Consider the following 60,662-nt stretch of genomic DNA (forward strand, 5'->3'; position numbering starts at 1 on the left):
TATTACACCCCCTCCCAAATAAAGGGCACCCCTACGTCCCCCACACACACAATAGCCATCACCCACACACTGCAATCCTCACAAACACACAGAGCACACCTCACACACTCAGCACCTCTCACACATACACACAAACACTGCACACCTCACACACACACAGCACCTCTCACACACACACACAAACACTGCACACCTCACACACACACAGCACCTCTCACACACACAGACTCAACACCCCTCACAAACAGAGAACCCCTCACAGACAGCACTCCCCCACACAGAGCATCCCCCTCACACACACAGAGCACCCCTCACACACACAGAGTCTGTCAGGGTGTGCATCCATATGTCAGTGTATGTATCTGTGTCTCTGTATCTGCATGTGTGTCAATGTGTGTATCTGTGTCTCAGGGTATGTATCTGTGTGTCAGGATAAGTATCTGTGCGTGAAGATGTGTGTCAGTGTCTGTATCTGTGTATCTGTATGTGTGTCAGGGTATGTATCTTTAAGTGTTTCAGTGTATGTATATATGTTTCTGTGTATCTGCATGTTTGTCAGCATAGGTATCGGTGTGTTAATGTGTATGTCTCTGTATATCTGCATGTGTGTCAGATACATACAATGACACACTTAAGGATACATACCCTGACACACAGAGAGCCTGAAACAGATGAAAAAGCAGGGAGAGCCTGGGGCAGAGGAAAAAGCAGGGAGAGCCTGGGGCAGAGGGAAATACAGGAAGAGCCTTGGGCAGAGGGGAGAGCATGGGACAGAGGGGAGAGCAGGAAGAACCTGGGGCAGAAGAGAAGGGAGATCCTGGGGCAGAGGGAAATGCAGGGAGAGCCTGGAACAGAGGAACAAGCAGGGAGAGTCTGGGCAGAGGGAAATGTAGGAAGAGCCTCAGGCAGAGGGGAGAGCATGGGACAGAGGGAAGAGCAGGGAGAACATGGGGCAGGAGAAGCAAGGAGATCCTGGGGCAGAGGGGAGAGCAGGGAAAGCCAGGGGCAGAGGGAAGTAAGTAAGAGTGTGTGTGACTGTGTGTCTGTGTGTGTGTGTGTGTGTGTGTTTAACTGTATTCCTGTAACTGTGTGTGTGTGTGTGTGTGAGACTGTCTGTGTGTAACTGTATGTCTGTAACTGTGTGTGTGTGTGTTAGACCGTCTGTGTGTAACTGTATGCCTGTAACTGTGTGTGTGTGTGTGTGAGACCGCCTGTGTGTAACTGTATGCCTGTAACTGTGTGTGTGTGTGTGTGTGTGTGTGTGTGAGACTGTCTGCCTGTAACTGTGTGTGTGTGTGACTGTCTGCCGGTGACTGTGTGCATGACTGTCTGTGACTGCATGTGTGACTGTCTGCCTGTTACTGTGTGTGACTGTCTGCCTGTAACGGAGTGTGTGACTGTCTGCCTGAAAATGTGTGTGTGGGGCTGCAGGGATTTTGTAGAAGGGGGCAGAGGTTTCGTATTGGGACAGAAGTCTTTATAAGGGGGGATAAGCAGGGGATTTGTGGAAGGGGGTTGCGGGGGTTTTGTAGACAGAGCAGTACAGAATTTGTAAAAGGGGGCAGGACAGGGGTTTTGTAGGAGGGGGTGGGGCAGGACAGCGGTTTTGCAAAGTTTACAAATTGTAAAAAAAAAAAGAAAACCTTTAACATTTTTTACAGGTTTTTTTTTGGGGGGGGGGGGGGGGGTGGAGTGGGGAGGGGTAGGGGGTGAGGGGGTGCCAAGCACAGGATCCGCCCCGGGTGCAAAATGCTCTAGGTAGTGTTTGTGATTAAGTGGCTACTAAAAAAGACTGGACATACCCCATTTGCAATACCTTGGGTTGTCTACTTTTACAAATCGTATGCCATCATGTGGGTAGTTCTCATTCCGGGGCTACCATACGGTCTTAAAGGCAACGTAACCAATCTGGCGAATTTCAATGTGAAAAAACTGAAAAATGGAACACGCCATATTTGACCCTGTAATTTCCCAAAACACCATAAAACCTGTACATAGGGAGTACTGCTTTCCATGAGACATGGCTGAATACAAATATGTGTATTTTATTGCAAACAGTATTATGACATTCACAGTTAGAATGTCACATAGAACTAAACATTTTTTTAAATTTCTTATTTTTCCCCCATTTATTTTATATTTTGTTCATATTAAATTATGTTGTGTGGGTGCACATAATATGAAAGAGAAGAATTACGCCTGAACAGACATATAGTGCAAATTCCAGATTTTGTTTACGTTTTGTTTTGATCACAACGTGTACATTTGGCTCTGTCCTTAAGGGGTTAAACAGATGACACTGGCCTTAAATACATCCTTCCTCATATGGGACAAAACAATCCCCAGTCACCCCCTAATGAACACACCGTCACCACTCACTTCAATACTGAGAAATAAACAATTTCCCCCAGGCCTGACACCCCCATATTTTGTGCACTATGAGGAAAACGGGCTCCTTAGATTCTTCCACTTCTTCCACGACCAGCAACTCCTACAATTCCTACACCTACCTAGAAAAACACCACTAAACACCTTCGACCCCTTCTGCTACTTACAAATCCGCCGCTTCTTAAACGAACCACAACACAACACTACAGCCACCACTAAACTAACACAATTCAAAAAAGCTTGCATACACTCACCCATTCAAAAAGGGCAAATTTCCACTATATACCTCCATATGAACTCTAACTCCTCAGCGGATGCCCTCTCATACACAAGTGCATAGGAAAGAGACATAGGCCCCCCGGAAGACCCCTTAGACTGGGCAGACATCTGTAAAGCCACGGCCTCACTCACGATATGTGTAAACCACAAGGAGCAAGCTTACAAAACGCTACTCCGTTGGTATCTAACACCCCTGAGACTAAAACAAATGGGAGTCCCAGACTCAGACACATGCTGGAAGGGCTGCGGACTCAGGGCTACATACATGCCCCCGTATATCACAACTATGGGTCGAGGTCTCCAACTTCACCTACAGACTCTTACATACGGATATACCCACAGACCCCTGGATCTGGCTACTTTCCAAACCCTATGCCCCCCTCACCAGAGCACAAAACAAACTGGTGGCAAAACTAGCACTGGCCACCAGACGAATGATCGCAGAACAATGGGGCAATCAGAACACACCTCTGCTCATGACAATGCTCCACAAAGCTGCAGAAACCATGGAGATAGACAAACTGTCGGCCCTGATCCACGACACAACACATAACTACCACAAAATCTGGGATCCCTAGATCCTAGACCACCAGCCCAGCGCATAAGGGGGGGCCGGGGGCGAGCAGCTGCCCAATGGGAAAACGCCCCAACACTACCCCCCATAAAGCAACAACCCTTCTGCTTCCCCCCACCTCCAACCCTGCAATCTCCACTCCCACGTCAAACATCCCCTCCCCCCTCACCTATACCCCACACCTACCAAACCCACCTCTAAACAGAAACCTTAATCACTATGCCCACTGATAACAAGTGGCTCAACCTCCGGCGGATCAAGTACACCAAAAACCCAACACCGACAACCACTAAAAAGTGACCCATCGGGAACCACAAAACATCACCCAAACAGCATGAAGGGAGGAACTGCCCCGGGAACACCCAGCACACTCTACCCACCCACAACAGTGCTGCCACGGGGTACCCAATGTAGAGTACACCACCCCCACTCTGAATTTCCCACCCTTTAACTGACACTTAATGATCCAATACCCCGACACCTTCCCAAACACGACTCATACCTAACACGGGTTCACACAACATATGGAGTCTCATCTCCACCACTAGATATAACGATGCATTCACCAAAAACCCCACGGGGGACTTCATGTACCGAAAAGACATTCTAATAGAGGAAAACTAAAACAATTGATAACAGGGAAATAACAGATATATTGCATTCGATGTCGAGTTCTTCATTTAATTTAACGTGAAATGCACCCCCTCCCTATTCTTCTTTGTTATGTATCCCATAACAAATCCTAAAAAATCTTAAAAATAATGAATAAAATTAACAAAAATATATATATATATATACATATATATATATGTTAAGATACTCACAGCTTAAATGAATGAAACCGCCGTTTAGCCGATATTCCCCCTTTCCAGAGACACAGGCTCTATACAGCAGACCGCCAAACTCCCGAACGGAGTGCAAGGGAATGCGGTAAATCCACGAACACAAAATCAGCCAAACTCCTTCCACAGCTAAAACAGGCTAAATAAATCCTTCCAAGTAGCAATCCCCCCAAACATGAGACCAAGCTCCGTCTTGAGGGTAAAACAGGAATCTGTTTAATGAGGGCTACCTGCCCGGTATTTATGCAGGTCTCCCACCTGGTGGACACTCCCCTAGGGGACCAGATGGAAGACTGGGACATATATTGTACAGTTGCCAATCGCAGTGGCCCAGGTTTAAACACTCCCCTTTACACAAGTAAATCCCTCCTCTCTATCCTGGAGATAATTGGGAATTATCTCCAGGGATAGAGGCAAACCGACATTGTACACAAGACAGTAAAAACACATAAAAAATATATAACTAGGGGGCGTGGCCTGGCATCCGAACCGCATGGATGCAAGTCTGTGAGGCTCCTGAACCTGGAGTAACATAGGAGCAAAAAACAATCGGTCCACAAGCGTTTTGAAACCCCATAAGCAAGGTACTACCTCAACATGTCACAGGCAAAAATCAAAAACTGCTAAGGCAGACAGGGCGTCCTTTTTTCTCAACAAAACATCGGCACCCAGAGCGCGGGAGAGCCACAGCCCGGCCAAAGATGGCGGAGCGCTGTGTACAGGATAGGACTCGATCTCCCCCCCTGCCTCCCCCAACTCGATGTCGGAAGAGAGACCGCTGACCGCGACGACTATGCGCCTAATGATGGCGGAATTTACAGAAAGCATACAGGCAAGCCTAAAGAAAAAAATAACTACGCTTTCCACGGACCTCCGCAAGGAGCTCCATGATGTGGGCCAGCGTACCTCCCACGTGGAAAACCTTGGGGACAAACTACAAGAGCTTAAGCTGAAAATGGCGGATATGGAGGATCGGGCTCGAAGGAATAATCTGCGGATAAGGGGGATCCCTGAGGCGGTCCTCCCAACTGCTCTTAATACCTACCTGCTGGATTTCTTCCAAGCGGATAAGGGGGATCCCTGAGGCGGTCCTCCCAACTGGTTTTAATACCTACCTGCTAGATTTCTTCCAAGCCCTCATGCCTGAGATCCACCCGGACCAGCTCCTCATTGACAGGGCTCACTGACTCAGACGCCCTCCACACCTACCCAGCACGGCAGCCAGGGACGTTATTGTCCGAGTGCACTTTTACGATGCTAAGGAGAGGCTGGTGCGGTCATGCAGAGGGATGGAAATGACGGAACCCTTCACAGATCTGTCAGCCGCAACTCTCCAATTCAGGAAGAGCATGTCACCGATCACAACCGCATTACGGGCACAAGGAGTAGTATATCGTTGGGGATTCCCCGCAAAGCTCCTTGTCCATTACAAGGACGCACTGCATGGAATCTCATCTCTTTCGATAGGCATGGAAAAGCTAAAGGCCTGGGGCCTGGGGCTGCCTGCGACAGTGGCAGAATCCTCCCATACCGTCCCACAAATGGTGCCGGAGTGGACAGTTACCTGAAGCGGCATGACCGCAGCAAGTATATAACCATCACAAATGTGTTGATACTCTATCTGTTCTTGAGTTACAGCTTCGAAATATGTACCTAAATTTCTCCTAATGGTTAAAAATAGGTCCCCTGTTTACTATTTAGACATGTTTTATTATGATCCCGATGCCTCTCTCAGACTTAAGGCCCTTACCCAACCCTGGGCTCAGACACTGAGGGCTACGTACTGTGAGCTTATTGCCACTCACCTCCACGCCCCCTGGTATCGGCGGCCAAGTCCCTCTTGGCGCTCTTTGGTTCACTACGGGTGAACCTAGTTGGGTATTTTACCCCCAAGTTCTTCCCCTTCCTGTACCCCAGTCCCCCTCTCCCCCCGCCCTGTTCCTTCCCCCCACTACACAAGTAAATCCCTCCTCTCTATCCTGGAGATAATTGGGAATTATCTCCAGGGATAGAGGCAAACCGACATTGTACACAAGACAGTAAAAACACATAAAAAATATATAACTAGGGGGCGTGGCCTGGCATCCGAACCGCATGGATGCAAGTCTGTGAGGCTCCTGAACCTGGAGTAACATAGGAGCAAAAAACAATCGGTCCACAAGCGTTTTGAAACCCCATAAGCAAGGTACTACCTCAACATGTCACAGGCAAAAATCAAAAACTGCTAAGGCAGACAGGGCGTCCTTTTTTCTCAACAAAACATCGGCACCCAGAGCGCGGGAGAGCCACAGCCCGGCCAAAGATGGCGGAGCGCTGTGTACAGGATAGGACTCGATCTCCCCCCCTGCCTCCCCCAACTCGATGTCGGAAGAGAGACCGCTGACCGCGACGACTATGCGCCTAATGATGGCGGAATTTACAGAAAGCATACAGGCAAGCCTAAAGAAAAAAATAACTACGCTTTCCACGGACCTCCGCAAGGAGCTCCATGATGTGGGCCAGCGTACCTCCCACGTGGAAAACCTTGGGGACAAACTACAAGAGCTTAAGCTGAAAATGGCGGATATGGAGGATCGGGCTCGAAGGAATAATCTGCGGATAAGGGGGATCCCTGAGGCGGTCCTCCCAACTGCTCTTAATACCTACCTGCTGGATTTCTTCCAAGCGGATAAGGGGGATCCCTGAGGCGGTCCTCCCAACTGGTTTTAATACCTACCTGCTAGATTTCTTCCAAGCCCTCATGCCTGAGATCCACCCGGACCAGCTCCTCATTGACAGGGCTCACTGACTCAGACGCCCTCCACACCTACCCAGCACGGCAGCCAGGGACGTTATTGTCCGAGTGCACTTTTACGATGCTAAGGAGAGGCTGGTGCGGTCATGCAGAGGGATGGAAATGACGGAACCCTTCACAGATCTGTCAGCCGCAACTCTCCAATTCAGGAAGAGCATGTCACCGATCACAACCGCATTACGGGCACAAGGAGTAGTATATCGTTGGGGATTCCCCGCAAAGCTCCTTGTCCATTACAAGGACGCACTGCATGGAATCTCATCTCTTTCGATAGGCATGGAAAAGCTAAAGGCCTGGGGCCTGGGGCTGCCTGCGACAGTGGCAGAATCCTCCCATACCGTCCCACAAATGGTGCCGGAGTGGACAGTTACCTGAAGCGGCATGACCGCAGCAAGTATATAACCATCACAAATGTGTTGATACTCTATCTGTTCTTGAGTTACAGCTTCGAAATATGTACCTAAATTTCTCCTAATGGTTAAAAATAGGTCCCCTGTTTACTATTTAGACATGTTTTATTATGATCCCGATGCCTCTCTCAGACTTAAGGCCCTTACCCAACCCTGGGCTCAGACACTGAGGGCTACGTACTGTGAGCTTATTGCCACTCACACCTATATCCCCAGGGATAACTCCCATGGGATTAATGATACCTGGCCGAGTCCCGGGCTACCGACTGTTCCCTGACGGACTGCTTAGTTAACCGCAACACTATGGTGTTCAGGAAAACATCAGTTCTAATTGTATAGCAGCCGAAATTAAAGGGACACTATAGTCACATGAACAACTTTAGCTTAATGAAGCAGTTTTGGTGTATAGAACATGCCCCTGCAGCCTCACTGCTTAATCCTCTGTCATTTAGGAGTTAAATCTCTTTGTTTATGAACCCTAGTCACACCTCCCTGCATGTGACTTGCACAGCCTTCCATAAACACTTCCTGTAAAGAGTGCCCTATTTAGGCTTTCTTTATTGCAAGTTCTGTTTAATTAAGATTTTCTTATCCCCTGCTATGTTAGACCAGGAGACCGAGTGAACGAAACACACTCAAAGAGTTAGGCCATAACTCCCCCTGACCGGTCGGAAGCCAGGTTGCGGTACTAACAATTGGCAACGTACGCCCATTACTGAGACAAAATAAGAGAAAGAAAAAAGGGAAAGAAAAAAAAAAGAAAAAGAAAAGAAAAAAAAAGAAAGGGAGAAGGAAAAAGAAAAAAAAATAATTATAATAATTAAGAGTTTCTTTTTGTTTTTTGTTTTTTTTCTTTTTTTCTAACCATGTACAAACTTTGAAGGTGCCTATTACCCGGTACGAATGTGACTGTCTAATAGCCTTCCATTTGCTCCTCAGCTCCAAGGTGAGCTCTCAATTTTGAGCCGATGCTCACCTCCACGCCCCCTGGTATCGGCGGCCAAGTCCCTCTTGGCGCTCTTTGGTTCACTACGGGTGAACCTAGTTGGGTATTTTACCCCCAAGTTCTTCCCCTTCCTGTACCCCAGTCCCCCTCTCCCCCCGCCCTGTTCCTTCCCCCCACTAAGTGCAGAAGTACCAACGACTACCAAACCCCTCTGATGGCAGATATAATACAAATCTCTACCCCATGCGGGGACAGGGTCACTACGTTCCTGAATGCTTGGCAGACACTGTCCACCCAAAGAAAATCGCAGCGGCAGAAAGTCCTAGGCCCTCCCACACAAGAACATCTCTTAACCCTGACATGGGTTACGAATACAAAGGCAAACCTTAACGAACCCTCCTTAACTTTTACTCTAAAATATGAAAATCATCACTTACAATGTTAATGGGTTGAATACCCCTAGTAAGCGAAGGCTTTTACTCAGAGATCTTAAGAAAAACTGAATAGATATCGCTTGCATCCAAGAAACCCATTTTAAGAAAGGACACATACCAGCCCTATTCACTAAACATTACCCCATACAATACCACTCGATGTCGGACAGCAAATCCCGAGGGGGTCTCCATTTTCCTCCACAGAGATGTAGCTTTCCAGCTCCACCAACAACACATAGACCCTAACGGGCGGTATATCATCCTGGTAGGACTGATTAATAACACACAACATACGTTGGCAACAGCCTATTTCCCCAACGATAGCTCCAAGTCCTATCTTCATTCCAGGCTCATCAAACCTGACAAATAAAAAACAGGGAGACTTACTCCTCTGTGGGGATTTCAACTTCACCCAGACTGATCTTGACACATCACATCAGGCCGGACACGTAGCACTAGGGAAAGAACCGCCAAGGCTCTCACTAAACTCCTAACCCAGTACGACCTGTACAATGCCTGGAGGACACTTCACCCCTCTGAGCGTGATTATACCTTTCACTCTAGGGTACACAATACCTACACACGAATAGACACTTTCTTAGTAGATAGAGTCTCTCTGGCGCAAATCTCTGGATGCTCCCCACTGTAGGGAAAGAGAAATGGAGAGGTAAGCAGAAACTGAAGGATCTGCAAGGTTCCTGGAGGTAGAGAAAATATTCAGCTTACCCAAAGATGGAGGTGGATGGAGAGGGCAGTTTCGCACCAAATGATCCGCTTTTCCACAGTAGAGACAGAGTCCCTGTGATGGATGTTTTTTATGTTCTTCATGTGACAGAGGGTCATGGGTCACCCCTATTTGCATAGGTTCCTCCAAAGCTTGTGCCGGAGAAGTAGTAATGGTTTGGCCAGGGTGTCGAGGAGGAGCAGTTCCTTGTAATCTTTTAGACCTCCTCCCGCAAAAAAATGTCTGTCTAATTTGCTAACAAGCTGGATCAGTTCTTCCAGAGAAGGTGTTTGCCTAGTCTAGCCAACTCGTCTTTCAACGCTTTAAATAGTCCCAGACAGTGCTGTTCTATGAGACCATTTTTGTTGTGATCCATTCAGGGTCACCTCCCTGAATTCCATAGTGTAATCCTCTACAGGTCTTCTACCTTGTCGCAGGGAATGCATAGTTGTACATGCAGTGGATGCTCTTAAGGGATCATCATATTGGACTTGCTTAGCAGAAATAAAGAATTCCCATAAAGCCAGTTCAGGACTGTTGGCATGAAGTAGTTGACCCAATAGTAAGGTAATTACAGTGCGTACCTTAATATACTTATTCGGTTAGGTTCTATGTTTCAAGGCGAACATCAGTTCACAGCAAGTGATGAAAGTTCTTAGATCAGACCTTTTAAGAGTAAATATGTCTGGCATTGGGATTGCAAGTTCTATGATGCTAGGTGTCATAGAAGGAGGAGTTGACGCAAGTGAGAATGCAGGTAACGGCGTGGATTCAGCCCTCTGTTCACTTTGAGTTAGGGTAGCTTGACTGAGAAGAACTCAGCTGCAGTGGTATGATAACCCCTTTGCAGGCAAAACCTTTGCAGGTGCCTCAGAGTGGTATGGGAATCTGGGAGATGGGTACCTTTAGTTACAGATGTAGCAAAGTAGACAGAAAGGAGAAGACAGGAAGCAGTGTCAGGTGGTCCGCTGATCAGGGCAGACAGCAAAGGAGGGAGGTCAAAATTCAAGCCAAAGTTCAGAAGCCAGGAAATCCACAAGCAGTGGGCCAGAAGCCAATGATTGCAGAAAAGAAGCGCGATTAAGAAGAAGTTTAACTGGGGGATCAGGAGCAAGGAACCAGGATCATCAGCAAGAACCAGGTTCATGACCAGGAATTAGGAACAAGTACAAGAACCAGGATTGGGATTAGAATGTCAGGAGACTGGGGCAAGCATGAGAGCAACCAATCATTGACCAAGCACAGTGCTTGGCTTTTTATAGGCAGATGATGTCACGTGACTGGCCCCCAGCCACTGCAGGTGGAGCCCCCAAGGACCATAAAGGAGGGGAGGAGGCTGGGCGCCATCTTGACTATTCATCAGGCCCTCCCCAATAATCTCTTGCATACTGCGTCAGCATCCACGTGTCATCTGTAATTTTACTTCAGCGCCCAAGTGGATCCCGGTGCCATGCAGCAGAAAGAGGTCCATGGGAGAAGCAGTGACAGTGGGGCTGGATAGAGCCACCTACCCAGCAACCAAGTCCCCAGAGGACCGCCTCCAGGATTCGAGGGGGTTGTGACACTTGTGTGTTATACATGAGATCCATGGCCCCCCTGTGGCTTGTGCATTTGATACAATTTACTCTGTTCTGTGCTCTTGTTCTTTACTTTAAAAAAGCAGTAAAACATTTGCATGCTTAGTTATTTTCTTCATTGGCACTAGTGATACTTCTAACTAACATTCTTTATAGACCTTTCCTAAGGCACTCAATTATACTTCCTATGTTATAATGTGGTATTTTGTGTAAAATATGCTATATTTATGTGTATAATGCTACCTATGCATTACTACAGTATTTCTGTCTCATTTGTAGTATTGTGGACTTTGTATGTAGATAAAACAAAGCCTAGGAAATAGATATGTGAAATCCTGCTGTGTCATGTGGACACTGTATTCGTAGTGTTATATTCATTACTCTTTCTATTTTGTGCACATTCGAAAGAGGCAGGGGAGAGAAAGGGGAGTGGATGTTTGAAGGGGAAGTGTGTTTAAAAGCTTAAAGTGTATAAAGGTCGTCAGACAGAAGCAAGGGTGCATTCAAAGGATCAAGCACTGCACACTTTCTGCTACACCGTAATCTCCATAAACCAGGTATTTTAATATATGTATGACCACCTGCATTGTAGACAATCTGAAAGTGCTAAACATGTTAAAAGGCAGAGATTCTAAGTAATTCGAAAAATGTTTAATTATTTACAGCTGCTTTATTCAACCTGTTAAACGCTCTGCAAGTGAGAGTTCATCTTTAACCCCTTAAGGACACACGACATGTGTGACATGTCATGATTCCCTTTTATTCCAGAAGTTTGGTCCTTAAGGGGTTAAAGGTTACCCCAAGCTCCATGACCAATTTAGTTAGTTGAAGTTGTCATGGTTCCTGGAGTCTGTATGTGCAGTTTTTAAAAAACTAACTCCAGCTTCGGCAGCATCATTGGAGTGTCATAATAGCCAGCCTGAAGCAAGAGTTCCAGCCTGCTAAGTCCTGTGCATGGTTGGTGTCTTTCACACACACACCACACACAACATGCTGACAACAGACAGCCAATGGTGACATAGCCTCCTCCTTCATGCTGCCCATGAATTTTATTGCCATTTTAATTTTAGTTTTTTTTCTTTCTTTCTTTTAAGTGTATGTCATAACAGCTGTACTATTATGGGGCATATTCACTAAACGGCAAGTTGTGGTAAGGTGAAAACCATATGCAAAATGTATGCTGAAATAGGTCAGAAATAACAAAACGCTTGGGAATTTGAGATTGATTCCAAGGTTGCCATGTTTTCTAATCCTATTGGCATTTATGCACAAGTCACTGTTTAAAGAATTTAACAAATTCTGTATTGCAATCTTTGAAATGATTGCATACACTATTGCAGAAACTAGGCGTTTGTGTCTGACAGCAGCCTTTTGTAATGCGTTGTATTTGGTAATCTGTGTTCTACGTGCTCTGCATTCCAAGAATGACAGAGAATGCTGTGTAAGTATGCTATGTAATGTGTAGGGAAAAGACAAAACCAGAATACGAGTTTGAAACCTGGGTTGTTTTCCTGTTTATTTCTATGTATCTATTTACATTATTTTAATGGGAAATTTATTTTTGAAACCATATAATTCACATTAAGGTATCATGCTATAAATTAAATTCCACAATTCACAGTCATCATGCATCGTGTCTTTAAATCTTAGTACATTGCAGGGACTTTTGGTAAATTACTACAGTATACATGTCCTGGGCTGTCCAAGAGTGATGGAAGTCACATTCCTGGCTGCATTCATACTTACCGTATATACTCGAGTATAAGCCGACCCGAATATAAGCCGAGGCCCCTAAATTTATCCCAAAAAACTGGGAAAACGTATTTACTCGAGTATAAGACTAGGGTGGGAAATGCAGCAGCTACTGGTAAATTTCTAAATAAAATTAGATCCTAAAAAAAATATATTAATTGAATATTTATTTACAGTGTGTGTATAATGAATGCAGTGTGTGCGTATGTGTGTGTGTATGAGTGCAGCGTGTGTGTATGAGTGCAGTGTGTGTATGAGTGCAATGTGTGTGTGCATGAATGCAGTGTGTGTGTGTGCATGAATGCAGTGTGTGAATGCAGTGTGTGCAGGGCCGGTGCAAGGATATTTGCCGCCGTAGGCAAAAAACATTTTGCCGCCCCCTCCCCCCCCATATGTCCTGACTTCCCCTCCTCCTCCCTCAGTGGTCCTTACCTCCCCACCCCCGTGTTCCTTCACCCCCCCCCCCCAGTGGTCCTGACTCACCCCTCCCCTAGTGGTCCTTACCCTCCCCTCCCCTAGTGGTCCTTATCCCACCCCCTCCCTCCCATAGTGGTCCTTATCCCCCTTCTCCCTCCCATAGTGTTCCTTATCCCCCCCCATCCCTCCCATAGTGGTCCATATACCCCCACTCCCTCCCATAGTGGTCCTTATACCCCCCTCCCTCCCATAGTGGTCCTTATCCCACCCCCTCCCATAGTGGTCCTTATACCCCCCTCCCTCCAATAGTGGTCCTTATCCCCCCCCTCCCTCCCATAGTGGTCCTTATCCCCCCCTCCCTCCCTCCCATAGTGGTCCTTATCCCCCCCCCTCCCTCCCATAGTGGTCCTTATACCCCCTCCCTCCCATAGTGGTCCTTATACCCCCTCCCTCCCATAGTGGTCCTTATCCCCCCTCCCTCCCATAGGGGTCCATATACCCCCCCTCCCTCCCATAGTGTTCCTTATCCCCCCCATCCCTCCCATAGTGGTCCATATACCCCCCCCTCCCTCCCATAGTGGTCCATATACCCCCCCCTCCCTCCCATAGTGGTCCTTATACCCCCCTCCCTCCCATAGTGGTCCTTATACCCCCCTCCCTCCCATAGTGGTCCTTATCCCCCCCTCCCTCCCATAGTGGTCCTTATACCCCCCTCCCTCCCATAGTGGTCCTTATCCCCCCCCCTCCCTCCCATAGTGGTCCTTATACCCCCCTCCCTCCCATAGTGGTCCTTATCCCCCCCCTCCCTCCCATAGTGGTCCTTATCCCCCCCCCCTCCCTCCCATAGTGGTCCTTATCCCCCCCCCCTCCCTCCCATAGTGGTCCTTATCCCCCCCCTCCCTCCCATAGTGGTCCTTATACCCCCCCCTCCCTCCCATAGCGGTCCTTATACCCCCCTCCCTCCCATAGTGGTCCTTATACCCCCCCCCCTCCCATAGTGGTCCTTATACCCTTTTTTTTGTTATTATTAATTTTTTTTTATTATTATTTCTTATTTTATTTTATTTCGTCCCCCCTCCCTGCTTGATATATGGCAGGGAGGGGGCTCCTTCCCTGGTGGTCCAGTGGCAGTTCAGTGGGGGGGAGAGGGGGCCTGGCAGAGCTGTACTTACCTGTTCTGCAGCTCCTGTCAGCTCTCTCCTCCTCTGCGCCGTCCGTTCTGCTCTTCTGTCAGCTTACACTGTAAGTCTCTCGCGAGATTTACACTGGGAGCTGACCGAGGTGCTGACCGGACGGCGCAGAGGAGGAGAGAGCTGACAGGAGCTGCAGAACAGGTAAGTACAGCTTTGCCAGCCCCCCTCTCCCCCCAGTCTGTATTATGGCAATGCAAATTGCCATAATACAGACCTTGACTCGAGTATAAGCCGAGTTGGGGTTTTTCAGCCCAAAAGATGGGCTGAAAAACTCGGCTTATACTCGAGTATATACGGTACATAGTTACATAGCTGAAAATAAACTTGCGTCCATCAAGTTCAGCCTTCCTCACATATGTTTTTGCTGTTGATCCAAAAGAAGGAGAAAAAACCCAATTCGTTAAGCGCATCCAATTTTGCAGACTAGGAAAAAAATCCTTTTGACCCCAAAATGGCAGTCCGATATCCCCTTCGATCCAGTAGCTATTACCCCACTAATTAGAAATGATATCCCTGTATGTTATGTTTTTGCAAGTATTTATCCAATTGCTGTTTAAACACATGTATGGACTCTGATAAAACCCCCTCTTCAGGCAGAGAATTCCATATCCTTATTGCTCTTACTGTAAAAAAACTTTTCTTTGCCTTTGATTAAATCTCCTTTCTTCCAGCCTCAGTGCGTGACCTTGTGTCCTATGTATAGCCCTGTTTATGAATAGATTTCCAGATAATGGTATGTACCTGCCCGAATAATGTTGTCATATCCCCTCTGAGGCCCCGTTTTTCCAAACTAAAGAAATTTTAATTTTTTAACCTTTTTTCGTAACTATAATGCTCCTTTCCTTATCAATTTTGTCGCTCGTCTCTGCACTTTTCTAGTGCCATGATATCCTTCTTTAGAACAGGTGCCCAAACTTGCACAGCATATTCAAGGTGTGGTCTTACCAGCGATTTATAAAGAGGCCAAATTATATTTTCATCCAGAGAATGTATGCCCCTATTTATACATGACAAAACCTTACTGGCCTTAGCAACTGCAGATGGACATTGCATATTGCTGCCTAATTTGTTGTCTATAACAATCCCCAAATCCTTCTCGTGTGTTGTTACCCCTAATTCACTACTATTTATGGTGTAAGTTGCTTGTGCACCCCCCTACTCACCCCCTTTGTCACTTAGGGGCCCCACTTGCCTCTCATGAGTGAGTGAGACGGAGGCAGTAGGTAACCCCCCCCCTCCCCCCTTATCACATAGGGCCCCCATCCGCCGCTAACCTCATACGCAACAGGAAATCCAAAATGTTCAAGCACATTTCAGTTAATGCAGACTCTTTCTCCCTCAGTGGAGTCCACAATTAAAAGTGGCAAAAAAGGGAAAAGCTGCATCTGACAGAAGGGGAGAAAAACCAAAAATATTTGTTGATAAAACGTTTGTTGATAAAGCATCAGTACAGGCGTGAAACGCATCCAGAGAGGTACTGTAAGTTTTTCATATTTTTGATTTTCCTCCTCTTCTGGCAGATGCCATTTTTTCCCTTTTTTTTGTTTTGCATTTTTTTAACTAAGGGAGAAAGAGACTGATTTTAAGGGAAACTATAGTGACAGGAAAACAGTTCACTATTGTTACCGGAGGAATAAGAGGAACAAACCGCAGAAGCCACACATAGAGATATGGACACAAGTCTTCAGGAAGTAACAGGTCTTTTATTTACACACCGATCGGGTCTCACACTGAACTTGTGTTCAAAAGGTATGAGCCCAGAGCATAGTTTGCACAGGCTATTTATTAACAATAACTCCTCCCATTCATAGCTCCACTCACACATACCCTTAGACCAATCAGTGAACAGGATATTCAGGATCACCTAATATGGGCAGACCGTATGACTCCTTTTAAGGACAAAGGAATATGACTACAGTTGATGCACATGCTCAGTACATTGATGACAGTATCTTAGCTACATGTAACTAACTGATACAGCAAACACCTGTACTTGTATATGCCACATGGAGATTTCGGCCTACTAAATTTTGACCATGCTGGAATCCCATCACACTATAGTCTGGTTGACAGCTGCAATAATTACAATTGCAGGTTTAAACTGACAGAGGCACTGCACCCAGACCATTTCAATGAGCTGAAGTGGTCTGGGTGCCTATAGTGTTCCTGTAATAAGTATGAAGGTGTTTATAAAAATACCCCTCTCTGTCTCATTAGAGATTTTACATTATAGCTGAGGACAGCAAGGTGAATTGCTGGTGTAGGACTCACCTAAGAAGAGGTTTTGTCTTGATGTGGCAGGTAAGCTTACCCTTAAATGGCCATTGGAGTGATACTAAAAATCCCTTCTGTAATTAAATTGTGGATAGGGATTGGGGATAGTGCTCTAGTAACATTTTTTTTTCCTTTGGTTTTTATTGTACATATTGGGGCTGATGTTTACCAAAGTCATTGCTGCTGCCCAGGAGTATTCCGAGTTTAAGCGCAGTGCTTAATTTTTTTTATGTGTATAAGGCTCTGAATGAGCCTGAATTTGGTACAGATTTCAGCTGGGCTGATTGGCTGAAATGCAGAACGTACATTTTTAGAATCTGGACATGGAACCTTCAAATCCGGTTTCTAGACTTCAACATTTAAAACTATATGACCTATTTATCACTATAATGTCTTAAAGCATAGTATTTAGCAGGGCTAACCTCTCTTAGCTATAATATTATATAAATGTGATACTCAAAAAATTAGAGAATCTTGCAAAAGTTCATTTATTTCAGTAATGCAGCGTAAAAGGGGAAACTAATATATGAGATAGATGCATTACATGCAAAGCAAGATAGTTCAATCCATGATTTGTCATAAGTGCGATGATTATGGCTTACAGCTCATGAAAACCCCTAATCCACAATCTTAGTAAATTAGCATATTGTGAAAAGGTGCAATATTCTAGGCTCACAGTGTCCCACTCTAATCAGATAAGTAAGCCATAACACCTGCAAAGGGTTTCTGAGCCTTTAAATGGTCTCTCAGTCCGGTTCAGTTGGAATCATGGGAAAGACAGCTGACCTGACAGTTGTGCAGAAAACCATCATTGACATCCTCCAAAAGGAGGGAAAGCCTCAAAAGGTCATTGCAAAGGAAGTTGGATGTTCCCAAAGTGCTGTATCAAAGCACATTAATAGAAAGTTATGTGGAAGGGAAAAGTGTGGAAGAAAAAGGTGCACAAGCAACAGGGATGGCCGCACCACACACAGATGGATCCTGGACATGGGCTTCAGATGTCGTATTTCTCTTGTCAAGCTGCTCCTGAACAACAAACAACGTCAGAAGCATCTTACCTGGGCTAAAGAAAAACAGACCTGATCTGTTGCTCAGTGGTCCAAAGTCCTCTTTTCTGATGAGAGCAACTTTTGCATCTCATTTGGAAACCAAGAACCCAGAGTCTGGAGGAAGAATGGAGAGGCACACACTGCAAGATGCTTGAAGTCCAGTGTGAAGGTTCCACAGTCTGTGTTGATTTGAGGAGCCATGTCATCTGCTGGTGTTGGTCCACTGTGCTTCATTAAGTCCAGGGTCAACGCAGCCGTCTACCAGGAGATTTTGGAGCACTTCATGCTTCCTTCCGCAGACAAGCTTTATGGGGATGCTGTCTTCATTTTCCAGCAGGACTTGGCACCTGCCCACACTGCCAAAAGCACCAAAGCCTGGTTCAATGACCATGGGATTACTGTGTTCGACTGGCCAGCAGAAGCTTATAGCTTCCATGCCACGCCGCATTGAGGCAGTAATTGCTGCAAAGGGGGCCCAAACCAAGTGCTGAGTCCATATGCATGCTTATACTTTTCAGAGGTCCGATATTGTTCTATGTATACTCCTTGTTTTATTGATTGCATGTAATATTCGAATTTACTGAGATTGTGGATTTGGGGTTTTCATGAGCTGTAAGCCATAATCATCGCACTTATGACAAATCACGGCTTGAACTATCTTGCTTTGCATATAATGCGTCTATCTCATATATTAGTTTCCTCTTTTACATTGCATTACTGAAAAATAAATGAACTTTTGCACGATATTCAAATTTTTCAAGCATCACCTGTAGTTAGTAAAAGTTCCTCTATTTAAGATATAAACATAATTGAGAATACAATAAATTGAGATTGTCTTGGAAGCAATAAAGTTTTGTCTTTTTTTAAATATTTCATTAACAATTTAAATACAGGGGGTGGAGCTTGACTTTTGAGCGGCCCAGACGTGCCTTGCAAGAGCTCCTGCGTCTGGGGCCAAGATTCGGGATTTATTGCCTGGCCACTCTGTATTACTGGCTACAATTAGCATTTTTTATTGACCAGGGGACAACACTGCACCCAGGGATACCCAAGTTAAGGTTCCCCACCACTGAGTTGTCCAAATCGTGGCCTGCGGCCTATACGAGTGGTAGCCGAGGAGAGACGGCTGCTTTCCCGGTTCTCTGGCTGGCGGAGTGACACCTGTATTTCGCTACTCCTCCCCCCTTTGGACTGGTAGGGGTTATCCCGGTCCCCACTAACCAGCTCCACATACCTTTGCAGACTTCCAGCAACTGTTAATACCCGCAACACACTCCAGCAAGATGGCGGATGCGCTTAGGTCCTCTGAGTATCGACTACCACAGCACATTCAAAATCAACCTAGCGCAATTGAACAAATGACAAAGCACCTTAAATATGTCGTTGACCACTTCTGTATGGCCATATGTTGTTAAGCCCACCACTACTTTCAAAGTACCCCATTAATGGTGGGTCCTACACTAACATGTGGGGGGCAAATAAATAGTAATAGTGTTAAAAATAAAAAAGTGTTAAATACTAGTAAGAGCATATTGAGTATACAAACATAAGTGATGAAAGCAATTAGAAACAGTGTTAAAACTAAATAATTAATGTGTTGGTGCTAAAAAGGAGTATACTCACTAATGCAGATGACTGTGCTAGCTGGAAAAAATAATAAAAGTGACTTGACTATTGATAAACTCCTCCTTAATATACACACCTGTGGCCACCTCTAAAGGAGACTCTGAAGCTGGGGGGGGTGGCCTGGGCGGGGTGCTTAACCCCTAAGGAATCTGGTCTGGATTCCAAATATAATATAAACAGAAAAGATAGGGGGCACTCCCGAGACCTGAATTTTGTATGAAAGGTGCTGCCGCTGTGACCAAAACTTCATGAATGAGAGAATAAATAGTTGCGGCGCACTCAGACTACAAAAAAATACAAGAAACAAAGAAGGCTACTAAAATGCCTAACTAAGTATAAATATGGGGATTTGGTTCCACCATATGGCCATATGTTGTTAAGCCCACCACTACTTTCAAAGTACCCCATTATTGGTGGGTCCTACACTAAAATGTGTTTTTTTTTTTCTGTTTTTTTTTTTCTATATATTTTTTTTTTAAATGTAAGTCTTGTACTGTCTATTGTGATAAACTTTTGAAAAAAAAAAAAAACGATTTGGGAATCTTTAATTTTTACTTACTAATAACAATTTATGTGACTAAAATGTGTTTCAGAACAATACATCTGATTTACACAGCCTGATTTCTAAACTCATTTATTGTAGTTTAACCCCTTAAGGACCAAACTTCTGGAATAAAAGGGAATCATGACATGTCATACATGTCATGTGTCCTTAAGGGGCTAAAGACACATTACTGTGAGTTTTATATCTCTGGAGCTCTTTTATGCACTAAAGCACACCAGCAATATAGAGCTCCTAGAAAAGAGGGATAGAGGAATTTGGGCCAAAAATAGGGACCGTCATCCCTAAATAGGGATACTTTGTATGTATGATTTTATATGGGTTTTAAAAGAATCAGTAAAAAATGTTGCTCAACTCTTCAAATACCGCTAATAGGCATCTGCATGTGCAACTTAGTTCCATGACCTCTAAGATTATGATTCTTTTTTCCTGAGTAAAACATTTGAATGAAAGCTTTGCTTTTATAAATTGTAACCATATTCTCTTTATTTTACAGCTGTATAAAGATGGTTAAATCAAAGTCCTGGACAATGGTGAGGCATTTTGAAGGTGCCCCTAAACCTGAAGATTTTAAACTGGAAGAGCGAGAGCTTCCATCCCTTAAAGATGGAGGTACAATGGAATTAAAATGTAGATCTTTTTCTGTAAATATTTTTTGTTTTAAATTACTTTCTGCACTATACTTTACAGAAAGTTTAGGGTTATCTATGAAAGATGGTCCCCTCAAACCCACATCACTGGTGAAGCCCATAATGGGCAGGTTTGCCTGGAAAATCCCACTGACCAGTTTTAAGGCTGTCCTTCAGGACCAAGCAGAGCTCACTGCTCAATTACTCTGTGCTAATGATGCACTCACGCTGTTCTGTCCGGGCACAGTTCCCTGGTGTTCCCAGATGTGGGACACTGTTGGACGGCAGGACAGGACCCCAGTATTGGGGCAGTTTGTCTTTAATACAGTGTGGGTTTTTGGGTCCAACTATATATTTTTTTTCTTGATCCCTTGTTTTATTTTAAATTTATCTTAAAGGGACACTGTAGGCACCAATACCACTGCAGCTCATTGAAGTGGTCTGAGTGCAATATCCCATGTCACTTAACCCACAGTGGTAATTATTGCAGTTTTTATAAACTGCAATAATTACCTGCCAGGGTAAACTCCTCTACCAGACAGCCACTAGAGGGACTTCTGGGTGCTTAGATGACTTTTGGTTGTCTAAACGATGCTGGACGTTCCTCACGCCATGCATGAGGACTTCCAGCGTCACCGGAATCCCCATAGTAAAGCATTGAATAATAGGGCAGACATTTCAAATAAAACATTGCTTCTTTTCTCTTCTCAAATGTTGCAATTTAAATAGGTAATGATTTCTACATTTAATTTTAATTTTCACTCCTTACAAATACATAATTGTTTAAAAATATGGGAAAAGTAAACATAATATTAAATATAGGGGACAAGCAGATATACAATTTTTAAAATCCTGGTACTGCTGGTTCTTCTTTAAAGTTTCCATCTTATACAAATAATACATGTTGACCTAAAATCAGTGAACGTGTACGGGATGTATATATGACCCTCTCTATGGGTGGAGAAATCAGGACACCAGTAATTGGCATAGCTCCCAACAATCAGGCCTGTGGAATAGGGACAGGGCCGACTTCCTGCATGGTCCTAGTACATGCTGCACAGCGCAAGTGCATCTAATGATGTGCTTGTCCTGTGCTGCCTGAGGACAGCTCCCTGGTGTCCCTCAACTAAAGCAGTCATTGTCCTGCCAAAACCAGGACTGTTGAGAGGCTTGCGATGGCACAGTGTGTTGGAACCCAAGACTGAAATTCAGGCAGTGCAAACATTGAGACATTCAGCAGGTACTGGCATGTGAGCAGTGGTGTATCCTGGTTTTGTGCTGCCTTAGGCAGGACAAAACTCAGGCGCCCCCCCCCCCCCCCCCCGCGCCACCCCCACCCAACCTTTCCCCCCGCCCCGCATTCTAAATACACACACACACACATTCACGGACAGATACGCATACACTAGCTAACAGAAACACACACTCGCTAACATAAACACACTCACACTCAGTAACAGACAAACACACTCACTAACAAACACACACTAACAGACACACACTCACTCACTCACTAGCAGACACAAACTAGCAGACACACACACTCCCTAACATACACACACACTCACAGGCAAACACACACACTAACTAACATACACACACACTCACAGGCAAACACACAGTCAGGCACATATGCATATGCAGTATATCATACATATACAGATATACATATGCAGTATATCTACACCACTGATGTTCAAAGTTAGGGTGCATGTTCAGTTAATCTGCAGCACTTTTACGCCTAGACACCAAATTGTTCTAAGTCAATGAGCTAAGCCCTGCAATGCACTGCTTAGAAACGTCCAACTCTACAGTGAGCTGTATTGGTTATGTTGATTGGAGTGTTCTTTTAATGTTTTATTTATTTATTTTATCTTTGTGCATATTTTCTTCCTTTGATCAGTATTGTGATTTTTCAGATAATATATCTTGTTTAATATGATCTACATACACTTTCAGAGATATTGCTGGAATCGGTGTTCCTGAGTGTGGACCCCTACATGAGGTAACAGGACCAAATATCTTTTATATATATATATTATACACACACGCGCACACACACACACAGAACGTACCCTAAACAGAGCTTGTGAGCGTGTACTATTACTAGAGAGGGGTATGTTATACCTATAAATAAACGAAGATACGTGTGAGTAAAGAAGGGATATATGTTTTAACAAAGAGTTTTAGAGTAATTAAGAATTACCTGATAGGTGTTGTAGTAACTCTCTATATCTTAGTTTGTTTTAAGTAGTAATTGTCAAAGCTGGAAAACAGTACAACAGAAGATCTTTGTAAGAATGTACCGTATTGAGGACCTAACGTGGCTCCGATGCAATGAGACAAACCCCTGAGAACAACGTGTAAACGTAAAAGATTGCTGGAAGAACACCTCTGTCTTAGGTTTCATTGGCAAAATTGCTAACAATTGATATAGGCACCTAAAATACATGGTATGATAGGAGAAAAAAATGTGTACCGAGTTGAGGAAATATATATAAATATGTACACGAAGACATGTATACTGAAATTATGTTTAACCTATCGCGCAGGTGTAATTATTAACAACCGTGTGTGACTAGTTAGTAATAGTATCTTGTGAACAGCATCCTAGACAACTGGATAATGTTTTATTAGACTACATTTAAATAGTGGCAGCCTGTCACATGGTGGCTCAGCCCATTAACAGTGGAGTTCATGCTGAATCCCGACAGCCATTTGTCCTGAGCATCCTGCCGCTCCTCACACCTCCCTGTGAGTCACCAGTAAGCTGGGCTGGTTCCAATAAGGCATTTCTGGGTGGGCCAGTCCAGCTCTTCTCCTGCCCATGATACACTCCCTGCCTAGCACCAACCCTCGACCAAAATAATTTTAAAATCTTCACAAAAAAGACACAAAGGAACTGCCTATCCCAGGCGTCGGGTGATATAAATTCCACATCCCTGTAAATGGATACATAATGTCGTCTTAGATTTAAGTGCCTATTATCACTTCTGTTTTAATTAACAGGCCATACAGTAAACAGATGATGAAACCTGGTGATGTAATGATCGGATCACAAGTTGCCAGGTTTGTATATTTTTGATTACACATTTTTGTCTAATTTTCATGTTATTGAGTTTATAGAACAGATAAATTAATAGTGATTTTTTTTTTATTTGAACTTTTATTATTTTATAATTTTTTTTCATATCATGCAAATTTTTAACATTTCATTTTGTCATAATTGTTCAGGCTCTGTTAAGTTGGCATTTGTAAATGTAAATTGTAATGTCTTTGAACAGGTTCTCAACAGGTTCTCAATTAGAATTAAGTCTGGGATTTAAATAGGCCATTCTAAGGCACTCATATTATTGGCTTTAAACCATTTCAGTATAGTCTAGTGGAAGGTAAAGCTCTGCCCCTTCTCATTTGTATTGCAAACTAAAACCGTTTGTTTCTAGACTTGCTGTATATTAGGTTCTATCCATTTTTGCCTGTCCCTGCCTATTTCATGCAAAAGTCGTCTAAGAAGCGGGAAGTCCCTCTAGTGTCTAGCAGACAGCCACTAGAGGGACTTCCGGCTTCTTAGACGATCTTTGGTCGTCTAAAGGATCCTGGACGTCCTCACGCTAGGAATAGTGCTTTTCTACGGGGAGATCCTAATGCTAGTGAGGCCATTGCCACGCATGTGCATTAGGTCTCCCATGCCGGCGGACGGGGAGGGGCGTGGGCAGAGCTGAGCCAGCACCTATGTAACCCAGGTATTAGCCCTTTCAGTGCTGCAAGAGGGGGCCTTGACAGAGGAGAAATATATACTGTCAGGAATACGAGTTTGTTTCCCTTTAAATAATTTCCGAGTGTCATGGAGTTAAGTTGGAATGATCCATAGTAATAGCATCCTTTATTTTCTGGATAATTACTTTTAAAGTTGGAATATGAGGATTAAATTCCTAAGTGGACCTGTGTGCCTATGCAAATGAAGCAAATATTTGGTTTTCTGCTCTAGTACCCTCCTAATCTTGAAAGAATGCTAATATAATCTATTTAAGAATGAGAAAATTAGTTGAAACAGAACATACACATGCATACAGGTAAAAAAAAAATTAAGGCCTTAAATTTGAAAACTACAATAGGAAAGAGATGGGAAAAAAACAGAGGGTGAGGGACATTATGTTAGAATAGGCTTGGATAATAAGGAACAGTTTATGATAATACACTCACACCATAGTTTGCCATGTACAATATGTTTTTGTTTCTTCATCTTTCTTTAGAGTGGTGGAAAGCAAAAATCCTGCCATTGTAGTAGGCACCTACTATGTTGCAAATGTAGGATGGACCACGCATTTCATATCGGATGGCACAGGGATGCATGCCTTGTCTTCGGATTGGCCAGAAAATCTCCCCAGGTCACTTTCTTTGGGTGCAGTTGGCATGCCAGGGTAAGCAGCTAAACAAACAGCATTCTATTAGCTATTCTGTAATATTAAAGATAAGCTTATTGAAAATAAATACAGGTTTCCAAAAAGCTGTAAAGGTCTGTTTCCATGTTGTTGTTCTCATTTTTTAAATATATACTTTTGTCTAAAAGTTGGGCGTGACAGACGATTAGATTTATTTACCAAGCACAAACTTAACTAAATAGATCATGAATGTGAGACACAAAATACCAATCTTTGCTCAGCTTACATTCATTAAATACAGTCAATATTTTATAATTTTGATATTCAACCTTAAGGATGGACGCATTACAGAAATGTTCTGTCATGAATGCCATACCCTTAAGGAACCATGAAGGAATAATTCAGTAATTTGGCATTTTACCAGCAGGGAATATTTCCCTGCTGGTTACCAGGGAACTCCAGGTATCACTCAATACATAGCTGGACCCACAATTAGTGGCTCCATGCTGACTGATGAGCTGTGTGCAGCGCTTAAAGAGCACTGCACACAGCCCTCAGCTCAAAGTCTCAGTGGCCTCATTATTGATACCACTAGGTAATTCCTCTGACAGAGACACGCAGGAACTAGAAAGACCCCAATGGGGTCTCCCTGCAAGCCCCCTCCACCCAGCTGCATGATAACGGACGACAGAGGGTGATCAGTGCTGGGCTATTATTGCTGGAAAGTGCTGATCACTGTCTGCCATTACACTTACACTGATATATAACAATATATCTTCATATTTAGTAGCAGAGAGGGAAATAATCCACTCATGCTGCAAGTGCACATTGCAGAGGGCTTAGAATGTGCTTTGCACTGTAAAGGAATTCCGCTGCTGTCGGCAAGGGAACATAAGCAGATGGTATCCCTCTACTAACATTATTGCTAGGGTTAGGGTTAGTTAGTATTAGTGGTTAGTTAGTGTTTAGGTTACAGTTTTAGTTGTTTTTTAGAGTAAGGGTTGTAGTTTGTATTCAGGGTTAGTTAGTGATAATTAGGTTAGTTATTGTTAGGGTTAGTTAGTATTATGTTTAAGGTTAGGGTACGTATGGTAAATGTTAGCATTATAGGTAGCATTAGGGTTATGGTTGGCATTAGAACTTGTGTTGGCCTCAGGATAAGCGACATAGACTCATCTTCCGGTTTCTTCTTTCTTTCTTTTTTTTTTTTCTTTTTTTTAATCTGCACATACGATGGCCCTTTATTGAATTGCTAAATTATAGCTTTGCTACCTTGGTAATCTCAGATCATGGTGACAGAGAGTTTGTGTCTCTTGCCTCTCCCAGCCCCATTGTTTTTGTCTCTTGCACGCCCAAGACCCTCTATGTGTATTTTTCCCATTCCCCAGCCCCTGGCGGCTAGGGGTGTGTGTGTGTGTTTCACCTCAGCCCCCTTCTGTGTGTGTCTCACCCCAGCCTTGGAGTGGCTAGGCTTAACTTAACTAAACTAGAACCTAGGAAGTAACGAGACTTAAGTAGACAAATATATTTCAGGCCAGAAAGGAACAGACACATAAAATCCCCCAGAAAATATACAAAATTGTGTACCGGACAAAATACAGGCTGGTATAGGAATAATATTGACTAGGTTAGAATATTGACGTTAAGCACATCATTAGGGCAAACATAAAATCCAACCTTCAAGCTCCACCTCGTTATGGTGCAGTCATGGTGAAAGATATTCATTGACAAACTTTACACTTTACTATTTTTTAACCTCCACAGTGGTTCTTTTAGATTAAATTGATTATATTAAACAGTCCTTCCAGAGGACAGAAAAAAATCTATTAGAAATATATGATCAGTCGAAAACCTTCTGCAATGAACTGGCTTTGATTGTCAAGGAAACTGCAGAGAGAGAGGCTGTGACGGTAAAAGGAGACTTCTTTTGTCAGCTCCTGGAGTAGATTTTTTTTTTTTGCTTTTATTATTTGCTTGATCCATAGAAATATTTCTAATCCCTCCAGGTAGATCTATTATTTCCTTAATTATTTATTTATAAAATATTTTACCCGTAAAGATACATTGAGATTTCTCTCGTTTTCAAGTATGTCCTGGTTTCTGTAAGGACATGTTATCGCCTTCCTATGACAATTTGTGTATGGGTCTGTAGGAAGATCTTTACATTTAGTCTGATAATAAATGGAGGCAAAATCTGACCTCAACCGTCTTTTCAGATGATATTATCATTTTCATGTAGATAGTGGGCCATTGATTTTTTTTTTTATTCATCTTTATATAATTTGGGTAAAGTTTGATCAGATTTTGGTTACCATTTACACATACAACAAACACGTTTTCTATTGAGTTGTTTGATTTATTACTTTGAGTAAAACTGGAATTATTATTTTTTTTGAGTATTACAGCAATCAACATATACACACAAGTCTAATAGTTTTGTGTCGTCATAACCTCATGGTATTCATCAATCGTGTGTTTTTATAATTTGAATATAATATGAACACTAAATCCAGATAAAGGAAAATCTCAAATATGAAAAATTAAAAAAAATTAAAAAAACTTTATTAGTGAAAAGTATTAAAATTGCCCATTGGCCAATACCATGTGTGCTGTGAACAAACACAAATGTGAAAAGACAAATACAAAGAAAAATCCCAAAATGAAATCTAAATCAGAAATAGGAGTATGGTAGATCTAAAGAAGTAGTCACCACCCAGTCAGGTAACTATAAACGGGGTCTGGATAGATCGTACTGCCTATTCCAGGATAAAGTGCAAAGGTATCAACAATATCGTGAATATAATAAAATGCACATGTCTGTACCAAAATGTATACTGAGTAGGTGATGTATCAGGGAATAGTCAATGGCTACTAAGATCAGTATGAAATCAGTATTATGGCATATAGTACATTAATTACAAACAGACAGGCGTGCTCTGCAATGCCTGCAACGGTTGCACACATATAGGTAGAATAAGTGATTTCAATGGCATGGGGTAAGCCGCAAAGTCGGCTAAATACTAATATGGAATCCAACTCCCATCACTCCCATGAATAGCAGCACTCCCCTGTTTCTGGGGTGGTTAAGGATGTCGTAGTTGTGATCTCCTGCCTTTTCAGACATAATTGATCATCCTCAATCTCAACGGTCTGAAGAAAGCCTTAGGCAGAGAGAACTGGCATTATTACCACCATCAGAAACAGGTGGATGTATATCTTGGAGAATATCTTCCCTGAATTCACCTTGAATTCTGACTTTAGTGAATAACTCAGACATTTAACTCAGAAACATTGGGACTATTTCTCAACCATCTACTAATGTTAGTATTTGAATATGAATTTACAATGCCCAGTTGCACTTCAGCTGCCTAGAGTGCCTATTTAAGTAATACAGATTTCAAACAAATTACCTTTTTTTCCATGTTAGATGTACAGCTTATATTGGCCTATTGGAGGTTTGCAATGCAAAAGAGGGTGAAGTTGTACTTGTTAATTGTGCCGCTGGAGCTGTCGGAACGATAGTTGGTCAGATTGCCAAAATCAAGGTATGTGAAACGTGTATATCGATAGACCTGAAACCTCTGTATCAACTGGAAAATCAATTACATGTTGGAAAAATGAAATGATCAACTTAATGACAATATCTAAGTGGATTAATAAAAGATAATTAGCATGAGGGTAGAATAAATTACTGTAAGTAATTCCACACATGATTAGTGATGTCGCGAACACAACATTTTCGGTTCGCGAACGGGAACTTCCGCAAACGTTCGCGAACTGGGCGAACCGCCATTAACTTCAATGGGCAGGCGAATTTTAAAACCCACAGGGACTGTTTCTGGCCACAAAAGTGATGGAAAAGTTGTTTCAAGGGGACTAACACCTTGACTGTGGCATGCCGGAGGGGGATCCATGGCAAAACTCCCATGGAAAATTACACAGTTGATGCAGAGTGTGGTTTTAATCCATAAAGGGTAGAAATCACCTAACATGGATTGACACCTGTCCTTAAAGCCCCTGATACACGCTGACACAGAGCAGAATAGAGACTGTTCCCCATCCTCAGAGCCCATGATACACACTGACACAGAGCAGAATAGGGACTGTTACCCCTACATAGGGTCACTTGGCAGATATGGATTGACCTCTATCCTAAGGATCCCTGATACACACTGACACAGAGCAGAATAGAGACTGTTCCCCGTCCTCAGAGCCCATGATACACACTGACACAGAGCAGAATAGGGACTGTTCCCCCTACATAGGGTCACTTGGCAGGTATGGATTGACACCTGTCCTCAAAGCCCCTGATACACACTGACACAGAGCAGAATAGAGACCGGGGGTCTAGTAGCGTGGACACCCAGCACAGGTCGTTCTCCTTCAGCCTTTTTATACGAGGGTGCCTCAACAGGCACGACAGCATAAAATACCCCATTTGCACAAGGTTGGATGCCGAGCTACTCATTTCACGTTCCTCCTCCTCACACAGAGCAGAATAGAGACTGTTCCCCCTACATAGGGTCACTTGGCAGGTATGGATTGACACCTGTCCTCAAAGCCCCTGATTAACACTGACACAGAGCAGAATAGAGACTGTTCCCCGTCCTCAGAGACCATGATACACACTTACACAGAGCATAATAGGGTCACTTTGTGCCTTTATTTTGGTTTGGTTTTTGAAGCCACAGTGCAGCACCAGAGGGCCTAAAAATTAGGCATGTACACATGCCTGAAAAATTTGGTATTGTTGCAGCCGCTGCTGTAGCAGCGGCCAGAAAAATTGATGTTTGTTTCACAGGTAGAAAGTGCCCTAAAACATGGCGGCTTGAACCCTAGTTGGTGGCGGATAAGTCACGCAAGTCAACCGGCATTCAGAGCTAAAATACAGCAGCGTGTGGACCATTTTTAGCCCAAGGCAGCTCATCTCATCAGGCCTTTTTTAATCAAATGTATCGCCCAGTGTCAGTCCCTTCGGGATCCATCCCTTATTCATCTTAATAAAGGTGAGGTAATCTAGACTTTTTTGACCTAGGCGACTTCTCTTCTCAGTGACAATACCTTCTGCTGCACTGAAGGTCCTTTCTGACAGGACACTTGAAGCGGGGCAGGCCAGAAGTTCTATCGCAAATTGGGATAGCTCAGGCCACAGGTCAAGCCTGCACACCCAGTAGTCAAGGGGTTCATCGCTCCTCAGAGTGTCGATATCTGCAGTTAATGCGAGGTAGTCTGCTACCTGTCGGTCGAGTCGCTCTCTGAGGGTGGATCCCGAAGGGCTGTGGCGATGCGTAGGACTTAAAAAGGTCCGCATGTCCTTCATCAACAACACGTCTTTAAAGCATCCTGTCCTTGCCGGCGTGGTCGTGGGAGGAGGAGGATGACTTCCACCTCTCCCCCTGTTAGATTCCCATTGTGCTGTGACATCACCCTTATACGCTGAGTAAAGCATACTTTTTAATTTATTTTGCAAATGCTGCATCCTTTCCGACTTGTTGTAATTCGGTAACATTTCCGCCACTTTCTGCTTATACCGGGGGTCTAGTAGCGTGGACACCCAGTACAGGTCATTCTCCTTCAGCCTTTTTATACGAGGGTCCCTCAACAGGCACAACAGCATGAAAGACCCCATTTGCACAAGGTTGGATGCCGAGCTACTCATTTCCCGTTCCTCCTCCTCACTGATGTCAATGAAGGTATGTTCTTCCCCCCAACCACGTACAACACCACGGGTACCAGATAGGTGACAACGAGCACCCTGGGATGCCTGTTGTGGTTGGTCTTCCTCCTCCTCCTCAAAGCCACATTCCTCCTCTGACTCCTCTTCCTCACAATCCTCTTCCAGTGTTGCCGCAGGTCCAGCAAGCGATGCTGATAAGGCTGTTTCTGGTGGTGATGGTGACCACAACTCTTCCTCTTCACGCTCATCTACGGCCTGATCCAGCACTCTTCGCAGGGCACGCTCCAGGAAGAAAACAAATGGTATGATGTCGCTGATGGTGCCTTCGGTGTGACTGACTAGGTTTGTCACCTCCTCAAAAAGACGCATGAGCCTACAGGCATTGCGCATGAGAGTCCAGTAACGTGGCAAAAAAATTCCCAGCCCCCCAGAGGCTGTCCTAGCACCCCGGTCATACAAATATTCATTAACAGCTTTTTCTTGTTGGAGCAGGCGGTCGAACATTAGGAGTGTTAAATTCCAACGTGTCGGGCTGTCGCAAATCAAGCGCCTCACTGGCATGTTGTTTCGCCGCTGGATATCGGCAAAGTGAGCCATGGCCGTGTAGGAACGCCTGAAATGTCCACACACCTTCCTGGCCTGCTTCAGGACGTCCTGTAAGCCTGTGTACTTATGCACAAAGCGTTGTACGATCAGATTACATACATGTGCCATGCACGGCACATGTGTCAACTTGCCCAACTTCAATGCCGCTAACAAATTTTTTCCGTTGTCACAAACCACTTTGCCGATATCCAGTTGCTGCGGAGTCAGCCACTTTTCCACCTGTGCGTTCAGGCGGACAGGAGTGCTTGTCCGGTGTGACTCTCTGCTTTCAAGCAAGTCAAACCCAAGACGGCGTGACACTGCCGTATCCGGGATGTGGAATAGTACCTGGGGAGCTGGGGGGGTGCCGTTGATGTGGAGCAAGACGCAGCAGCAGACGAGGACTCAGCCAATGAGGTTATGGAAGAGGATGGAGTAGGAGGAGTAGAGGAGGTGGCAGCAGGACTGCCTGCAAGTCGTGGCGGTGTCACCAACTCCTCTGCAGAGCCATGCATTCCATGCTTGGCAGCAGTCAGCAGGTTTACCCAATGCGCAGTGTAGGTGATATACCTGCCCTGACCATGCTTTGCAGACCAGGTATCAGTGGTCAGATGGACCCTTGCCCCAACACTGTGTGCCAGACATGCCATTACTTCCTTTTGCACAGTACAGGTTGGGGATTGCCTTTTGTGAAAAGAAATTTCTGCCGGGTACCTTCCACTGCGGTGTCCCAATAGCTACACATTTTTTGAACGCCTCAGACTCCACCAGCTTGTATTGTAAAAGCTGGCGGGCTAATAGTTCGGACAAGCCAGCTGTCAGACGCTGGGCAAGGGGGTGACTTTCTGACATTGGCTTCTTACGCTCAAACATGTCCTTGACAGACACATGACTGTGGGCAGATGAGCGGGAACTGCTCAAGGCGGGAGACGGAGTGGCGGATGGTTGAGAGGGGGCAAGGAGGACAGCAGTGGTTGACGTGGCTGAAGATGCTGGACCAGGAGGAGGATGGCGGCTTAGAGTAGGCGTGCTGCTTGTACTCATGTGTTGATCCCATAGGCGTTTGTGATGTGAGATCATGTGCCTATGCAAAGCAGTTGTACCTAGGTGGGTGTTGGACTTCCCACGACTCAGTTTCTTTTGGCACAGGTTGCAAATGGCATCGCTGTTGTCAGAGGCAGACACACAAAAAAAATTCCACACTGCTGAGCTCTGCAATGACGGCATTCTGGTGGTGGACACAGAATGCGTTGATTGGCGTGCTGTCGGGCTATACCTGGGTGCCGATGCATGCTGTCTGACTGTGCCACTAGCTCCTTGCGAATACCTCCCCCTGCTTCCAACTCGTCTCCTCCTCCTCTCTGTCTCCCCATCTGAACTTTCGCCCTGTTCTTCTTCTTGCCGAGCGGGCACCACGTGACATCCATGGACGCATCGTCATCATCAACCGCTTCACTTGTATCTGACAACTCAGCAAAGGAAGCAGCAGCGGGTACAACATCATCATCATCACACCGTACGTCCATTTGTATAATGCTGCCTGCCTGAGACATATCCCTGTTATCTACATCCTCTGGCAATAATGGTTGCGCATCACTCATTTCTTCAAACGGATGTGTGAATAACTCCTCTGACATACCAAGTAAAGCGACTGTGGTGCTAGTTTTGGTGGTGGCGGCAGGCGGGTGAGTGGTATCTTGAGAGGTGCCTGAAGCTAAGCTGGAGGAGGATGGTGCGTCAAGGTTCCGAGCGGAAGCTGTAGAAGTTCTGAGGACATAGTTGACTGGCTAACACAGTCAACTATGTTAGCCAGTCAACTATGTCCTCAGAACTTTTCAAGTTCAGGGTACGTGGCCTCTGACAACTGGGCATTATTCTAGGGCCAAAGGGAATCACAGCCCCACGACCACGATGGCCCCTGCGGGGTGGCCTGCCTCTGCCTGTCATTTTTTGGGGGATTAGTGGTACTATGCGTGCAAGCTACTGTGAGACCAGATATGAGTGGCAATGTGCAATGGCAGGGGTCTGCAGGGCACACGCTGAAGGAAGGCCTGACACACCCGCTTTAAGGACACTGACTGCTATTAGCTTACACTGGAAAACTTTTTTTCTTTGTAAAAGCACGCTATAGAGACACCAGATATGAGTGGCAACTGTCAAAGTACACTGGCAGGGGTCTGCAGGGCACACGCTGAAGGCCTGACACACCTGCTTTAAGGACACTGACTGCTATTAGCTTACACTGGAAAACTTTTATTCTTTGTAAAAGTATGCTACAGAGACACCAGATATGAGTGGTGGCACTGGGCAAATGGGCACAGTATCCACTGAGCCTGACACAGAAGCTGGCAGACAACTAACTGCTCTTCTTCAATCTATTACAGTGAAAAAAAAAATTTGGTTTTAAATGCAAGCTTAAGCTATTGTGACACCAGCAGTGAGTGAGTGTTGGCACTGGGCAAATGGGCACAGTATGCACTGTGAGCCTGACACAGAAGCTGGCAGTCAGGCAACTGCAATTACATTACACAAAAAAAAAAAAAAAAAAAGCAGACTGACGTTCTAGCCCTAAAAAGGGCTTTTTGGGGTGCTGTTCTTACAGCAGAGATCAAATGAGTCCTTCAGGATTGTAGTGGACACTAAATACCCTAGCCTAGCTATCAATTTCCCTATCTAATCAGCAGCAACTAAACTTTCCCTCCTCTCACTAAGCATGCAGCTTCAGAATGAATCTAAAATGGATGCTGGGAGGGAGATGGGAGGGTGTGGAAGGGAGGTTCTGCTGCTGATTTGCTGGAATGTGTCTGCTGACCGTGAGGCACAGGGTCAAAGTTTGCTCAATGATGATGAATAGGGGGCGGATCGAACCGCCCATGTGTTCGCCATCGCGGCGAACGCGAACACGCTATGTTCGCCGGGAACTATTCGCCGGCGAACAGTTCGGTACATCACTACACATGATAAATACCTCCCAAAAATCTGGATCCGTCATGGCAGCCATGATGTAAGGCTTGTGTATCACTAGCCAGAATTAGACTCTTGTCAGCCATTTTTGGCCATGTATCACCAATGGCATACATTGCAATAAGAGCTAATCTCTCCATTCTCCTTCCTTTCACACTTTCATATCTCCCAACAATGAAAGTTATTCATCATGGTCACCTGAAACAGCTGTTTAGAAAATGGCTCCCTAATTTGCCATCCTGTGTATATGACATACATTGTATAAACATACTGTGTATACTACATGTGTATACATGCAGCACATTCAATCTATATAGATATATGCAATTGCCATATTTAATGGTACCAAATTAGAGAGGAAGCTGTGATTAGTCCCTTTTTTGGTATCCCTAAATATGGCAGTCCCACATATATAATGTATGTAATGCATGTATATAGAATGTACATGACATACACAGTATAGCACATTAGGGAGCTACCTTCTAGACAGCTGATAAACATTTTCTTAATTCTGGTCTTTTGGCTGTTTAGTAGGCAGCTCAATAATTAACTTATGTGGGATTACCATTTCTAAGGATGCCAAATTAGGGACCTCTTTGCTGAACAGAGCCCCACTTGGACTGATGGGCATATGTTCTTCAGAAGCTACTGACATTTTTTTCTGAATTGTGTTTCGTTTCAAAATGATGATTTCTGGATTTGTGATTGGCATAAAGGGAGTGTAGACATCAATTTATATTTGTAATTTATCTTTAGCTTTTTGTTAACTATTGTTGGTGTAGGCATACTTACATTTTTCCATATCTGGCAATGAGGTTTCTGGCAGCCAATTTTCTTTTTAAAACCATAAATTGTAATGGTTTACTCAGGGGCCATTTCCTTTCTCTATTTGTTAAACAATCCCTCTATGACATTCTTAAGAGACCATGTTAAACCACAATCTTCTGCACAAACCATTCTGTTATACTGCAAATCTATTGCAAAACACTTGTTGAACACTTGAGGGACCAGAGTAATAATTTAGTTTTGATACAGTAGTAGTGTGCAGTAATTGGCTAAATATATGCACACTGCATCCAAAGTTTTCTTTCACCCAAGGGCAAATCAAAGTGTGCATCTCATTGCTTAATGTCTTGTAACTGATAATGGCATGTTAATTGAAAGCTTTATGTGAGACAGCATTTTGCTTATAAGACACCCTTAGCACATACATGCTGTACTTAAGGAAAAAACATGGCAAGTTCTCCTTTATTTGTTGACACAATGCACGGGTGATTGTTATGTATCTCATGAATGTCTGCCTCATCTCTGGTGCAAATCAATGAGTTAATGGAGAGTGATATGTAGATGTTAATTTGATTTACATGCAACTACTGGGAATATCTTCCTTAAAATCAACTACACATTCAGCTTAGTAGCTGTACTGGGAAATTCAGTTTATTTGTTCAGTAACTGAACACAGAACCCCTTCACGCACACAGAACCCCTTCACGCACACAGAACCCCTCCACACATAAACAGAACCCCTCCACACATAAACAGAACCCCTCCATCATGCACACAGAACCCCTCCACACATAAACAGAACCCCTTCGCACACAAAACCCCTCCACGCACACAAAACCCCTCCACACATAAACAGCACCCCTCCACACATAAACAGCACCCCTCCACACATAAACAGCACCCCTCCACGCACACAGAACCCGTCCACGCACACAGAACCCCTCCATGCACACAGAACCCCTCCACACATAAACAGCACCCCTCCACACATAAACAGCACCCCTCCACGCACACAGAACCCGTCCACGCACACAGAACCCCCCCCCCCACGCACACAGAACCCCCCCACGCACACAGAACCCCCCCACGCACACAGAACCCCTTCACGCACACAGATCCCCTCCACGCACACAGAACCCCCCACGCACACAGAACCCCTCCACGCACAAACGGCACTCTCTCCACGCACAAACGGCACTCTCTCCACGCACTATGCTAAAATCCCCGGGTTAGGGGGTGCAAATTACTTGCCTTGTCCCGGGTGCTGACAACCCACGCTACGCCACTGGTTCAGTTAATAGTATAATCTCGGCTGGAAAATTCATTCAATTACAAAGTAATATAGTCTTCTTTACATGATTAAGATTATTTAGCAAGTTTTACACATGTAAAAAACACACTTCCACAGTTAAGTTATAACTTTAAATTCACGAGAACCTTAAGTTTTTGATTATTTTTTTTGTTCCCTGTCCAGGGTTGCAAAGTGGTTGGATCTGCTGGCTCAGATGACAAAGTTACCTTCCTAAAGGAAATTGGGTTTGATGAAGCCTTTAACTACAAGACAGTAAGCTCTTTGGAAGAAGCTTTGAAAAACGCATCACCAGAAGGCTATGATTGTTATTTTGAAAATGTAAGTATTAAGAAATAAGATTAAAATAGGCAAAATTGTGTTACTAGCATCACACCATAGAACACTGCATTCTACGCACAATCCTAATGAATATTTGCAGAACAAAGTATTCAGTGAAATAAAAACGGTGGAACAAAAGAATGAAAAAACAAAGAAAAATAAAAAATGAAACTAGACACTACCAACAGGTGTCCCTAGAGAGTTGGGTAAGTAATATCTAAATAGAGTCTAGATATATGATATATTAAAACTTTACTTTTAATGTTGTAATTAGAATAAAATAAGAGAGAAAAGTAAAGCAATAGTTAAAATAGGGTAAGCAGTCTGTTAGTATAAGCTGTGCAAGTAAAGCAACAGCTCTAGTGATTCTAATTACAACATTAAAAGTTAAGTTTTAGTATGTTATTTATCTAGATAGACTCTATCTTAGATATTACTTACCCAACTCTCTAGTGACACCTGCTGGTAGTGTCTAGTTTCATTTTTTATTTTTCTTTGTTTTTTTTTCATTCTTTTGTTCCACCGTTTTTATTTCACTGAATACTTTGTTCTGTTACAGATATAGTTAAACTATCATTGGCAGAAGCAACCTTTAGAATGTAGTACAATCTAATGTTTAAATGGACTATATAGATAGCAGATGCAAAACTATAAAAATAAAATGTTCCTTTTCCAATGGTCTTCCTTTGGTTTTAGTATTGAGCACTGAACATTTTATCTTATAGGATATGTAGTTCAGCACATGGCAGAAATGTAATTATAAAAAGGCATGTGTAATTCTGTTGCACAAGTTTTTTGTTTTTGTTTTTTTGTGTTCTTTATTAATACGATTTCTCCTGTTTATATACACAGGTAGGGGGTAAATATGCCGATGTAGCCCTGCAACAAATGAAACAATTTGGAAGAATTGCTGTGTGTGGGGCCATCTCTATGTATAATGATTCAGTGCCTCAAACAGGTATATTATGAAATTCCACAGTGTTATTTTGGTAGCTATTGTCTGCTTCAAGTCAGCTTTTTTAATCAGGAATATGCTATTCTGAAATAAATCTTACTTGGCTAAATATATAAGTGCGTATTATAAATGATAAACATTTTATATCACTGTTAAAGAATAATATGATAGAAATAAGGAGCATGACCTGTATTAAAATCCTATAACTCATCTAGCAGATGATGAATTCAGTTGTCAATTTAAGCTAGTAACTTGACAACTATGGAAGAACCAAAGAGCAGGAGAGAATGTGTACTGGAATATGGCAACAAATTATGGAGGGCTATAGTAATACAAGAAGGGTCACTTCGAAAGATAGTAGGCTTTCCTAAAGAGGGGTTTTTGTTTGTTTTTAGTGACTTTCTAAAGGACTTCTGAAAGTCTCTCACAGGGTAAGGCAATAAGAATAGAGAAACCCTATATAAGCAGTGTGAGGTAGAGCAGATGACAGCCGAGTGAGTAGAATTGTTGAAGGTTTTGTAAGTTAGTATCAACAGTTTGAATTGGATCCTGAAGGATACAGTAAGACAATGCAAGGATTACCAAAGGGGTGAGGTATTGGAGTAGTAGTGTTTTTTTTTGTTTTGTTTTTTTACACACTACTCTTAGGTTTGCCATCTGACTGGTATTTTACTGGCACAGCCGGTATTTGAGGCTGCCTGGCCTATTGCAGTAATACCGGCAATACAAATGCAGGCATTTTTCTCAAAATAAATGGAGATTACTCTGCAATACCAGCACCGGCCAGTAGGGGTCACTGTGTGTGGAGAGAGGTAGGGATAGGAAGTTACAGCATATCCCTGCCTTTCTCTACTACTCACTGATCTGTGGGGGAGCAGCTACACAGCACAGAGAGTCCAGACAGCAGCTCTACAGCTCAGGTAAGAGAGGGATGGTGGGAAAGGCAGCAGGGACACATGGGGACACTGAGACACTAGGGGACACTAGGTGACACAGGCACTAGGGGACACGGGCACTAGGGGACACGGGCACTAGGGGACACGGGCACTAGGGGACACGGGCACTAGGGGACACGGGCACTAGGGGACACAGGCACTAGGGGACACAGGCACTAGGGGACACAGACACTAGGGGACACAGACACTAGGGGCACATAGGGACACATACACTAGGGGACACAGACACTGGGAGACCTGGAAACACTGAGACACTAGGGGACACTGGGACACATGGGGATGCTGAGACACATGGGGATGCTGAGACACATGGGGATGCTGTGAGACATAGGGACATTGGAAGACATTGGGACATGGAGACACTATGTCCCCATTTCTCCCAGTGTCCCCATGTCCCCATCCAGTGTCACTAGTGTCTCCCAGTTTCTGTGTCCCATGTCTCTCAGTGTGCCTAGTGTCCCCATGTATCCCAGTGTCCCTATATGTCCCAGTGTCCTCATGTCTATGTCCACAACTGTCCCCATGTCTCCCAGTGTCCCCAAGTGTCTGTCTCCCAGCCAGTGTCCCCTAGTCTCCCAGTGTCCCCAAGTCTCCCAGTGTCCCCTAGTCTCCCAGTGTATGCAGGGCCGTCTTTAGCGCGGGGCAAACGGGGCAGCTGCCCCGGGCCCAGTTGCTCATGGGGGGCCCCAGAGCAGCTGCTCCGTGGGCCCCGCGATTTGCGCAGCCCCCCTTGGACCCGGCAGTGCGGCTGCACAGAGCCGCAACATCCCGCATGCTAAAGAGGGCCCCCGGGTGGCCCATGCACAAAGGGCCACCCATAGGGAACAGCTGAGTGCGCACTTCCTTTCAGTCCCGCCGGAAACCGGAACATGAAATTCAAGTTCCACTACCGCGGTGCGCCCTGTGCTGCCGGCCAACGCTGCAAGACAGGTGAGTAATTATGGGACAAGGGGAGGGGGACAGTATGGGAGAGAAGAATATGGGGAGGGGGATGAAGTCTATGGGGAGGGGGATGAAGTCTATGGGGAGGGGGGGATGAAGTCTATGGGAGGGGGGGGATGAAGTCTATGGGAGGGGGGGGATGAAGTCTATGGGAGGGGGGGGATGAAGTCTATGGGAGGGGGGGGATGAAGTCTATGGGGGGGGGGGATGAAGTCTATGGGGAGGGGGGATGAAGTCTATGGGGAGGGGGGGATGAAGTCTATGGGGAGGGGGTGGATGAAGTCTATGGGGAGGGGGTGGATGAAGTCTATGGGGGGGTGAAGTCTATGGGGGGTGATGAAGACTATGGGGAGGGGGGAGATGAAGTCTATGGGGAGGGGGGGGAGATGAAGTCTATGGGGAGGGGGGGAGATGAAGTCTATGGGGAGGGGGGGAGATGAAGTCTATGGGGAGGGGGTGGATGAAGTCTATGGGGGGGTGAAGTCTATGGGGGGTGATGAAGACTATGGGGAGGGGGGAGATGAAGTCTATGGGGAGGGGGGGGAGATGAAGTCTATGGGGAGGGGGGGAGATGAAGTCTATGGGGAGGGGGGGAGATGAAGTCTATGGGGAGGGGGGGAGATGAAGTCTATGGGGAGGGGGGGAGATGAAGTCTATGGGGAGGGGGGGAGATGAAGTCTATGGGGAGGGAGTGGATGAAGTCTATGGGGAGGGGGTGGATGAAGTCTATGGGGAGGGGGTGGATGAAGTCTATGGGGAGGGGGTGGATGAAGTCTATGGCGAGGGAGTGGATGAAGACTATGGGGAGGGGGTGGATGAAGTCTATGGGGAGGGGGTGGATGAAGTCTATGGGGAGGGGGGGATGAAGACTATGGGGAGGGGGTGGATGAAGTCTATGGGGAGGGGGTGGATGAAGTCTATGGGGAGGGGGTGGATGAAGTCTATGGGGAGGGGGTGGGTGAAGACTATGGTAGAGAGGAGAAGACTATGGGAGCGGGGGACACTATGGGACAGGGGAGAAAAAAAATATTCTGTACAAACTGTCCCATAGTAAGAAACACTATGGGACAGTTTGTTCAGAATATTTTTTTTCTGTGTTTCTTCCTCTAAAAACTAGGTGCGTCTTATGGTGAGGTGCGTCTTATGGAGCGAAAAATACGGTAACTTGTTTCATAACCGCAATATTTAAGAGAAAGCTACATTTATCATAGTAGAAGCACTACTGAAAATTAGGTCATGTAAGGGAGAGCTAAGAGAGGGCTAGGGATATAGAGCGAGAGCTATAGCATTTTGCGGAGACATGTACTGTGTGGGCATCTCTGTACACAGAGGTTGAGGTCCATAAAATGCCTTGATAGATTCCCTAATTCGTATGCCAAGTATGCAGAAAACTTGGTTCCCCATTTTACTGCTATAACCTTGCAAAATAGCTAATGTGAGCGCAGATTTCAAACCAATGTGCTTGTTGAACCTTAAAATATGTGCCTTCCTTTTGTTAGCCAACCACTTAAGATCCCCTCGTATCCATTTTTCTGAAATTGTCCTAGGGTGCCAGGTGATGAACAATACCAGACGCTTTCTCAATATCATGGAATTTGCGCATTGAGAATTGCATCCTCAGGATTTGAACTTGATGGGAACAAATAAGAGAAATATGCACTTCTGTCTCTAGGGGAACTGCCAAGAATAAGGTTTCCGTTTTTTGTAGGCTCCATTTTAATGCTTTATTTTTGTCCTCCTAGTTAGACCTTTTTGAAGGTATGGGTTTTAGTTCATCTGAATTCTGAAAATGTAACCATATTTTAACTGCATTAGTTTATCTTCATAAACTTCATCCAAATGATGACTTGATATTTACTAATGTTCTACCATGTGTCAGGTGGGGTTCTGGCAAATGCATAAAAATAGCGACTAGACAGCCAATTTATAAACATTTAGTAGATATGACACCTTCTGCCCAGTGGCGTACACATGACCCATGGGGCCCCGGTGCGAAAATTGATCCGTGGGCCCCCCCTCCTCGCGCTTACTCTGCGCGGGCCGGGGCAGCAACACATGGCGGCGGGCACCTGGTCGCAGGGGTTGCAGGGCTGCGACCGCGGTATGTACGCCAGTGCATGCAGATGCACACACACTTAAAGGACCACTACAGACACCCAGATCACATCAGCTCAATGAAGTGGTCTGGGTGTCAGGTCCCTCTAGTTTTAACCCTGCAGCTGAAAGCATAGCAGTTTCAGAGAAACTGTTATGTTTCACTGAGGGTTAATCCAGCCTCTAGTGGCTGTCTCACTGACAGCCGCTAGAGGCGCTTCCGCCATTTGAAGACACTGAACGTCCATAGGAAAGCATTGAGTAATGCTTTCCTATGGGCGGTTTGAATGCGTGCGCGGCTCTTGCCGTGCATGCGCATTCGGAGCTGAGAGGCGGAGGGATCCCCAGCGCCATGGGAGTCCGGCACTGGAGAAAGGTAAGTGCTGAAGATACACACACACTCACGAACAAATGCATACACACTAGCTAACAGACACACACATTTACTGACAGACACACTCAGCGGCAGACATACATACACACTCACTTACAAAACACACACTCACTAACAGACATCAAACAAACTCACTAACACACACAAACACACTCAGTAACAGACACACACAGTAACACACTCACTGACACTCACTAGCAGACACACACACTCTAACACAAACACCAACACTCACACTAACACACACACACTCACACACACTAACACTCACACTAACACACACACTAACACACACTAACACACACACTCACACACACTAACACACACACTCACACACACACTAACACTCACACACACACACTCACACACACACACTAACACTCACACACTAACACTCACACACACACACACACTCACTAACACACACACACACACACTCACTAACACACTAACACTCACACACTTACACTCACACACACTTACACGTTTTTTTTTTTAATTTAATCCCCCCAGCCTCCCTACCTTTTGGAGTGCTGAGGGGATTCCCTGGGGTCCAGTGGTGCTGCTGGGCTCCTAGGCGGGCAGGCAGGCTGGCGGGCGCGCGAGGGAGCACTCTCCCCTGAGTGCTTCCTCTTCAGCTCCCTCGCGCGCGGCGTAGGGATGCCGGCGCCGGAAGATGCGGTGCGCGAGGGAGCTGAAGAGGAAGCACTCAGGGGAGAGTGCTCCCTCGCGCACCAGCAGGACCGGCCACCGGGTGTAAGCAGGGCCAGCCTCGGGGGGCCCTGAGGTGGCCGGCTCCTGGGCCCCCCAGGAGAAGAGGCTGGCCCAGTGGGTACATGCAGGGGCGGCCGGGCCCGGTCGCAGCTGCGACCCTGGTATGTACGCCACTGCTTCTGCCGCATGCCAGGTGGGGGTATATGATGGTAAAATGCCTCCATTATGGTAGTGTTTTTTGGGGTTTTTTTTTTTTATGTATTTACTTTTTAATGTAGCTGCTGATTAGCAAGCGCTGACCAGGCTCCTGCCTCCGAGAGTTTTTTATTTTATTTTATTTTTTATCTGTTTCACAGTAGGTTTATAGTTGCATCTCAGATAGATGGATATATAAAACAAAAGCATAAAAAGTCAAATGTAGTATATCTACATACTTGTATACAATGAATGTGGAAAGCTGCTTACATTTAATAGAGCTTCAAGCCAGCTCTGAAATTCAGGCTTGGGTGGAACATCCTCACCTTGAGATATGTGAGTACTTTTCTTCAATAGGTATAGATCCTCCAGGGACTATTGGTATGGAATATAAAACAAAAGACAGGAGTAAAATATATAATGTAGTATGTAATAGGAGTGTAGGCATGTATAATAGTGTGTGTGTGTGTGTATATATATGTATGTGTGTGTGTGTATATATGTGTGTGTATGTATGTGTGTGTGTGTGTGTATATATATTTTTATATATATATATATATATATATATATATATATATATACATAAAAAAATCATTAAAACCTCACTTCATCGTAAAAGCGTATCAATTAAACTGTTAATAGCTCCTGACTATGACTTCCTCTTCTGCAACTGTCACTAGTCTAATACTATCCTTACCTTTTTGTGTCATTTTACCCCACTAGCATGTAAGCTCATTGAGCAGGGCCCTCAACCCCTATGTTCCTGTGTGTCCAACTTGTCTGGTTACAACTACATGTCTGTTCGTCCACCCATTGTAAAGCGATGCAGAGTTTGATGGCGCTAAATAAATAACATAATAATAATAATATATATATCGAGAGCCTCATCTGGCTCTAGTAAAGCAGCATGAAATGGTATAACCCCCACTATTATCCCAGGATAATGTTCAGCCAGGTATTTTGGGGGTTTTAATGTGAGATAAGACACAAAAATAATGCTCTCTGTAGATTCTTGGTTTAAATCGGTTCGGATACTAATGATTTTCCAAGGTTTAACGAATTTGTTGCAGTGACTGAATCAGAATTTGATCATTTTCACCGTATTTTTTTCTTTTGGACAAAATCTGGTGTTTAGCGAATAATCTTGTATGTATTTTATATTCCATTCACTGACAGTAAATTTTTATTTCATATCAGTAGATGAAGTTGGGAAGTTTAGTAAACGAGAGAATAATAAAACAATTTATTGTATTAATTTTTAGCAATAAATTAATGTATTATTTTGCAAACCTATCTCCAAAGTGAGTTCCTCAGTGGAGGCTATCTAAAATAGCCCTGAATGCCCACGAAGTAACTCCAAGCCATCAATGATCTGTCAAGCAGGGGAATATACTTATTGTTTACACAGTTCATTCAGCCAACATATGGCAGAAGAAGGATTACTTGTAGGGAATTTGTTTTACTTCAAACCTTGTAGGTTTAGTACCATCCTATCGGCTACCCTACCCATACACACAGACAGGTTACTTATTTATGATATGAGGTTTGGATTCAATAACTAAGAAAATTTCCTACAACCTGGAATAAAGGAGCAAAACACTTGGTCAGTCTCCTGCCTACCTGTCTAGTATTTTATTAACATATAACGTTATTTCATGTAAGAGATGGCCAAGCAAAGTATTGTACTAATGGAAAGTGCATTATTTGTTTCTTGAATAATAACAACAAATCTGTTTGATTCCCACAGGACCTTACATACAGCCAGTTATCCTCTTTAAGCAACTTCGCATGGAAGGGTTCATCTGTAGCCGCTGGCTTGACAAATTTCCAGAGATGCAAAAACAGCTTTTGCAGTGGGTGTCAGAGGTGAGGACAGCTTTATTTTTGTGGAATGCAATTCAGGTTTTTATTTGTTTGTCAACACAGTATTCTACACTTTAAATTGGTAAGCAAAATATAATTAAAAGGCAAGCTAACCTAAACATAGTTGTACAATAGGCCAAATTAGCTTATGGTCTAAAGGAAATGAGACAATTCCATAAAAGGCATTAATACATTAATAACAAAAAGTAATATATATATATATATATATATATATATATATATATATATATATATTAGTGCCTTGCAAAAGTATTCACCCCCCTTGGCATTTTTCGTGTTTTGTTGCCTCACAACCTGGAATTAACATGGACTGTTTGAGGATTTGCATCATTTAATTTACAGAACATGCCCACAACTTTGAAGATTTTTTTTTTTTTTTATTGTGAAGCAAACCACAAATAGGACAAAATAACAGAAAAAGTCAATGTGCATAACTATTCGCCCCCCTAAAGTCAATACTCGGTAGAGCCACCTTTTGCGGTGTCTCTACAAAGAGCTCAACATTTCCAGTTGCGAGTAAATATGTAAGCCCTGTAAAATGGATTTTCACAGCTGGTTATTGTGCAATATATTATCCAGACTTGCAGTGGAGTGTAACTTTTATTCACAATTGCATATTAACACATATCCTTAAACAGGAAGAAAACAGATTTGCATTCAGGTTTGTCTTGGGGATGTACAGGTCAATAGAAAGACTGTGGAATGCTATATAGTTTCCTAGAACCACACATAGTTTCTGTTTCTTGAGTGGTGTTGTGCTGGTGTTTGGTATGCATTGATACCATTTTATTGTGCATACAATTTTTGTTCCAAACATTGCAAAGCTATAAAAATGTATGTTTTAAAAAAAAAAAACTAAATTAAAATATTTTTTTTTTAAATATACGTGTGCCTTTTTTTTTTCTCTTTCTAGGGTAAGCTGAAATACCATGAACATGTCACAAATGGCTTTGAGAACATGCCAGCAGGCTTTATTGGGATGCTTAGAGGAGATAATATTGGGAAAGCTATAATAAAGGTGTAACTTGAATGTCAATGTACTCATTCGTCAGATTTAAAAAATTCTGCATGTTTGATTTGCCAGATCCTTTAATTTCTTGATAACCAACTGTGTTCTCCTTTGAATCATGGTCCAGTTTACTAATGGGTACATAAATAAAAGGTGGACTCTTACTACATGCTGTCTACGTGGATGTGTTCTTTGTCTTGTATTTTTTAATGATTTAGTTAAATAGCACTCACTATCAAATTAATGTCATTTTACAGTAGAGGGGAGTAGCAGCAAAGGCAATAGTTATACAGATATTGAATATTCCAATGTATGTGCATTGTGTAGAAAACTAATAAACATTACAATAACAAATGTGTTCTTTATTCTGAAGATTTGTTTATAAAGGGTCTGTGTTATTTTGTCTTTAATATCAACAAAAGTCACCAAAGATGGCATGATTTGAAAGCATCATATATATATATATATATATATATATATATATATATATATATATATATATATATATATACACATACACACACTGCTGTGTGTGTGCTGTGTGAGGGTGCTGTTAGTGTGATGTGTATGTGAGGGTGCTGGTAGTGTACTATGTGGGTGAGGGTGCTGTGAATGTACTGTGTGTCAGGGTGCTGTGAGGGTGCTGTAAATGTACTGTGTGTGAGGGTGCTGTTTGCGTGTGAGGGTACTGGTAGTGTGCTGTGTGTGTGTTTGTTAGGGTCCTGTTTGTGTTTGTGAGGGTACTGTTAGTGTGCTGTGTGAGTGTGAGTGTGCTGTGTGTTTGTATGTGTGCTGTGTGTGTGGGTGCTGTGTATGTGTGTGGGTGCTGTGTATGTGTGTGGGTGCTGTATGTCTGTGGGTGCTGTATGTGTGTGGGTGCTGTATGTGTCTGTGGGTGCTGTATGTGTCTGTGGGTGCTGTATGTGTGTGGGTGCTGTGTATGTGTGTGGGTGCTGTGTATGTGTCTGTGGGTGCTGTATGTGTGTGGGTGCTGTATGTGTGTGGGTGCTGTATGTGTGTGGGTGCTGTATGTGTGTGGGTGCTGTGTATGTGTGTGGGTGCTGTGTATGTGTGTGGGTGCTGTGTATGTGTGTGGGTACTGTGTATGTCTGTGGGTGCTGTGAATGTGTGTAGGTGCTGTGTATGTCTGTGGGTGCTGTGTATGTCTGTGGGTGCTGTGTATGTCTATGGGTGCTGTATGTGTGTTGGTGCTGTGTATGTGTGTGTGTGGGTGATTGTGGGGGGTGGAGGCGGGGGTACATTACTTAATATCCCCCCTCCCTTCTTACTTTATGTAGGGAGGGGGGATCCTTCTTTGCTGCCTTCCCTGGTGGTCCAGTGGAGGTGGGGAAAGATCAGTTATCCCCCCTCCCTTCTTACCTTATGCCTGGGAGGGGGGATCCTGCTGCTGCCATCCATCCCTGGTGGTCCAGTGGAGGTGGGGGCAGATCAGTTAATATCCCCCCTCCCTTCTTACCTTATGCCTGGGAGGGGGGATCCTGCTGCTGCTGCCATCCATCCCTGGTGGTCCAGTGGAGAGGGAACTCTAGCCCCGCAGGGCTAGAGTTCACTCACGTGAGATCTGAGCGTTGCCGCGGCAACGCTCAGATCTCGCGAGAGGAACCCGGCGGAGCTGCTGGCAATAGCTCCCGGGTCCTCTCCTGCCTCCCTCCCTGCCTGTGGGTCAGTGGGGAGGGAGGCTGAGAGCAGAGCCGGCGTTTGGATAGCGCCGGCTCTGCATGGACCGACAGGGGGGATCCTGAAACAGATGAAAAAGCAGGGAGAGCCTTGGGCAGAGGGAAATGCAGGGAGAGCCTTGGGCAGAGGGAAATGCAGGGAGAGCCTTGGGCAGAGGGAAATGCAGGGCGAGCTTTGAGCAGGGAGATCCTGGGGCAGAGGGAAATGCAGGGAGAGCCTGAAACAGAGGAAAAAGCAGGGAGAGCCTGGGGCAGAGGGAAATGCAGGAAGAGCCTTGGGCAGAGGGGAGAGCCTGAAACAGATGAAAAAGCAGGGAGAGCCTGGGGCAGAGGGAAATGCAGGGAGAGCCTTGGGCAGATGGAAATGTAGGGAGAGCCTTGGGCAGAGGGAAATGTAGGGAGAGCCTTGGGCAGAGGGAAATGTAGGGAGAGCCTTGGGCAGAGGGAAATGCAGGGAGAGCCTTGGGAAGAGGGAAATGCAGAAAGAGCCTTGGGAAGAGGGAAATGCAGAAAGAGCCTTGGGCAGAGGGAAATGCAGGGAGAGCCTGAAACAGAGGAAAAAGCAGGGAGAGCCTGGGGCAGAGGGAAATGCAGGAAGAGCCTTGGGCAGAGGGGAGAGCAGGAAGAGCATGGAACAGATGGGAGAGCAGGGAGAGCCCGGGGCAGAGCAGGGAGAGCCCGGGGCAGAAGAAAAGCAAGGAGAGCCCAGGGCAGAGGAAAAGCAAAGAGAGCCCGAGGCAGAGGGAAATGCAGGAAGAGCCTTGGGCAGAAGGAAGAGCAGGGAGAGCCTGGAACAGAGATAAGACCAGGGAGAGCCTGGGGCCAAGGGGAAGCAGATAAATCCTGGGGCAGAGGGGAGAGCAGGGAGAGCCTCAGGCAGAGGGAAGAACAGGGAGAGCTTGGAACAGAGGAAAAAGCAGGGAGAGTCTGTGGCAGAGGAGACTCGGGGAAAGCCTGGGGCAGAGGGAAGAGCAGGGAGAGCCTGGGGCAGAGGGAAGAGCAATGAGAGCCCGGGGCAGAGAAGAAGCAGGGAGAGCCTGAGGCAGAGTAAAATGCCTCAGACCTTTGGGCAGAGGTGTAAGCAGGGAGAGCCTAGGGGCAGAGGGAAGAGCAGGGAGAACCTGGGGCAGAAGAGAAGCAGAGAGATCCTGGGGTAGAGGGAAATGCAGGAAGAGCCTTGGGCAAAGGGGAGAGCAGGGAAAGCCTGAAACAGAGGGAAAAGCAGGGAGAGCCTGGGGTAGAGGAAAAAGCAGGGAGAGCCTGGGGTAGAGGAAAAAGCAGGGAGAACCTGGGGCAGAGGAAAAGGCAGGGAGAGCCTGGGGCAGAGGAAAAAGCAGGTAGAGCCTGGGGCAGAGGGAAATGCAGGAAGAGCCCTGGGCAGAGGGAAGAGCAGTGAGAGCATGGGACAGAGGGGAGAGCAGGAAGAACCTGGGGCAGAAGAAAAGAAGGGAGATCCTAGTGCAGAGGGAAATGCAGGGAGAGTCTGGAACAGAGGGAAATGTAGGAGGAGCCTTGGGCAGAGGGAAGAGCAGGGAGAACCTGGGACAGAAGAGAAGCAAGGTGATCCTGGGGCAGAGGGGAGAGCAGGGAAAGTCGGGGGCAGAGGGAAGAGCAGGGGGAACCTGGAGCAGAAGAGAAGCAGGGAGATCCTGGGGCAGAGGGAAATGCAGGAAGAGCCTGGAATAGAGGAGAGAGCAGTGAGAGCCTGAAACAGAGGAAATGGCAGGGAGAGCCTGGGGTAGAGGAAAAAGCAGGGAGAGCCTGGGGTAGAGGAAAAAGCAGGGAGAACCTGAGGCAGAGGAAAATGCAGGAAGAGCTTTGGGCAAAGGGAAGAGCAGGGAGAGCCTAGAACAAAGGGAAGAGCAGGGAGAACCTGGGGCAAAGGGAAGAGCAGGGAGAACCTGGGGCAAAGGGGAGAGCAGAGTGAACCTGGGGCAGAGGGAAGAGCAGGGAGAACCTGGGGCAGAAGAGAAGTAGGAAGAACCTGGGGCAGAAGAGAAGTAGGAAGAACCTGGGGCAGAAGAGAAGCAGGGAGATCCTGGGGCAGAGGGGAAAGCAGGGAGAGCCTGGGGCAGAGGGAAGAGCAGGGAGAGCCTGGAACAGAGGAAAAAGCAGGGAGATCCCGGGGCAGATGGGAGAGCAGGGAGAGCCTGAGGCAGAGGGGAGAGTTTGTAGCAGAGGGGGGAGCCTGGGGCAGAGTGAAGGGCAGGGAGAGCCTATGGTAGAGGAGAGAGCAGGGAGAGCCTGGGGCAGAGAAAAACATACATTTATTTAAAATAATAGCAACTATGTTCATTACAAACATTTTGCTAATATGAGGGGTTCAATTTATGGAGATGGACTTCCAAGGAGTACTCAAGTAAAAAAAAAAGGATTGGAACCACTGCTGTATTCATTTAAGAAGTTAAATGAAAACTGACAGCAACTGGAGGTACAGCCTGCATGCTTTTACAAAGGACATTCAAGAATCAGGCTGCTCTCCTGCCCAAAATGTAATTCAACAGTGAGATAATTGATGGATATTATTTATTCATATCAAATAATTGCTAAAAGTTAGAACAAACACCGGCTGTTATCACAAAAGCAGCCTCTCCTAACATCACTTTCATGTGACACAGAAACAAGTTCAATCACATATACAGTCTATTTTCATATACAACCCACTCTATGGGGACAGAGTATTTGGTCACAGGTAGCATAGAAGAATAGGAGACACAGGTGGGACACAGGAAGTGGATGAAGAGTACAGGGTGAGATGAAGTGGCTAGTGTTGAAGATATATTTTGGGGAAAAAAGAGACTAGTTAAATAACAGATACAAATTATAAAGGGGTGAGGCTGGAGAGAAAGTAGGTGAAATGACTAGGCGTGAGATAAATTAAATAATGATTACATAGCAAGGAATTGGGACATTCGCTTCACCAGTTAAACACCCATGCGATTTTATGAAGCTGATAAAACTGCAAATGCTGACTATATCCAAGTAATAATACATAATCACTCTGGCTAAACAAGTTGAATATTGTATGTGTTCTAAAAGGAACAAATTGCACACCTTAAACGACTTGTCGGTGCCTGCTTCATTATTACTGTAAATCAATGTCCACAAAACGTCAGCCTTTGCTGCCTAAGGATTTTATATCCAATAATGATTAGAACAGTCAATGTTACACCTAGTTTCAAACAAGATAAATGTGTATCCACACCCATAAAACTACATGGCACATACATATCTGATAGGTTATTTGAAACAGTAACAGTTGCAATGCACTGCTTTCATAACTGAAATGCTAACTGCCTTAAACGTAAGGTACCCCCACTCAAAATTTTAAATATAAATATAAATTATTTTAAAATGACACCAAATTATCAAAGCATCATTCTGAAAATCTTTATTTTTACAAGTTTGCACAAATTATTCACCTTAAATATAAGTTTAGGAAGCAATGAAAAGTGTCCATTTGAAATGTTGAGAGGTATGATTATAGACTATGGCACATCAGTTGGGGCAATTTCACCATGATTGAGTATATATTCGGTTAGTCATGACTTTGTTGCGCTAATTTGCTTAATACCACATTAACCCCTTAAGGACCAAACTTCTGGAATAAAAGGGAATCATGACATGTCACACATGTCATGTGTCCTTAAGGGGTTAATGAATTGACAACTCAAGCAAGTTCATGTGTGTTACTTTGGGGTTAGCTTTGCATAAAGCACAATGATATCGTGGAACTACACTGAACAAAATTATAAACGCAACACTTTTTTTCTTGCCCCCACTATCGTCCTCATCGGGGTGTCGACCTGACTGCAGTTTGTCTTTGTAACCGACTTGAGTGGGCAAATGCTCACATTTGATTGTGTCTGGCACTTTGGAGAGGTGTTCTTTTCAGGGATGAATCCTGAAACAGTACAGGGCAGACAGCGTGTATGGCATCATGTGGGTGAGCGGTTTGCCGATGTCAATGTTGTGGATCATGTGGCCCATGGTGGCGGTGGGGAGTATGGTATGGGCAGTCATATGTTATGGACAAGGAACACAGTTGCATTTTATTGATGGCATTTTGAATGCACAGACATACCGTGATGAGATCCTGAGGCCCATTATTGTGCCATTCATCCACGACCATCGCCTCATGTTACAGCATGATAATGCACGGCCCCATGTTGCAAGGATCTGTACACAATTCCTGGAGGCTGAAAACATACTAGTTCTTGCATGGCCAGCATACTCATCGCACATGTCACCCATTGAGCTTGTTTGGGATGCTCTGGATTGGCGTATACGACAGCGTGTTCCAGGTCCTGTCAAAATCCAGCAAGTTCGCACAACAATTGAAGAGGAGTGGACCAACATTCCACAGGCCACAATCAACAGCCTGATCAACTCTATGCGAAGGAGTTGCACTGCATGAGGCAAATGGTGGTCACACCAGATACTGACTGGTTTTCGGACCCCCTGGACCCATGCAATACAGTAAAATTGCACATTTTAGAGTGTCCTTCCTAAGGTACACCAGTGCAATAATCATGCTGTCTAATCAGCAGCTTGTTATGCCACATCTGTGAGGTATATGGATTATCTCGGCAAAGGGGAAGTGCTCACTAACACAGATTTAGACAGATTTGTAAACAATATTTGAGAGAAATAGGCCTTTTGTGTACATAGAAAAAGTCTTAGATCTATGAGTTCAGCTCATGAAAACTGGGGGCAAAAACAAAAGTGTTGCATTTATAATTTTGTTCAGTGTGGATTGTTCAAGTCACCATGACTCACATGTTTCTCATTGTAGAACATGTTTTCTATCTGCCACAATCCACGCTCTTAAGTATACTCATAAATTCAAATATCCAAAAACTGGAAAACAAACCTAAAAATGAGAGTGGTTAGTGTGGCAAACCTAGCCACTTCTGGACTGTTCATGTCAAAAGGTTGTCTGCATTCTATGCTGTACTCTGTATGTAATTTTGCTTGTCTTCTGTGGCCATTGGGATTCGTGTGTTAGCAGCCGTAAGCAGCTAGCATCCAGATACTTTGTTTCACGAACAACGAATATCCGGGCTGTTCGTGAAACGAATACGGACCCCCCTGATAGCCCACCCATTAAGGGACGTGTGGCGCTTGTTAACCGATTGCAACAATGTTGCAATCGGTAATTAAAGGCTTTCCTAGGTGGCCGCCGTTCGACTACCGACCATGCGGCGGTCGGCCATCTTGGATCCTTTGTCTCTTCAGCGGTGTTTGGTCGTCGAGTGCCTGGAACTGAAAACGGCTACTCGATGACACGAACACCGCTGAACTTCCAGAGCGTTCGGGAGTTCCGCTCGCACCGCATTGTGTTCCCCATCGGTGTTCGGTAGTTTCAAACCGAACTCGATGGTTAAATGTATTTCGTGCGGCGTTCGGTTGGTTTAGCTGGGATCTGAGCGGTATTCTCACAAAATGTACCCGCAGACCCCAGCTATCTACCGAACAGCTGTTTGTGTAAAAGAGACGAATATTATACAAATTACAGATTTCTATGTGAATTGTCGGTTTTGCTGCACGAGGGGATAATCCACTTAACCGTCCATTTTAGTGGGAGTATCCCTCTCGTGCAGCAATGCCTGCTGGGAGAAATGCAATGCCTGATGGGAGAAATCCCCTGAAATATCTGAAAGGAAGCCCCTTGCATGGGGAACTGTATAAATATGGAAGCCTGTGAATAAAGCCAGTAGTTGACTCCCAGACAGTGTTTCGTCCGGTTATTGGGAGGATTGGGGATATTGCCTTACTTTTCAGCGCTGACTGTGGATTTACCTGTTATACCAGCGGAGATCGTGGATTCTAATATTGCACAGTTAGCAGCGTTAAAAAGTGCTTGGGTAGTTTTGAGGAAACTACACATTCTAAGATTAATAGCAGGGTCAGTGGTGTCAAGAAACAAAACGTATTTTAATGCATTGGGTACTTCCAAAATTGTGTGCATTCATGACTGAGTGTCACGGCCTGTTGCGGCGTATTCCCACGAGATCCGTGGAAACGCTGCCGGGTACAACTCACCTCAGCAGCGACTGTTTCCAAAAGCATATGAGACAATGCTTGCCACTGTGCGCCAGCGCTTCTACTCCGTACCTATAATTCTCTTGCGGATGTCCATGCAATGTCATGCTGGCATCACACATGCATATCCTGAGGTCATGTGACTATTCTAGCCAGTCAGAATGATTATTAGGGTCTTCCTCACTGATGCATGCACTGACATAAACTCACAGATAAACAGTCATTGTCACACACATTGTTTTAACCAACTCACACTTTCACTGAAACATACACATTCACAGACATGCACACTCACATTACACACACTCACATTCACAGACAGACACACATATACACTAACTGACAGATACGCATTCACCGACTGACACATACACACTCACTGACAAACACATTTACACTCTCACTGACAAACACATATACACTCTCAGTGACAGACACACACTCACTAACACATACACACTCTAACAGACAGACACTAACACTCACTATACTAGAGTGGCTACTAGAGGTGCTCCCTGGGGGAGTTTTTCACAGGTGGGATGAGGATAAACACACAAAAAGGGCCAATAGATACACACAAAGGGATGTGTGGGGTCGAAACTGGCACACAAACATTTAAAATTCGGGGGAGGGGATATCCAACATAGATTTCCACCCTGAGTGAAAAGTGACCTAGTTTAAGGGGGGTGTAGAATTAAGGTAACTAAGGTTAGGGGCATCTGTTTTCTATGGGCTGTAACATACATGATCCATATCTAGGCATAGAGAGAGATAGTTAAATTCAGCAGCATATTTAAAAGATTACTCCAAGCATCAAAACCACACCAGGGCTGTTACCCGGTAGTGGAGTAGCCAGGGCCAGATTAAGAGCCCAGTGGGCCTGGTGCTGACAATTATGATGGGCCTAATTACAAAATCTTATTGACTAAAAACACTGAAACAGTCCTACCTCCCAAGTATCACATATCTGATGGAGATGGTGCTGGAGGGAAACTCATAGGATGCAGCTATGCGAAAACACATACCCTATGCTAATCTCACACTTCCATCTTTCAAGTAAATCCGTACACCCTAACAAAAGTGTCAAGTAGTGATGTCGCGAACACGAAATTTCAACCGGGTGAACCGCCATTGACTTCAATGGACAGACGAATTTTAAAACCCACATGGACTGTTTCTGGCCACAAAAGTGATGGAAAAGTTGTTTCAAGGGGACTAACACCTTGACTGTGGCATGCCGGAGGGGGATCCATGGCAAAACTCCCATGGAAAATTACACAGTTGATGCAGAGTCCATAAAGGGCAGAAATCACCTAACATTCCTAAATCGCAATGGATATGGATTGACACCTGACATATGACATATTGACACCTTGACATATGGATTGACACCTTGACATATGGATTGACACCTGTCCTCAGAGACCCTGATACACACTGACACAGAGCAGAATAGGGACAGTTCCCCGTACATAGGGTCACTTGGCAGGTATGGATTGACACCTGTCCTCAAAGCCCCTGATACACACTGACACAGAGCAGAATAGAGACTGTTCCCCCTACATAGGGTCACTTGGCAGGTATGGATTGACACCTGTCCTCAAAGCCCCTGATACACACTGACACAGAGCAGAATAGAGACTGTTCCCCGTCCTCAGAGACCATGATACACACTGACACAGAGCAGAATAGAGACTGTTACCCCTACATAGGGTCACTTGGCAGGTATGGATTGACACCTGTCCTCAAAGCCCCTGATACACACTGACACAGAGCAGAATAGAGACTGTTCCCCGTCCTCAGAGACCATGATGCACACTGACACAGAGCAGAATAGAGACTGTTACCCCTACATAGGGTCACTTGGCAGGTATGGATTGACACCTGTCCTCAGAGCCCATGATACACACTGACACAGAGCAGAATAGAGACTGTTCCACGTCCTCAGAGACCATAATACACACTGACACAGAGCGGAATAGAGACTGTTCCCCGTCCTCAGAGACTATGGTACACACTGACACAGAGCAGAATAGAGATTGTTCCCCCTACATAGGGTCACTTGGCAGGTATGGATTGACACCTGTCCTCAAAGCCCCTGATACACACCGACACAGAGCAGAATAGAGACTGTTCCCCGTCCTCAGAGACCATGATACACACTGACACAGAGCAGAATAGAGATTTTTCCCCCTACATAGGGTCACTTGGCAGGTATGGATTGACACCTGTCCTCAAAGCCCCTGATACACACTGACAAAGAGCAGAATATAGACTGTTCCCCCTACATAGGGTCACTTGGCAGGTATGGATTGACACCTGTCCTAAGGATCCCTGTATTGGGGAACATTGTCACCCAAACTAATTTATATGCCCATCAATTCCGAGCTACAAATCCGTACTCTTTTTGGCAAAGATACACACTGTGCCAGAATTTAAAAGATTCTGGACATTGACTATGCTGATGGGCATCATAAAGAAGCCCTCCATCCGCTCCTACTGGAGCAGTAGCCCATCTGCTCTACCCCCATTTACTCCCAATGTATGTCGAGGAAGAGGTATGAAATGATTCTGCATTTCATGCACTTCAGCGACAACAGCCTGTGTCCCCCTAGGGAGCATCCCCAGTTTGACAGGCTGTATAAAATCCGCCCCCTGATTACCCACTTTGCTGCCAGGTTTGCAGAGGCTTATACACCTGGAAGGAATATATGCGTGGATGAATCCCTGATGAAGTATAAGGGAAGGCTGGGATTCAAGCAGTATGTTCCTTCCAAGCACTCTAGGTATGGTGTAAAGATGTATAAGCTCTGTGATAGCAAGACTGGGTATACTCAGGCCTTCCGGGTGTACGAGGGAAAGGATAGCCACCTTGACCCTCCAGGTTGCCCAGAACATATGGGAACCAGTGGCAAGATTGTCTGGGACCTGATATTCCCCCTGATGAACAAAGGGTACCACTTGTATACTGACAATTTTATACAAGTGTCCCTTTGTTCAAGCTACTGTACTGTTTTGATACAGTAGCTTGCGGCACAATTAAAAAGAACAGCACAGGTTTCCCAGGACAACTTGCACGCACCCGGCTACGAAGGGGGGAGACCTCAGCTCTGCGCCAAGAGGAGCTGTTGGCAGTTAAGTACAGAGACAAGAAGGACGTCCTGTAAGCCTGTGTACTTATGCACAAAGCGTTGTACGATCAGATTACACACATGTGCCATGCACGACACATGTGTCAACTTGCCCAACTTCAATGCCGCCAACAAATTTGTTCCGTTGTCACAAACCACTTTGCCGATCTCCAGTTGCTGCGGAGTCAGCCACTTTTCCACCTGTGCGTTCAGGGCGGACAGGAATGCTTGTCCGGTGTGACTCTCTGCTTTCAAGCAAGTCAAACACAAGACGGCGTGACACTGCCGTATCCGGGATGTGGAATAGTACCTGGGGAGCTGGGGGGGTGTCGTTGATGTGGAGCAAGACGCAGCAGCAGAAGAGGACTCAGCCGAGGAGGTTATGGAAGAGGATGGAGTAGGAGGAGTAGAGGAGGTGGCAGCAGGCCTGCCTGCAAGTCGTGGCGGTGTCACCAACTCCTCTGCAGAGCCACGCATTCCATGCTTGGCAGCCGTCAGCAGGTTTACCCAATGCGCAGTGTAGGTTATATACCTGCCCTGACCATGCTTTGCAGACCAGGTATCAGTGGTCAGATGGACCCTTGCCCCAACACTGTGTGCCAGACATGCCATTACTTCCTTTTGCACAATCGAGTACAGGTTGGGGATTGCCTTTTGTGAAAAGAAATTTCGTCCGGGTACCTTCCACTACTGTGTCCCAATAGCTACAAATTTTTTGAACGCCTCAGACTCCACCAGCTTGTATGGTAAAAGCTGGCGGGCTAATAGTACAGACAAGCCAGCTGTCGGACACCGGGCAAGGGGGTGACTTTCTGACATTGACTTCTTACGCTCAAACATGTCCTTGGAGACAACTAACTGCTATTCAATCTATAGCAGTGAAAAAAGTTTTTTGGTTTTTAAATGCAAGTTATTGGGACACCAGATATGAGTGGCACTGTGAACTGGCAAAGGTTGGCAGAGTACACGTTGTAGGCCTGACACACAGACGCTTGGAGACAACTAACTGCTATTCAATTTATAACAGTGAAAACGTTTTTTGGTTTTAAATGCACGCTTTTGTGACACCAGATATGAGTGGAAAAGTACACTGGCAGAGGTCTGCAGAGCACACGCTGAAGGCCTGACACAACCGCTTGAAGACAACTAACTGCTATTCAATCTATAACAGTGAAAAAAGTTTTTTGGTTTTAAATGCATGCTATTGTGACACGAGATATGAGTGGCAATGTGCACTGGCAGAGGTCTGCAGAGCACACGCTATAGGCCTGACACACCCGCTTGAAGACAACTAACTGCTATTCAATCTATAACAGTGAAAAAAGTTTTTTGGTTTTAAATGCACGCTATTGTGACACCAGATATGAGTGGCAATGTGCACTTGCAGAGGTCTGCAGAGCACACGCAGTAGGCCTGACACACCCGCTTGAAGACAACTAACTGCTATTCAATCTATAACAGTGAAAAAAGTTTTGGGGTTTTAAATGCACGCTATTGTGACACCAGATATGAGTGGCAATGTGCACTGGCAGAGGTCTGCAGAGCACACGCTGAAGGCCTGACACACGTGCTTTAAAGGCACTGACTGCTATTAGCTTACACTGGAAAACTTTTTTCTTTGTAAAAGCACGCTATAGAGACACCAGATATGAGTGGCAACTGTCAAAGTACACTGGCAGGGGTCTGCAGAGCACACGCTGAAGGCCTGACACACCCGCTTTAAGGACACTGACTGCTATTAGCTTACACTGGAAAACTTTTTTCTTTGTAAAAGCACGCTATAGAGACACCAGATATGAGTGGCAACTGTCAAAGTACACTGGCAGGGGTCTGCAGGGCACACGCTGAAGTCCTGGCACACCCGCTTTAAGGACACTGACTGCTATTAGCTTACACTGGAAAACTTTTTTTCTTTGTAAAAGCACGCTATAGAAACACCAGATATGAGTGGCAACTGTCAAAGTACACTGGCAGGGGTCTGCAGGGCACATGCTGAAGGCCTGACACACCCGCTTTAAGGACACTGACTGCTATTAGCTTACACTGGAAAACTTTTTTCTTTGTAAAAGCACGCTATAGAGACACCAGATATGAGTGGCAACTGTCAAAGTACACTGCCAGGGGTCTGCAGGGCACACGCTGAAGGCCTGACACACCCGCTTTAAGGACACTGACTGCTATTAGCTTACACTGGAAAACTCTTTTCTTTGTAAAAGCACGCTATAGAGACACAAGATATGAGTGGCAACTGTCAAAGTACACTGGCAGGGGTCTGCAGGGCACACGCTGAAGGCCTGACACACCCGCTTTAAGGACACTGACTGCAATTAGCTTACACTGGAAAACTTTGTTTCTTTGTAAAAGCACGCTATAGAGACACCAGATATGAGTGGCAACTGTCAAAGTACACTGGCAGCGGTCTGCAGGGCACACGCTGAAGGCCTGACACACCCGCTTTAAGGACACTGACTGCTATTAGCTTACACTGGAAAACTTTTTTTCTTTGTAAAAGCACGCTATAGAGACACCAGATATGAGTGGCAACTGTCAAAGTACACTGGCAGGGGTCTGCAGGGCACACGCTGAAGGCCTGACACACCCGCTTTAAGGACACTGACTGTTATTAGCTTACACTGGAAAACTTTTTTTCTTTGTAAAAGAACGCTATAGAGACACCAGATATGAGTGGCAACTGTCAAAGTACACTGGCAGGGGTCTGCAGGGCACACGCTGAAGACCTGACACACCCGCTTTAAGGACACTGACTGCTATTAGCTTACACTGGAAAACTTTTTTTCTTTGTAAAAGCACGCTATAGAGACACCAGATATGAGTGGCAACTGTCAAAGTACACTGGCAGGGGTCTGCAGGGCACACGCTGAAGGCCTGACACACCCGCTTTAAGGACACTGACTGCTATTAGCTTACGCTGGAAAACTTTTTTTCTTTGTAAAAGCACGCTATAGAGACACCAGATATGATTGGCAACTGTCAAAGTACACTGGCAGGGGTCTGCAGGGCACACGCTGAAGGCCTGACACACCCGCTTTAAGGACACTGACTGCTATTAGCTTACACTGGAAAACTTTTTTCTTTGTAAAAGCACGCTATAGAGACACCAGATATGAGTGGTGGCACTGACTGGGCAAATGGGCACAGTATCCACTGTGAGCCTGACACAGAAGCTGGCAGGCAACTAACTGCTATTCAATCTATTACAGTGAAAAAAAATATATATTTTTAAATGTCAAGCATAAGCTATTGTGAAACCAGATATGAGTGGTGGCACTGGGCAAATGGGCACAGTATGCACTGTGAGCCTGACACAGAAGCTGGCAGGCAGGCAACTGCAATTACATTACACAGAAGAAAAAAAAAGACTGATGTTCTAGCCCTAAAAAGGGCTTTTTGGGGTGCTGTTCTTACAGCAGAGATCAGATGAGTCCTTCAGGACTGTAGTGGACACTGAATACCCTAGCCTAGCTATCAATTTCCCTATCTAATGAGCAGCAGCTACACCTTCCCTCCTCTCACTAAGCATGCAGCTTTAGAATGAATCTAAAATGGATGCTGGGAGGGAGGTGGGAGGGTGTGGAAGGGAGGGTCTGCTGCTAATTTGCTGGAATGTGTCTGCTGACCGTGAGGCACAGGGTCAAAGTTTGCTCAATGATGACGAATAGGGGGCGGATCGAACCGCCCATGTGTTCGCCCGCGGCGGCGGACGCGAACACGCTATGTTCGCCGGGAACTATTCGCCAGTGAACAGTTCGGTACATCACTAGTGTCAAGTATAGCAGGAAGTCTATCGATGGGGTAAAAGGGTGGGCACTGACGCAAATCACATAACCAGAACTTCCGAAAGGGGTGAACATACCTAAAAAGGGGGCTTGTCTGTGTCCCCGTGTCTCTCAGTCCCTTAGTGTCTGTGTCCCCATGTGTCCCAGTGTCCCTATGTCACTAGGACACTAAGGGACGTTGAGAGACATAGGGACACTAAGATACTAGGGTACACTGGGAAACCTGGGGACAATGAGACACTTGGGGACACTGGGAGACTAGGGGACTCTGGGTGACTGTGGACACTGAGACACTAAGGACACAGACACTATGGACACTGAGAGACACCAGGGACACTGGGAGACAAGGGGATAC

At 45.0% G+C, this 60,662-nt stretch overlaps 1 protein-coding gene across 1 annotated transcript; it reads left to right on the forward strand.

Moving 5' to 3' along the window:
* The first annotated feature begins 11,400 nt into the window (after positions 1 to 11,400).
* LOC134611399 (prostaglandin reductase 1-like) lies at positions 11,401 to 45,991 on the forward strand. The gene is made up of 10 exons (XM_063455263.1): positions 11,401 to 11,525; positions 20,338 to 20,453; positions 22,430 to 22,475; positions 23,480 to 23,539; positions 24,724 to 24,891; positions 28,280 to 28,397; positions 36,339 to 36,494; positions 37,347 to 37,452; positions 44,492 to 44,610; positions 45,542 to 45,991. The coding sequence occupies exons 2-10, from the start codon at positions 20,348 to 20,350 to the stop codon at positions 45,650 to 45,652; spliced, it is 990 nt and encodes a 329-aa protein (XP_063311333.1). The 5' UTR covers positions 11,401 to 11,525; positions 20,338 to 20,347; the 3' UTR covers positions 45,653 to 45,991.
* The last annotated feature ends 14,671 nt before the right edge of the window (positions 45,992 to 60,662 follow it).

Source organism: Pelobates fuscus, chromosome 5, assembly GCF_036172605.1.
Source record: "Pelobates fuscus isolate aPelFus1 chromosome 5, aPelFus1.pri, whole genome shotgun sequence".
Taxonomy (NCBI): Eukaryota; Metazoa; Chordata; class Amphibia; order Anura; family Pelobatidae; genus Pelobates; species Pelobates fuscus.

Excerpts from the sequence above, each read along its gene's own strand:
- LOC134611399 (XM_063455263.1), top strand. The coding sequence starts at position 20,348 with ATGGTTAAATCAAAGTCCTGGACAATGGTGAGGCATTTTGAAGGTGCC. Across the intron at positions 20,454-22,429 it reads TCCATCCCTTAAAGATGGAG|AGATATTGCTGGAATCGGTG; the intron begins GTACAATGGAAT and ends ATACACTTTCAG. Across the intron at positions 23,540-24,723 it reads ATCGGATCACAAGTTGCCAG|AGTGGTGGAAAGCAAAAATC; the intron begins GTTTGTATATTT and ends ATCTTTCTTTAG.